Source organism: Taudactylus pleione, unplaced genomic scaffold (assembly GCF_031769625.1).
Source record: "Taudactylus pleione unplaced genomic scaffold, aTauple2 ptg001207l, whole genome shotgun sequence".
Lineage (NCBI taxonomy): Eukaryota > Metazoa > Chordata > Amphibia > Anura > Myobatrachidae > Taudactylus > Taudactylus pleione.
The window spans coordinates 446,586-518,674 of NW_028285608.1; the positions used below are offsets into that span (position 1 = coordinate 446,586).

A 72,089-nucleotide genomic window follows, 5' to 3' on the forward strand; every position below is an offset into this window, starting at 1 on the left:
TTTCTTAAATTGCTGCTAAGCCTTTGGTAAACCCATGGCTGTCATCAGGTTTCCTTATAGTCTGCAGGGCATTCAGCCCATATTGACAGTGGTACAACTCTTTTGATATAGGATGCTCAGATGAGTGTTTGAAACTGATAGTTTATTAAACCAGTGCTGTCAGCTTTGACTTTTATTGACCTTTGTTATTACTTTATTTATTTCATCTTCTAATAATCGCTTTGTCTGCAATAAGTTGAGATGTTTTATTGGGAAACAACTGTAGGACATTGTAAAACTAATGTAATTGATTTTCCCATCTTCTTAAAGTAAAACTAAACTCAGAAACCAAAAGGCACAATATTAAAATACTAATTAAGGGCCTGATTCAGAGGCGCTCGCTATTTGCGGTCGTTCGTTTTAAAAAAAGGGGTGGCTATTCAAATGAACCGTTCGCTCTTTGCGGTCTGTTCACGCCTCTAAGTCAGAACGAGCGAACAAAACTTGCGCTCAAAATTTTGCTAAAAACGCACCCTGGCCATTCGCATCATACGTCATGTCCGCTATTTATTAGATTAATCGAGTACATCGAACAGCGTATGAACTGCTCGCTATTCTTGTGGTTGGTTTTTCCTACCACAGTTTTGCGAGCAGTTCTGACTATAAATCAACCAAGTGACGTGGTCAATGACGCTGCTGTTGTAATTATGCACACCCATAAAACGCCCGCTTTGACCTTTAAGCACGCCTGCGTTCTGATCTCCCCTCCCCGTTTTCAAGCACCTTCCCCTGTTACCACCCACATACGCCTCATTCTGTCACTCAAAATAGCAGGCCTTCGCTATATAGCGAACAAACGATTTTCGGCCGCACTGACTGGTTCGCGCATGCGTACTAAAAACCGTACGCATGCGCAGATGTGCGAACATTGCTCGGAACGAGCGTACTGCCGCTTACGAGCGGCTCTGAATCAGGCCCTAAGTGCGGTCACTTTTTGCCCTGTCCCATTTAAAGAATTCTTTTAGTTCCTAGTTCCCTGCATAGATACTTGTCCTTCAGAGATGGGTTTGTGTACGACACAAACTGGGCCATACCGAATGACGCAGCATGGTGACCCATCATATGGACCTTAGGTTGTTGTCACCAAATCACGAGGCTTGGTGCAATTTTGCTCTGTTCTTTGTCTTTTCTCTTCAGTTTAGATTAACCTTTCCATTGATGTCATATTGTTGTCACCCTTGTATTAATATTGCCATATTTGCCTATGTATTCAGCCTTTTATTTTTTCTTCTACAGGTTGCATATCCTGCCAGATGTAACCTACGCAGTGTGCCCAAGATGGCTGCCTCAGATGGTGCTGCCATGGACAGTATGAGCAACTTGTAGATCTGTTCATGCAGTGCATATCACACCACACGTTTCAGTGACCCATATTTGTTGATTGTATGGTATCTCACACTGTAACTTTTATAGTGCACCTCAGATGACTGCCTCACCTAGTACTCCCATGGGTTGGATGAAAAATACTTGGATCTGCTGGCTCTGTAAGGTCCCTGCTCTTAGATTTAGTACAGTATGCTGTAACTTCCCCGTTTTGTGTAATCTCTCCTAAGTGTTACCTATGGGTAACCTATGTAGCGCTCCCCAAAATGGCTGCCTCGCCTGGTACCTTTCATGAGTGGGATATATAACTTGAGGAAGTTATTACCCAAAATGGCTCCACCAACCCTGCATTAAGTTCATTGTACCCATTATGTTGACTGTTTTCGGTTTGTTTTCTTCTTTCTGGTTTACTAAACCTCTACTTTGTTTCTGATGTTATAAAGCTACTTTGAGTCCTGATGGAACGCTATATAAAAAAAAATTATTAGTATTAGGTCACTCTAGGTCATTATGGGTAGAGATGTGCGGGTTCACTTTTACTCAGTTCTTTTCGCCAAAATTATCGCAAGTTTTGGATTTATTTAATTGGCTATCCAAAACACGTGATAGCCGATAGCCAATACGATGCCGTTTTTGAGATCGGAACATCCGAGTAAAACCGAACCCGCACATCTCTAATTATGGCGTCTATTTACTAAGTCTTGGATGGAGATAAAGGGGTCTGTTTGCTAAGCAGTGTTAGAACACAGAGTGAAAAGTGATAAGGTGCCAGCCAATCAGCTCCCAACTGTCATTTTTCAAACACAGCCTGTGAGATGACAGTTGGGAGCTGATTGGCTGGCACCTTATCACTTTTCACTCTGTGTCCTAAACTGCTTAGTAAATAGACCCCAAAGTGTATGGAGATAAAGTACCAGCCAATCTGCCATGTAGTTAATATACCCCTATATCTGTGTTATTTTGGGTCAGCAGCTGATAGAATAATCAGGCTTAAGGATGGACATCGATGGTCACAGACCATCAATGTATTTTTCCCAGTGGTAGATGAGAGCGTCATCCACTGAGCTGGGAGAGGCTGGGTTCTGCACAGCAGCTCCTGGGGCACTTGGCAAGCCCCCAGCATGACGAGAACAGGGGCCTGACAAGCAGCCATGCCCCCAAAACCTCACACATCAGGGAGCGTGGCCTTGCAGGTAAGAGGCCATGCCCCCTTTCACAAGCACAAAGAGGGGGTCATTCAGACCCGGTCGTTAGCGCCGATGCGCTTGGACCGGGTCGATGGCCCCCCACAGAGCATGCGCACGACGGCGCCGTCGCCGTCGTGCGAATGCGTGAGACCCGCTACGACCGACAGCGCCGGTCGTAGCGGGTCTCGATCCAAAGGGGGCGAGCTCGCCCTGTTTGAAAGGCGGGCCGGGGGGGTGGCAGCCCAAACGGGGGCGTTCCCATGGGGACACCTACCGTTTGGGGGCGGCCCCACTGACATCACTAGTGCTGTCAGTGGAGAGCTTCCGGCTCAGACAGAGCCGAAAGCTCTCCGGGGCTTACGTCAAGGGAGACCCTACCCTAGGGTCTCGTCGTAAGCCACGATGGTCGCGATGGTCTTGACCATCGCGACCATCACCTTAGGCGGTCGTAAGGCTGTGGGTGTTAACCCACAGCCTTACCACCGCAAAGGAGGATGTCTTGAAAATTCAAGACGTCCTCCCCTCATTCAGACCAACCGCTCTGTGCGACCGGCTCTGAATGAGGTCCAGAGTCTCTAGATGCTGCACTAGGCATCACCACCCCTAGAGACGCCACTGCTCAGTTCACATATCCCACAGTACCCCCAGGGGCTGGCTGGCAACTTTTAGCCTGGGGGGCAAATGCATGCAGGCGGCCCTGGCAGAGGAGTAGCGTGTAGCCAGGGTGCCCGAAGAACATGCGTGCTACGGCGCCGCCCCCCCTCAAGTGTTTCAGGGAGGAGGCGGGTCCATATGGGATTAATGTAAGGTAAAAATAAAGATTAGGGGAAGCCCCCTGTCGTAGTGCCCATATGCAGTGCCCCCGTGTGCCACAGGAGATAACACCCTTATGCAGGCCTCCAGTAGTGCCCCCAGTAGTGGTCCCCCCTGTTCAGTGCCCCTTGTGCCCCCAGTAGTAAGCCCCTTATATAGTGCCCCCAATAGTGGTACCCCCTATGCAGTGCCCCCAGTAGCAGTCCACCCCCCCATGCAGTGCCCCCAATAGTGGTAACCCTTATGCAATATCCCTTAAATAGTGGCCCCAGTTGTAGTCTCCCCCCTATGCAGTACCACCAGTATTGCCCTTTATATAGAGCCCCCAGCAGTGGTCCCTCGCAGTGCCCCCAGTGGTAGTCCCCTCCCCCTATGTAGTGCCCCTAGTAGTAGTCCCCTCCCCCCTATGCAGTGCCCCTAGTAGTAGTCCCCTCCCCTTGTAGTGCCCCCAGTAGTAGCCCCCCTTGTAGTGCCCCCAGTAGTAGTAGTCGCCCCCTTGTAGTGCCCCCAGTAGTAGTAGTCCCCCCCTTGTAGTGCCCCCAGTAGTAGTAGTCCCCCCCCTTGTAGTGCCCCCAGTAGTAATCCCCCCCTGGTAGTGCCACCATAGAAATCCCCCCCTCTGGTAGTGCCCCCATAGTAATCCCCCCCCTGGTAGTGCCCCCAGTAGAGAGAGACTTAATAAAAAATAAAAAAAAACCACTTACCTGAAACTCACGCTCCTGGTCCCGACGCTTCCACCGGCTCCTCTGGCCGCTTTACATTATGGGAGAGACGTCGTCATGACGACGGCTCTCCCATTACCCACTGTGGTAGCCGGAAGATGGCTCCCGCAGTGGGAGCAGCGGCAGCCGATGAGAGTCTGACAGACTCTCAGCGGCTGCTGATTACAGCAAACACACAGCTGCCGGCTCCGGCGGCTGTGTGTTTGTGCTGTGTAGCGCTGACCGAACTCCGTCCGGTCAGCGCTACACACCCGGTGCAATCTGTGTCACAGTGACACAGACTGCCCGCGGCCCGCATGATGCTGCGGCCCGGGGGGCACATGGCACCCTGCCCCACGGCCCAGCCCGCCACTGAGTACCCCCCACACTGGTAATGTAACTATATGTTGATAATCCATCTCTGCTTGTAACATTCAGTTATCCAATGCTCAATACCCAGGAGGACTTTGATACAGCAATGGGAAACGTTATGCCAGTTAGTACTAGGAGAGAGCACACACCTGTGACATGTCTCTGACTAATCACACTACATCCTTTCTCTTATTATAGGGCCAAAGTATGTGACAATAAAACTAATCAGTAAGTGAAAACAGGAACATGATTGTACACCAGCAGTATAAGCCCTGCTACATATGGGAATGATAGTGTAAACCGTCTATTTTGTAGCTTGAACCATGTGGTTTTTATTTACTCAGTGACATACCAGTTGAAATGTTCTTTTCATTATTGTAAACAACTGATGTGATGTATTTATGGATCTAATTAATTAACCACTGTCATTAAAATATCTGTGCTAATATCACTCACACCTATATTTCCTTATACGCCCTATATAAAAGCAATAATTTTTGTTTTCATAAATGTGATACCTAGAGCATTGTTTATAGTGCAGTTGGATATGTAACACAGCCTACTGCAAGATGAAGAGGAGAATGGTTACCTACTACTGTGAGAGGGAATACTGCTAACATAGTCAGAGCTAGACATGGCAGCTCCTACATCAGGAGTAAATTTCACTATGGCAAAGGTTCCCAAAGTCCGCCATTACAGTAGAGGTTTTAAGGATATCCATGCTTGAGCACAGGTGACCTAATTAGCACCTAGGTAAATTTAAATAAACCATCGGGCCCAAGCATGCATACCCTTAAAACCTGGACTGTAATGGTGGAGATTGGGATCCTCTGCACTATTTATTATTTTATTTATTACCAGTTATTTATATAGCAGTCACACATATTCCGCAGCACTTTACAGAGAATTTTTGTCCATTCACATCAGTCCCTGCTCCCAGGGGCGGATTTGCCACAACACAATATAAGCGGCCGCCTAGGGCCCGGCAGATCCCAAAGGGCCCAGACAAAACTAGATATCATGTAGTTGGACTCTGAATCACTGTCCCTGTGCCCACTGCCCAGTATAAACTGATCCCAGAGGAGCACAGCGCCTACACTCTGCATTGTAGTCTCTGCAGTGCACGGTTGAATGAAGGGTGTGACTTCCCGACTCCAGCCAGCTCCATGCAGCCCACTGGGGGGCCCTGCGGCCAGAGCTGTAACTAGACTTTTTGGTGCCCTGTGCCAGAGAGAGCATTGCCCCCCCCCCCCCCCATTTTTTAAATAGGAACATAAGATAGTGCACCTGAAAAAGGGCCCTGGCCTCATGGGGAAGGGCCAGGTAAGAGATAGGGAAGGCCAGGAATTGCTGGGGATACAAGAAGAGGAAGCTACAAGAGAGAATGATAATAAACAGGAGCACTTCAGTGTAAAATTGTGTGTGTGGCTAAGGGTGCAGTGTGTGTATGTGGTTATAGGGGCATTGTGTGTGTGAGGCTGTGGGGCATTGTGTGTGTGAGGCTATGGGGGCAGTGTGTGTGTGTGAGGCCATGGGGCAGTGTGTGTGTGTGCGGCTATGGGGGCAGTGTGTATGTGAGGCTATGGGGGCAGTGTGTATGTGTGTGTGAGGCTATGGGGGCAGTGTGTGTGTGTGAGGCTATGGGGGCAGTGTGTGTGAGGCCATGGGGCAGTGTATGTGTGTGCGGCTATGGGGGCAGTGTGTATGTGAGGCTATGGGAGCAGTGTGTATGTGTGTGTGAGGCTATGGGGGCAGTGTGTGTGTGAGGCCATGGGGCAGTGTATGTGTGTGCGGCTATGGGGGCAGTGTATGTGTGTGCGGCTATGGGGGCAGTGTGTATGTGAGGCTATGGGGGCAGTGTGTGTGAGGCTATGGGGGCAGTGTGTGTGTGAGGCTATGGTGGCAGTGTGTGTGTGAGGCTATGGGGGCAGTGGGTGCGCGAGGCTATGGGGGCCTTGTGTGTGTGAGGCTAAGGGGGCAGTGTGTGTGTGAGGCTATGGTGGCAGTGTGTGTGTGATTCTATGGGGACAGTGTGTGTGTGTGAGGCTATGGGGGCAGTGTGTGTGTGAGGCCATGGGGCAGTGTATGTGTGTGCGGCTATGGGGGCAGTGTGTATGTGAGGCTATGGGGGCAGTGTGTGTGTGAGGCTATGGGGGCAGTGTGTGTGTGAGGCTATGGGGGCAGTGTGTGTGTGAGGCTATGGTGGCAGTGTGTGTGAGGCTATGGGGGCAGTGTGTGTGTGATTCTATGGGGGCAGTGTGTGTGTGCGGCTATGGGGGCAGTGTGTGTGTGTCTAAAATGGCATTCAGTTGAGGAAGTGTGGCACCAAACTGATAACTTGCTCAGGGCCCCATGAGGTCTAAATCCGGCTCTGCCTGCCCCAGTGGAGCTTACGATCTATATTCCCTACCACATATACATGCACTATGGGAACAAGGTATGAAATGTTTGTATAATATTCACAGGGCTAAAATGTCATTACACAATGGAGTCCAGTGGCAAACACAGGATTTTGGATTTTGATTTTGGGGGTTTCCAATAAAAAAGAATCTAACCACAATAAATATTCCCTATATATGTATTTAATGGACAGTTTGGCATACACAAACAATGACACAGACATGCACACAGACACAAACTGGCACAGACACGCACACACATACTGACACAGAGACACTGACAAAACTACACATACAGACACACACATTGAAAGAGACCACTTTCACTTAAAAACATGAGTGCAGGCAAAGTGAATGCAGGTAAATAAGTACACCATCATTTATTAAAGATCCTTCACCCCTCCCCCAGCCGGCACCCCCAACATGTGATACACACACATGCGGCTACAGGAGAGAGCGCCGGCAATAAAATCAGTGAGTGGGGGTATGCAATATTGACTTGAATGACCTGGAATCTGGGGAACACTTAGAACCCTAAAAACTATAGGGATTTTGATAATGTGAAATCAATTTTAGATACTTTATAACACTATATGGAAAAAAAGAAACCATATTATATTATAGAAAGTTATCCTACCTGTGTTCATACCATCCACCTGTTCCCCATATCAGTTTTATTTCCCCTTTCTTTAATGTCTCACATGTTACCTCTGCCCCTCTTCCATTCCTTACTTATTTACCCCTTGCACCTCTCATATACTGTCTATCCCTCACTCAGGCGGCAGCAGCCATGTACACACATGGTGCCTGCAGCTCCCTTACCTTCCCCAGGATATTATAGGCAGCTGGGAGCAGCTCCCTACCTCCGCTGGAGTCCTTGGTAAGTGACCCTTGGGGCTGGGGAGAACGAAGGAAGATTCCCCCCAGCACTGAGCACAGTCACGGCGGTCACTGACCTGGAGATGACTGCTCCCGTAAACGCGTCCAGCAGTCACGTCACCTGACAGCCAGCGCTCCGGGAGCGGGTTTCCGCACACAGCACCTGGCTGCCCCTACAGCAGTATTATGGGGGCAGCCCCACCTACGTCACGGCTCCGGGATTCCACAGCGCTGGCCTTGCAGTTGTGGACAGTGTGGCAGGAGCTCTCATCTGATCACGGTGCCCCGGTCTATGGGAACTGACTGGGAGGGGCTTGCACGCTGCAGCTCCCCCTACAGCCAGCCCAGGCAGTGTCTCTTTACCAAAAAAAATATATATTTTGTTCAGCTGCTTGCCGGCAGTGATGGAGCAACGGGCATGGGGGATTTCTAGGTACTCGGAAACCCCCCCTGCGTGCGCAGGTGGAGTCTGTTAATTTCTGTAAGTTAAAATACATAAGCCAACCATTTTTATTTATCTGGATTTCTGTACATAAACAACAGTTATTCCTACTTACAACTGAACACATGTATTAAATACAGATATCTCTGTTGAGGCTGAGTCAGAATTCCAAGAACTTCATGATCACAGAATGGAGCAACACAATAATTATACAGAACGTGATGGAAAATGTCATTAGTGTGTAAAAGAAGGAACAGGTTAATATTTTACTAAATGGTTTGGCAGCAAGATTCACATATGAAACATTTCAATTATGACATTTCACATTGTTTACAGAGGTCACATTCAGTAAGTTTGGCATAGTTATTTTCCTGTTTTATATGAAAGATATTCTTCATTTGGAAGTTAGACAAAGGAAATACTGCATGGAAGTTTGGGCCTGATTCAGAGCCGAACGCTCTGACCAGAGCGCTCACTCTGAATCAGGGCCCTCCTCCATGAAAATGGAGCGTCCTCCTGGATGCTCGCATAGCTGTGGTAGACCACCCACAGCTTATGCGAGCATCCATGATGATGGTCGCGATGGTCAAGACCATCGCGACCATCAGGCTTGCGACGGAGACCCTGCGGTAGGGTCTCACTGCCGCAAGCCCTGGAGTGATTTTGGCTCTATCAGAGCCAAAATCACTCCCACTGACATCACTAGTGATGTCAGTGGGGCCGGCTTCAGACGGTAGGCGTTCCCATGGGAACGCCTCCGTCTGGCAGCCACGCCCCCGGCACGCCCGCCAAAGGGGGCATGCTGTCAATCAACATCGACAGCACGCCCCCTTTGGTGCGAGACCCGGTGCGACGGAGAGCCCGTCGCTATCCGGGTCTCGCGCATGCGTACGACGGAGCTCCCTCCGTCGTGCGCATGCGCAGTGGGGCAACATCGACCCGCTTGCGAGCGTCCTGCGCTCGCGAGCGGGTCTGAATGACCCCCTTTGTTCACCTTCTTCATTCTAGGTAGTCCTGCTAGACAGGAATAGCAATGAATAGTTTCAACCTACCATTTCATCCCAACCATCATATCCCTATGTCACTACGTTTCTAAACCATCCAGGACCTCTACCCCTCTCAGGAATAAATATTATTATTGGATTATGCTAGTGTATAGAACAAATTAAGAAACGTGATTGTACAACAATAGGCTGAGTGAGTTATGTGATAACCTGATCAGTGTAGGAATGTAACTATTCATTTTGGTGGAGAGAGGCACCGATCATGATCTTATAACATAATGAAGGAGTTAATAGAACAAGCGATTGGGTACAGCGAACAGTAAGTACCTAGCGGAAGAGAAAATCCAGGAGTGCTTGGCCATTTTTATGTGCCCTGGTAACTCTCTCTCGCCCATACTAATTTACTGTGATTGGAGTATGTCTGGATGTCTTTTTTTTGTAAATATATCCAATACTGCGACATTATAGAGGAGACAATGTACTCTCAGTCATGCACCATTCCGCCAAGTTCACTCTCCAATTCTCTTTTTCTATTTCATTATTTCCCACTAGTATTCCTAATCAATATTTTTGCCTAATTTTTGTATTTCCCCTGAGGCAGTTTTCTCTCCCCTTTCACCCTCACTGCCACTGTACCTCTCTGCGTACGAGCTGCATTATTACAGCAGCAGTTTGTGTAAAGTGCCTTACAGAGTTTTCCACATTTCATGCTAGCAAAACACAACCAGTAAGGGGGGACCCACAGCAGGATGACAATTATAGGGAAAATTCAATCAGAGAAAAGTGAAAACAAATTCTCTAGACAAATATAGAATGAGGCTAAAGCTGGGTACACACTGACAGATATATTGGTCGATCAATTGATCGCCCAATATATCTGTTGCCCGTCGGCCAGTGTGTACCAGCAATATGTCTCTGAACATATCGCATTGGCTGTGCTGCACAGCCGATGGACAGATATGTCTGCAGACCGCCCGTACACACACAGCTGCAGCCGTGGGGAGGGTAGCGGGACCCGCGGGCAGAAGCAGATGATGGCCGTTCAGTGTGTATGAACGACCATCATCTGCAGATATATCTGCAGATCACTCGTACCCAGCATAATTTTCCATTGCACATCACAATTGAAATATATCACTGATAAAAACATGATACCTGGATCTAGACAAAATAAATATCCTTGTTGACAATAAAAACAAACTGTTCAAATGTGTTAAATCTCTTGCTTAGAAGTGGTGTATGAAATGTTCCAAGGCAGCATCTCGGAACAGATTGAAGGGATTCTGCAGTTTTTGGTACACATTAAGTCAAGCTGTCAATCCTGTGTGACATCAATCTGTTGTTTACAATTCATAGAAACAAACAGTGATTGGGGAGAAACATGTTTTCAATCAATGTCACAAATTATCTGCAGTCTGTTTAAAAAAAAAAAAAAAATCAATTAGCAGGAATGAGACAAATGTTTTACAGATTTACATTTTCAGCTCAATATAGTAAAGAGCTGCTCATTTTCAATGTTGAACCTACTATTGTCACATTTTGGAATATTATAGATTATTTGCACTTTATACAGTATAAAGTACTTTGATGATTGGAGAACCAATTCACCGATTCATACTGGTAAACCAAATTTGACCCTAACGGTAACTTTAGCAAAAAAATAAGTAAAAAGAAACAAACAACAACAAAAAAGTCAAACTTAAGCAGGTGTGTTTCTTTCTCCACTAGCGCTGTTACATCAGTTGTTGATGATTAACTGCAGTTTGACAGGAGAGTTGTGTTTTTAGATAAAGGTTATTTTTGCATTTCTTTAATAAAAAAAAATGGTCTCAATTGATAGAAACATTGTCTTCTGTGAGCCTTTGAGGCTACAGCATGGTATCTTCTCCAACAGCTCTAATGTTATTAGACATGGTTGCACTTGATGGAGATCATCTTTTGTGCATTTGGAGCAACACTAATGTAGCTCTGCTTACCACCCACAAATGGCTCGTCCTGTCACTTATTCAGCTGGGCTGTCTATGCTCGGCGAGTGTACACTTCCCGATCGCTCGGACTAGTTCGCGCACGCGCACTGCATACGCATGCGCAAATTGCGAACCATCGCCAACTACGAGCGAACGCTTCTTAGCGGGTGGGTCTCAGTCAGATCCAGAGTCTTCTCTCTTTACCCCCTCCCCCCATCTTTCCCTTTATTTCTTATTCCTTGCTCCCCCATCTCTTTCCTTGTTTTTAACTTATTGAGCAGACCCGTATATTCCTGGTCATCTAAAAAATTAAAGTGTACTTAAGGTGAAGCACTTGTACTTCATGCTATATGTTATAATTATACTTGATGCTACAATACTACTCAAAATTCTTTTGACAGGTCGATTATCGTTACAGCATTCCCCGATATGCATGGCGAGGACAGGCAGAAAAGAATGCTCAGTAAACATGAGGGAGGCTGTTATACATGCTCTAAGACAGGGGTAGCCAACCTCGGTCCTCAAGAGATACTAACAGTTCATATTTTCCAGACCACCTACCTGGTGCACAGGTGTAGTCATTACTCACTAACACATTTGAAAAGATCCACAGGTGGAGCTAATTATTACACTTGTGATTCTGTGAGGAGACCTGGAAAATATGCTCTGTTGGTAGCTCTCGGGGAACAGGGGACGATTTTTCTGAACGATATCGTTCAACGATAAATCATTCATATCATTCATTTTTATGCAGTGGACGATCGACCAACGACAAATAAAATGCATTCCCGTTTGAACGATAACAATATCTATGGTTGACCGTACATGCAGGCCAACTTGGACGATTTTGTCAAGATTTGCCTGTAAAGACATGACTTCACTGAAATATCTATCATAGATATCTATCAGTGTGTACAACCAATTCATTTGCCCTACACTACAGAATGTTGGAGGATTATCTATCAGCGATATCTTTGGTTGTGCAGCTTGTACCATGTGTATGCAGCATACGACAATAACGTTGTCAAGTAAGCATTGCACAATATTTGGCATCTCACATTAAATAGTGAATGGTTGGAATCATCTCCAGTGGGTTTAGGGCCATGTCAACAGTCTGCAGCAAAACAGCACCAGGGAAACCACAACCAGGGTGGACAGAATTATTAGAATTAATGGGGTCATTCAGACCCACTCGCGAGCGGCAGTACGCTCGCAAGTGGGTTGATGTTCCCCACTGCGCATGCACACGACGGAGGGAGCTCCATCGTGCGCATGCGCGAGACCCGGGGAGCGACGGGCTTTCCATCGCTCCGGGTCTCGCACCAAAGGGGGCGTGCTGTCGATGTTGATTGACAGCACGCCCCCTTTGGTGGGCGTGCCGGGGGCGTGGCGGCCAGACGGAGGCGTTCCCATGGGAACGCCTACCGTCTGAAGCCGACCCCACTGACATCACTAGTGATGTCAGTGGGAGTGATTTTGGCTCTGATAGAGCCAAAATCACTCTAGGGCTTGTGGCAGGGAGACCCTACCGCAGGGTCTCCGTCGTAAGTCCGATGGTCGCGATGGTCAAGACCATCGCGACCATCTTTTTGGCAGCGCGCATATGCTGTGGGTGGTCACCCACAGCTATGCGAGCGGCCAGGAGGCCGCTCCATTTTCAGGGAGGAGGGCCCTGATTCAGAGCGAGCGCTCTGGTCAGAGCGTCCGGCTCTGAATCAGGCCCTAAGTCAGTAGTTGATCCCTTAAAGTCTGCACAGCAAATAGCCCAAGATTTACAGGAAAATTATAAACTAAATGTCCCCATTTCAACTGTAAAGCGCCAACTGAATGATAACTTACTGGTTCACCTTCCAAGCAAGAAGCCCCTCATCAGTGCCAAGAAGAAAAGAGCAAGGGTTGCTTTTACCAATAAGCCCCACAACTGGATGTCCACTGATTTGTCCAATGTGTTACTGAGCGACAAGAGCAAATTTAATTACATGACCTCTGATGGAATAACACACAGGTTCTCAAACTCAGTCCTCAGGACCCCAAACAGTGCATGTTTTCCATGTCTCCTCACAGAATCACAAGGAAATGAATTATAGCCACCTGTGGATCTTTTAAAATGTGTCAATGAGTAATGAATACACCCGTGTACCTGCTTTGTGACCTGGAAAACATGAACGGTGTGGAGTCCTGAGGACAGAGTTTGAGAACCGCTGGAATAACATATGCACAATGCAAGGTGAAACATAGCGGGGGAAACATCATAGTTTTGGGTGTTTCTCTAGCAAGGGCTGCGGCCCTCTATACCCTAGAGGGCATCATGGACAGGTTTGTTACAGAGAAACCTTAGATAAAAAAATGCTACTGTTTGCAAAAAAAGAACATGCACCAAAAATGGGTCTTCCAAAAAAAAACAACTATCCCAAAATGATTGAAGACTTCTTACACAAAAAGAAAAAAAAAGTACTGGAGTGGCCAAGTCAAAGTCCCGACCCAAAACCCATTGAGCATTTGTGGGAAGACACAGACTTGTAAGCACCCAAGAGTACTCACACGAGGATACTTTTTTTTGTGTGCTTTACAAAGAGAATGAATAAACATTGCTGAGGAATATTTGTCCAATCTTGTTGAATCTATGCCCTAACAATACCAGGTCGGAATGTAAGACGGTTTGCAATTATTGTTGCAGACTTTTGTACGGTCAAAACACTTGAGCCTCAAGATAATGAGAGATATGGTAAGAACTTACCCTTGTTATCGCTCTTTCTTCGAAGTCCATAGGGTCGACAGGGTTGACCTTGGGGTATAGGTTGGGAACCAAATCCGGGCACCATGCAGTTAAAGATTTCAGCTCCCAGGATGCACTGGGTCCACTCTCCCTGTAAGTAGCCAAAGGCCAAAGGAGTTAAGAAAGAGAGAGAAGACTGAAACACTCAAGAACCATACTCACAGAGAAGGAGACGGGAAACCAGTCACCAGTAACACAGCCCATATGAAGCCAGGTGCGTCAGGGCGGGTGCCCTGTGGACCCCATGGACTTAGATGAAAGAGAGATAACAAGGGTAAGCTCTTGCCATATCTCTCATTTTCTTCAGGGTCCTTAGGGGGTCCACAGGGTTGACCTTGGGGATGTCCCAAAGCAGTCCTTATAAGGGTGGGGATGCTCCTGAGATGAGAGGAGAATCCGTTGCCCAAAGGAAGCATCCTGAGAGGCAAAGGAATCCAATGCATAGAACCTTAGAAAGGTGTGGACAGAAGACCACGTGGCCACCATGCAAGGTAGAACAGCCGAGGTGCCACAGCAAGCCGCCCATGAGGGGCCCACAGCCTGAGTAGAATAAGCATCAACAGAAAGGGCTTCCTATGTGCAGGCCCCTGAGAGAGACATACAAAGCCATCTAGCCAATGTCTGTTTATAGGCCGGCCAGCCTTTCCTGTGAAATCCATAGACCACACATAAGGAGTCTGTTTTCCTGTAGGAACTTGAACGGACCACACAAATCCGGAGAGGCTGGACCACAGTCAATGAGGACACCCCAGCCGAGAGGACTGGAGTCTGAAACGGCAGTACAATAAGTTCCAGAATAATATGGAACTTAAAAACCACTTTAGGAAGAAACACAGGGCAAGTGCGACTCAGAACCCTGTCTTGGTGAAATATCCAGAAGGGGGAGCCACATGAGAACGCTCCCAATTCCGACACTCTCCTGGCAGATGCAAACGCCATAAGAAAGAGAGTCTAAGCCATAGAGGCTTAAGGGCTATCAAAACTAGTAGTTCAAATGGAGGCCCCAGGAGGGCACGAAGAACCACAGTCAAATCCCAAGGAGCCCGTAGGGGGGATAAATGGAGGTAGAAATTAGAAAACATCCTGAATGAGGGTCAAGAGTGGAGCAATTCCACATCCGAGCCATACCGACAGTGCAGAGACCCGCACTTTCAGGAAGGCCAGGTGGAGGGCTAGACCCAAGCCAGCTGGAAGGAATGCCAGAACTTCTGGAAATCCTAAACACCGGAGGATCATAGCTACAGGTACGACACCATAAGAATTATGCATGCCACATTCTGTGGCAGATCCCAGCAAAAGCTGGCCTACGTGCTCTAAACATCCCGATGATGACAGAGTCAGAGAAGCCTTTCGACCACAGTAGGGATGTAGTCAAAGACAAACGACCCAGGTCCAGGGAAAGCAAGGACCCTGAGACAACAGGTCCGGATATTGAGGCAGCAGGAACGGAGTGTCGATGGACAGACTCCGAAAATCTAAGTACCAGAGACTATTGGGTCAATCTGGAACCACCAGCAGGACAGTATCTCCTTCCCGAATGAACTTCCGAAGACCTTGAGGAAGAATGGAGACCGGAGGAAACAGGTACACAGAGTGGAAGGTCCACTTCACTGACAACGCGTCACCGAAGGTTGCTTCAGTACCTCTAGTTCTGGACTCTAACACCGGCAGTGTGTGATAGAGGCAGAAGGCCATGAGGACCACCTCTGGGGAAGCCCCCTCTGATCACTAGAAGTTGAAACCTCTCATCGAGAAGAGACCAGTCTCCGGGATGCACGTCATGACGGCTGAGAAAGTTTGCTTCCCAATGGAGAAATCCTGGAATGAACACTGCAGAGATGGCCGGGAGGAGACCCTTGGACTATGTCAGAATGTGTGACATTCCTGTCATTGCTGCCCAACTACGAGTGTCTCCTAGATGTAAGCCACAATTGTGACATTGTCAGACTGAACCTTTACATGTTTACCGTGAAGTATGTGTTAGGCCAGATTGAAGGCCCAAGACAGCTTGAAGTTCCAATAGGTTGATTGGCAGGGCAGAATCGACAGACGTCCAACTGCCCCGAAAGAGGTGCGGACCGGTCACTGCGCCCCAGAGACTGGCGTCTGATGTAAGGATTACCCTAGACGAGATGTCCATAGCCACCCAGATAGAGACAGACGCACCTCCAGAGAGAGCATCATCGTCTGAACAGTAATCCAATGGAGAAACCCGTTCCATCTGGAAAGGATCAGTTTTTGCAAAGGCCTGGAACGGAACTGAGCATATTCCACCCTTCCGAAGGTAGAAACCCTGGATTCCAGAACCCGCTTTACAGAGTGTAATGACACCTATCGACTGTGGAGATATCCACGAACTCGTAGTTGAAAAGTGGAGATCTTGTCTGACATCAGAAGGATTCTCCGATTCTGATAATCCAGCAGGGCTCCCAGATGAATCATACCCTGTGAGGTATTCAGGGAGGACTTTTTTCCCAGTTGATTAACCATTTCTGCTTGTGAAGGAAAGCAATGGTTAACTTGAAATGGCTTTAAAAGTACCTTGGCGAACCTGCTAAGAGCAGGAGGCCGTCCAGATACTGGAGCAGACGGATACCCTGAACAGGTGGGCTGTCATAAAAACTGTGGGGCTGTGGATCATCCAAAGGGCAGAGCCCAAAAATTGGAAGTGTTACTGTGGCACAGAAAACCTGAGCTAAAGCTGAGAGGGCTCTATAGGTACCTGTAGGTACGCGTCCTGAATATTCAGTGATACCATAAAGTCCCCAGGTTCAATAGCTTGGATGACGTAGGGGTTACCTCCTGAGCCTAGGCACCTTTAGGAACTGGTTAAGAGATTTGAGATAGAGGATAGGCCAATAAGGACCATTCGGTCTCTGCACCAGAAAGAAAGTAGAACAACCAGTCTACTCGCTGAGATAGTGGGGTTGGCATAATTATACCCCTGCTTACCGCAAGGACTGTATAGCTTTCTGGATATGTAAGGCCTAGTTCGGGTTTGAAATAGGGCCTGTGTAGCAAAACAGGTGGGGAGGCCATCTGAGCAATGAGAGGCGTACCCGTGAGAGACTTCAACTCTTACCCAAGCATTCATGGTGACTTGACACCAGCACTGGACAAACTGAAAAAGTCGGTATCTCACTCTGGGATCCCCCAGATGAAGGCCTGTCCCGTCAGACTGAAGGTTTATCCTCAGGTTTAGAAGCAGGGCGTCTGGAGTTCCAGGTCTGCTTGGTTCCGGGTATTGCGGCCCTCATGGAGGCCGACAGCCTAGGAAAGGACTGGCCTTTAGGCCTACCCCGAGGACAAAAAGACTTAACAGATTTAGTCCGAGGCTTTGTAGTGGAAGTAGCTGATTTACTGTTTGCGATACTGCCCGTGATGCTACAATCTTGTAAAGGTCAGGACCAAACAAGATCTCCCCAATATAGGGTAATCCATTTCAAGGCCTATCTTGGAGTCCACCTCTGCCTTCCATGAGCGCAGCCATAGGGTATGGTGGTGGATACAGTTGCAGCCAAAACTCTGAAGGTTAGGAGACTGGCATTCAATGTTGTTACTCCAACATATGAAACTGCATTTTGAATGTGAGCAGCAAAAGGCATCTGATCCCCAGAAGTTTTTGAAGGAAAAAGGTCTACAAATGCATTAGCCACCCATGCAATAGCCATGGTTGGACAGGCAATAGTCCCTGAAAGCAAGTATATTGATTTCAGGCAAAGTTACCACCTATGTATTCTGTAGAATCCATCAGAGCAGGGATGGGAGGCATAGTAGCGCTCTTAATCAGATGAGTAACATGAGAATCCACCCCAGAAGGTGATTCCTATAATTTGCAATGACCCTTTGGGAATGGGAAACATGAGGCCAAAAACTCTTGTGATACCTATTATCTGACGATTGTCAGACCCCCGCCATGTGATCCCAACGTTGGTCAGAGAGGGGGAAAACAGCCGAAGACACTTTAATGCTTAAACTGAGGGTGATTTGATTTAGGTGCAGGTTCAACATCCTCTATAACTAGGATGGACATGACCGCCAGCACCAAAGCAGGGATAATAATACTTGATTTAGGCTCCCCCTCGTGTGAAAGGGATAGGAGTCCGATACATCATCCAGTGAACCCTTAGCTGGCGATCTGTGTTAGACAGCAGTGCAGACTGGGAAGTAACCACAGGGCCATCTTGTGTGTCTTAGAAATTACATCCACCCAGGGTGGCTGTTGTGGTAATCCCCGCAAGGGAAATGACAGACTGTTGTGATACCTGAGGGAATTTGAAAACCCCCGGTAGAGAGCGATAGACTGTTTCACAGGGGTAAACCGCAAGAACTGCGAGATACCCTGAGAGGGAAGGGTAGCAAGTTGAAGCAACCCCAAGTGGGTTACAACTACGGGGGCCGCCAGGCGATCCGCAATGGAGGCCAGGTCTTGAGAAACAAACCACCCAAGGGGGATCCTGTAAGGGGCCCGGCACTTCATACATAACCCTTTCTGAGTCAAATCCTCCGTACTCACACCTGCAGCACATTGCAGGATAGCAAAAATGGGTGCAGTATCATGCTCTATTTCCTGGTCAGACATATCTGACTAACAACCATCGTGGAAATATCAAGCAGCGCTATACCGGTCCTGACTGACGCTAAGATTAGCTGCAGGGACCCATTATCAGCGTATGCAACACATAGTTCCATCTAAAATATGGCAACATGCAGCACGCAACCGTATGTGACAAACCTCACAAATATTGAGAAGTATATACAGTATATGTGAGGTCTCAGAACGACCCTAGGTACACCTGTATTAGGGCAGATTATAAAGAAAAGGGATAGATTTACACTGACTGGTGAGAGAATAAAGCACTAGCATAAGTCACATACAATGCAGAAATATATATACATAAACATTACATATAATATACTGCAAATGTCACTACATTCAACTGCCCAGATTCAGGACGGTCGTACGACCAACGACCGCAAAATCCGATCGTACGGCAGGGCGCTCGTAAACAAAGTGACGCCCATTCGTTAGCACTGCACCTCCTCTAGCTACCGACGGATCTGAACGAACGATCGAGTCAATCGTAGTCAGGCGCTGTCAGTCGCTGTATGCTAATTATGTTCTGATGTTTGCGGCCGTATGTGCTGTTTTGATTGTCACATGTCATGTTTACATGGACTATCGATCAGCTTGTTATTAGCTTGTTGTCAATTATCTAATTAAGTGTTTAACTCTTGCTGTTCTTTAAAACAAGGTTTTTCTCATGTGTCAATAAACTTTATTGTTCATTTCGTGTTTGTTTTCTCCGTTCTTATTTTTTCACACAATCTTAAAAACAAAGTAAGGTGTATTAACTGTGAATGTCCGTTTGCTAATTGTGTTAACTTTATAAATGTATGTGCATTTTGCGTTAGGATCATTTGCACTCTTATGTTTGCAATTGTACACTGCATGTTGTAGCCAATCAAATGTGACCTTATTTTCCGGCACACATGATTAAAGGATTGGCCAATAGTGTTGTTTTTGATGAAAGTGTAAATATTTTAGCCAATCATATTTTTTCTACCCCATGTATATTTCATGTTTTCTGTAAAAACGCCCATTGCCATCATGAGAGCCGCAGCGTTTACCAGGAGAGAGCTGCTTGTCCTGGTCAACGTAATATATTGTAAGCTTGCGAGCAGGGCCTTCCTACCTATATATCTGTCTGTTATTACCCAGTTTTGTTCTATTAATTTTTACAACTGTAAAGCGCAACGGAATATGCTGCGCTATATAAGAAACTGTTAATAAATAAAATAAATAAATAATGGACAGGCGGATCACCCAGGCTGTACCGCCCATTACAAATAGGGTAAAACGGGCCGCCTATGCGGAGGTGAGGCGTGCCCTCCGATCAGCGGGATTTCGCCGAAATATTGCTCAATTAGAGCGTCGCTGGTCGGACCTGGGCTGCTGGTCGCCAGCGCTCCTCAGGAATTTGCGTTTGCAAATACGCAGACGTAAGTATGCGTTTGTTTAAAAATATTAATTAGTGGACTGTTAAAAATGTATGTTCCTTTGCCAATTATTTTAGTCAATGTTAAAAAACCCTCCTGTATGTTGTCCCTATTGTACAGAATGTGTACTTGTATTGTGTAACCGAAATTCAAAACTTTATGTTTGTGTTTTTATGTTTACATTTTAGAAGCCCAGCGGAGACAGAGAAGGGCACGGCGTCTCCAAAGACAAGCTTCAGACCAGCAGCCCTCACCTGCATCTCCTCAACCCAGCCCTCCCTCCCCACCACCATACTCCCCCAGTAACCCTCCCTCCCTGTTCCAATCCTCCCCAAGTCTGCCTCCCTCCCCTGCCCACTCATCCCAAATGTCCCAAATATTCCCTCCCTGTGATCTTTCCGCCTCCATTTCCCCTTCCACTATTCCACCCACTCCCGAATATTCACCCTCACCCGAAGCTTCGCCGGCACCATCTGTTGCTGTGTCTGATCACTCTCAGGGTATGTTTTTTTGTTTTTAATTTTTTTTGGTGTTGTTGTTAGCCATGTATTTGTTTCATTTTTTTTCTTTTTTTTTTTTAATTTGCTGGATGGGGTTTAACATCATTGCGCAGTAATGCTCTTTTTCAGACTTACAACCTTATGTTTATTGTCTGGCCCTTTTTTTGCTTTGTGGTCCTCAAAATTTTTTTATTTTTTTAATTTAAATATTTTTTGGAGTTTGAGGAACTAATGAATAAATTTGGATTAGTATTTTACAATGTCCAAAAACCTGTCACCAAACTTGCCAAGGTGCTAGGAGCCAGACTACCCTTGTTGATGTTGTGTACACTGTGTTTAAAATGTACTAATGTACTTAGGCAAAGTGATGTGTTTTATAGGCCAAAAAAATTTTTTTGGGGGGGTTTATCAACAACATTCTAGAAGTGAATACGTGCATTGTGTTTTATGGATATGGCCATCATGACTTAAGAATACACCTCCCATTATTTGTAACATCATCATAGTGGATTTTGGATTATGCCACATAGTTAGGGTTTAAAATTTTTTGATCAACAGAAAAGTAGAAACCTATTAATAATGTTGTGTGTCTGATACTTTCAAACACACCGTAACATCAGTGTGTTTAAACACTTTTTGGTACATTGAATAATGTGTAATGTTCAAATGTTTCTAATTGTAATGAAGTATTTATTCCGCATTTTTAACAATTTTTCAACAGATCTAACCCACATCCTGAGGGATATTCGGGAGGAGCTGTGTGAGACATCAGGCTACTTATTGCAGGCCTACTGCTGCCTCCAAAGAATAGTGGGGCGTTTGGAGGATTTGTAGTTTTTTTTTATGTTTTTTTTGTTACATTTTTATGACATTTCTAAAAAAATAAATTTAAGTTGTGTTATTTCCAACATTTGTCCTCTTTTTTGCCACACATTAAAGGGTGTAATTCTGCATGTGAAAAATTTTAGGAACAAAGGTGGGTGTATTTCCATAGTGTAAGAACTTAAAACATGTATTAGTAAACCTTAAGAAAATTTGCAGTAATGTTGTTTATTTTACAATTATGGTTTGGCATACATTATACATCTCAAAATGGCTTACACATTTTTAAAACAAACAAGCAACAACATTTTTGCATCATTTAAAACATTTATTACATAACAAACATGTTGCCAACAGGATTTTAATGGTAAAAAAAAACATAACAGATTCACACATAACAAATGTCCTCATGGTTTGGGCAAATTAAACATCTGGCTTAGTCAAACCTAAACAAGTATAGTAAAAAACAAACAGATTTTGGAATGGAAAACATATCAATAACTAAAACAAAAGGCAAATTAACTAAACATGTTGGGGGATATCCGTGCAAAATGTGTTAGTAGTCCAAAAACATACAGGGTATTGCCAATGGGTTCCATTTTTTATCCATGTTTCGGAAAGTGTTGTGATTTTGTTGGTCGGAAAAGAAAACAAAAGAAAAAGGGCCACATTAAAATACATTTTGCAAAATTGTATTTTCTTTTCCAAAAAATGTAAATATGCATACCTAAAAAAACGTGAAACAACATCATTGCGTCTGGCCCCCCCCGACAGTATCACAACACCTTCCTCCGGGGGGCCATCCTCTGACAAGGCCTCCTCTGGCTGCATGGGTACTCGACTCCTTATTGCAATGTTGTGTAAAATCCCACACAGGACCACAATGCGAGAAACCATATCCGGCGAGTACATGAGTGCACCACCAGAGTGATGAGACACCGGAACCGGCCCTTTAAAAGGCCGATACAGCGCTCCACCACCTGCCTGGTGGCAGTAAACACGGCATTATAGTGAGTTTGGGGCCCTGGTGTGGGAATCAAATAAGGAGTCAGCAGCCAGGGTGTGCAAGGATATCCACTGTCACCTGATGGAAATGGGACACCAAAAGATATACATTTACCATGAGAACCTGTTTACACTATTACTAGAAAGACATACTGGATTTTTACTTACCAAGAATCCACACGTCACCAACCTGCAGTGTGCTTAATTTGGGCCAAATCCCTGAATGCTGGATCACATACGCATCATGGCTGCAGCCTGGGAATTTAGCGTTCAGGGAGAAGATCTGGAGGGAGGCTTCACATAGCACCATTACATTTAGGGAATGGTAATGTTTGCGGTTCCTATATATTTGTTCCTTGCATGCAGGGGGCTGAAGTGCTATGTGAGTGCCATCCACTACCCCTATGACATGTGGAAAGCCTGCAATTTCAAAAAACTTCTGCTTTACCACATCAAGGGCTTCCGCATCCAAAGGCATACTAATAAAATGTGCTAGATGATTGAAAACTGCATCTAGCACCCGCCTCAGGATCCGTGAAAATGAGGGCTGGGAAAGGCCACCCACCAGCCCCACAGTGGTTTGGAAGGAGCCTGAGGTGCAGAAATGTAACACCGCTAACAACTGTGTAAGTGGTGAGATTGCTGTAGGAATGTTAATCTGACTTTCTAGATCATTCTTTATTATTGAAAGAGTGTCTAGGATAATATTAGGAGGCAGGCGATAAGTGGTAACAACCACATCATCAGGCATTCCAAAAAGGGTGACAGGTGTTCTATATATCTTGGCCCTTGCACGCCTCCCATGCCTACGCCCAGGAGGAGGCTGAGGAAGGTTGGTGGGGATCAACATGGCCACTATTAGCTGTCCAACATCACTCTGTAAAGTTAAATTTATATTTTTAATTGGTTCTCCATAGTGTATTGTGAAATTTTGTGCAAAAATACTTAGCTTTATAATAATGGGGCATATTCTTACAGGGTCGGGCAGTGCCATCTTCGGAAATCACTACATGTGTATTTGTTGTTCGTTTTAAAAATGAGAGGGAAAAATAAAAATACATTTTTTAAGGACAAACCAATATTACTTCTTTTAGTGTTAAAACCATGCTTAATTTTTAATCTAGCAAATATGAATTGTTGTTAAATGTACCAAATTACAATTTAAAAATAGAACAATAAACAATATTCCCCAAAAATTTGGTTTTAAAACATAGATTAAATTAAAAAAAAGTGTATGTTTGAAAAAATAGATATTTACCTGATTCCAGACCAAAAAGGAGTGTTAAACACCTTTAAGAAATATTTAAAATAAAAATTAGATTAAAAAACATACAAAAACGAAGATTCTGATTGATGATCCAAAAATAAAAACAAACAAAATGCAGTAGGCTGGCACACTTACTTGATTCGTCAAATAATGTTGGATTTAGGAAGACAAAAGGCCGGCCAACCAAACAAACCAAAAAAAACACCGGAACAAGCCCAAAAACTAACAGTGTTTTTCAAACTCCAAAGCAATCAAATTTTATTAAAAAAAAAACACCAAAAACAAAACACACCAAAAAAAAAAGGAACACAAAAACAAAACAGCACACAAAAACAAACACAAAAACAAAACACCACACAAAAACAAACACAAAAACAAAACACCACACAAAAACAAACACACAAAAAAAACACAACAAAAAAACAAACACACACAAAAAAAACCACAACCAAAATAAATTAATACCAAATAAATATACAACACACAAGCACCTCTCAATCAAATTCAAACAAATACCTCACAAACTACACACACAAGCACCTCTCAATCAACTTCAAACAAACACCTCACAAACTACACACACAAGCACCTCTCAATCAACTTCAAACAAACACCTCACAAACTACACACACAAGCACCTCGCAATCAACTTCAAACAAACACCTCACAAACTACACACACAAGCACCTCGCAATCAACTTCAAACAAACACCTCACAAACTACACACACAAGCACCTCGCAATCAACTTCAAACAAACACCTCACAAACTACACACACAAGCACCTCGCAATCAAATTCAAACTATTTTACTATTATCCAACACCTCCTGCACCACCAAACACTCCAACTACAACCCACAAGTAAGGGAACATTTGGCTTTGCCTTAAATAAAGAAACCAAACACCAATTATTGAAACATGCAGGAAAGGTGTGCATTTGTAATTAGGGAAATAAGGATGCACGGGTAACCAATTCAGGGATGCGCTCACATCTAGCCCAACCCACGCAGTGATTACGGAATGCAGGAAAGGTGTGCATTTGTAGTTAGGGAAATAAGGATGGACGGGTAACCAATCCAGGGACGCGATCACATCTAGCCCAACCCACGCAGTGATTACGGAATGCAGGAAAGGTGTGTATTTGTAGTAGGGAAATAAGGATGCACGGGTAACCAATCCAGGGATGCGATCACATCTAGCCCAACCCATGCAGTGATTACGGAATGCAGGAAAGGTGTGCATTTGTAGTTATGGAAATAAGGATGCACGGGTAACCAATCCAGGGATGCGCTCACATCTAGCCCAACCCATGCAGTGATTACGGAATGCAGGAAAGGAGTGCATTTGTAGTTAGGGAAATAAGGATGCACGAGTAACCAATCCAGGGATGCGATCACATCTATAAAGAAGTCTGCAGAAGCAGTATTCTTCATGCTCTCTCACAGGTTAGCAAAATGGCAAGCAAGGAGCATGGTGATCAGAGGCCAACTGAGCCAGGTAAGTTCCAATCACATTTTTTACACAACACAAGAACTGGTCATATTTCCCATACAATTGTTAAATTTTTTTACTATTCTTAAAATTTTTGAAGGTGCTGGGAATCAAAGTCCAACAGTAGAGGAGGAAGAGGCGGGCCCAAGCAGGCCAAGGCCAAGGCCAAGAAACCCTCCATTTTCACGGATCGAGCTTGAGACATTGGTGATCATGACAATGGAGAACCTAGTCAATGCACCCAGAAATATGGGGGCTGGAGCCAAAGACAGGATTTGGGAGGAGATATCCAGGGCTGTTAATGCTGTGGGTACAACCTACAGAACACAGAAAGTCGTAAAAAAACAGTAAGAAAATTATATTGTGAGTGTACTGAAGGCCAAAGCTTGATCTTATTTCTAAAAAATAACACTTAATTTTTCAAAAATAACATTGACAGCTGGACGGATTTCAAATACCAACTGAAGAGGAAGCTACGGAGTAGGGTGGACCATGCTGCGGGGACAGGTGGTGGTCCCATCCCTGAGGAGCTGGCCTTGACAAGGTTGGAGACGTTGGCTCAGGGATGTGTGACGGAAGAGGAGATAGTCGGCATGTCCACTATGGACACTGACATGGCTGACTTCAATGCTCCACATGTGCAAGAAGGTAATTTAATTTTGTAAGGCAAAAAGTATAAAGCTGAAACGTCTGTTTTTGTTTGTGGGGAAAAACAAATAACATTTTTAATTTTATATTCCAGACTCAGAGGAGGTAGTGCCTGCTCCTGAGGTCAGGTCTGGGTCCAGCACAGATGGGGACTCTGCAGGGGAGGATCCAAGTACTCCATCTGGGGACCCTGTGGAGTCTACTCCAGGGCAAACATCAGACCAAGCAGTGCCTCTCACCAGGTTGGTCTCCCAAACTCAGGATAACACATGTGTTCTTCTGAGGATGGAGACCACTCTGGTGAGGGTGGCGGTGGCCCTGGAGACCATTGCTGGGGCCCTAGATCGTTTAGCCAATACCCAGGAGCAGGCCAACCCACCTGCCATGATGGAGCAAGACTCCCTTCCTCCCAGGACCACCACCTCTGGCAGCCCAACAGCCACCCCCACAAGTATGGAGAGCCCAATGCCTAGGAAATCCCATCTACCTCTGGCCAGGCCAGTCGGCGTGTTACACGCCAGTCGGCTGTCAGCTTACCTCTTACCTCTTCCTCCGAGCCGGCCCAAACGACGCAAGTAGCTCTGGATATCTCCTCCCTCACCTGTTGTCCAGTCCCCATATTTCTGGTCACCAATGTCTCAAGCTAAAATTTATTTTTTTATTTCAATTTCTTTAATTTAATTATATACAAATGTTGCCTAAACAATTATTCTTGACATTGTGATGAAAGGCAAATTTCACAAAAATAAAAAAATTTCAACCCAAAAATGTCTATCTTTAACTATATCAATGTATAGAAGGTTTAAACAGTGTGGTATCTGAAAAGGCTGCTACGCAAAACACAATGCTAGATGTTTTAAAAACTGTTTGAGAAAAAAACTGTTTAAAAGCACAAAGAAACATTTTGGTTACGAATTCACTAATGCACACGCAAGTGAAATGAGTTACAAGGTAATTAGCAATGTTAATAGTTACAATGCAGCAATCTTAGCTGCTTGGTTTGTGTGGTTCAAAATCGAAACATCGCAGGGAACATCAGATTAACGATTGTACTGTTGTGGCTTACGGACACTTCTTGCCTACCATAGCCTGGACGATCAGCCTGTTCGTAGAGTGACGTTTTCATGCATCCGCAATTCTTGGTCGTACGAAGCAGGTAATTTATGCACTCCCCGAAAACGCCTGGAAATGCTGAAGAACGCCTCCGTTTCCAGACCACCACCCCCGTATACTCCCACAAACGGCCTTTCCGGTCAATCAAATTTAGCAACCCACTTCCGTGTCGGAAGCCCTACGACCGACAGTATTTGTGATCGGTAGAGCTCGTACGCACATGCGCACTGCTAGCCGTGCGCAGGCGCAGAAAGAAAAACATTGTATGCATACGACCGTGCAGCCGCAAAGACCAACTCTGAATGAGGTCCTTAGTGTCTGGGAAGGCTATACGGCTGTGTACACTGACCTAAATGGTGAGGTGCGCAGGGGGACTGGACTCACTGTCATCCTAGGAGATCTGCGCTGCACCATAGAGGAAATGGCCGCCTGGAGACCTTAGAGGAAGCGTGGCACCGGGAAAGCAGCTCAGGGACGCCAGACCACACACCTCCAAAGCCCGACTAGTACAGACCCTGGGGTCCCACCGCAATCCCCAGATCTGTACTGGCGTTGCGGCGCCGGTGGTGTGTAGGAGCGGCAGCTTGGACGTCCAATGGACAGTCTGACGCTGCTGCTCTGAAGAGTTAAAAAATAAAATTAAAACTCTTAAACTAAAAAGTAGCTTAGAGGCTGCTAATCAGCCCCCCCCCCCCCCTTCACTGACGGTGACCAACTCCAGACGGGCAACAACTTAAACTGAAGTGCCTCTGGTTTGGGGGCGGGGTTATAGGGAGAGTGGGCCCAGTGCATCCTGGGAGCTGAAAGCTTTAACCGTGTGGTGCCCGGATTTGGTTCCCAACCTATACCCCAAGGTCAACCCTATGGACCCCCTATGGACGCTAAAGAAATTGTATTTTCTTTATGATCATATACACAAAAAGTGTGCAGTTATTTTATAAATCTAGTCCAAAAAATTGGTAAGCGCCATTTGCTAACAATGGGGAACAATAAAGAAATGTATAGAAACTTATTTGCTAAAACACTTAGCAACACTACTGTATGTTTTCTGTATACTCTTATTGTACCTTTACACTGTTGTTGCTTATTTGGTCTCCGCCCTGATATGTATATTAAAAACAAATAAATGACTCCACCCAGGTAAACTACTGTACATTGTTCAGTGCTAATCTTTTATTTGACTTCAGCTGTTACAGCGTTACCTTCTCAATCCACTACGGGCAACTAAAGCTCCTCATACATGTTTAGTGCACTCCTCACAAAAAACAAATATGGGTCAAAGTTGTTTATGTAAGCAATTGCGTTGTTATAACTACTCCATACAATCTGCCTTTGTGCTGTGTTTATTGAAGATGTGGGTAATTTGCAAATAGTTCTGGTAGAGAATGAGTTACTGATGTTAATACAAAAAACATGAAGGCATGCAAGCACTGCAAGAGCAAGTAAAATATTTATATGCTAAGCCTGTCTCTCCATAATTGCAATAACTAGACACTTGAAATTAACTTCATGTGTTTAAAAATCCTGTTGCAGCTTTGTTACTATTACTGTATGTAAAGTCAAAGAGAGGCTGATGTAGAGTTGAATGCAAGTCAGCTTTGGGAACGTACCCAGTGTATTCTCATAACGCGCACGTTCTGGAGAGGAGTGTACACATCCATGAGCGATGCAAAGTTGCATCTCCAGTTGTGGGTGAAGAGGTGTTCCCATGCAAGTTTAGAGAGGATGGTCAAAATTTACTAAGCCACGGGTTCTAAACCCCCGCAGTTTTGCTATCTGCCAATTTACTAAGGCTAAAACCGCCATCAAAACACATTTTAGAATAGAACAGGGCTAGGGCTAAAATTACTAGACAGCGGTTTTGGTGTCCTTTAGAAACCGCCGGAGTTTAGAACCCATTGCTTAGTAAATTTTGCTTGATGAAATTGCAGGCTATGGCCCTGAATCAAGAGTTGTACGCTAATGCTGCCGCGTGTGTACGCAGTTGCTAAGCGAAAATGTATAAATGTCTCAGCTATCAGGAGATGTATTGAGAAGCCCACCTAGAGCTTTGCAAATCCAAGCATGTGAGTAAAATGTTGCAGCATCTGCGTACAAAGACGCAGCATCGGTCACAGATCATTCGATTATCGCAGTCCTGAGTGAGTCTATGGTCTCACAGAATAACCGTGGGAATTAAGGTGCTGGAGCCCATATTCCTTGCCTACAGTATCGCAGATGCAGGGTGTGACACTCCCCCTTTCTTTGCCACTACTTGCTGGTACTTTCCCCTCCCCGCTCCTCTTCAATCACACTGCTAGCAAAATAGTGACTACGAGCAACTGCGGTAATGTACCTTGACACATGCATCGTGCGACTTAAGATATATGCTCAGATTGGCAATTATAGCTCAACTGCAAAAAAAAAAAAAAAATAGGCATAGCGTACAAGTCTGAATCAATCCCAATGTACAGTTGTGCATTGGCCTAAGATAAGAGATATGGTAAGAACTTACTCTCGTTATCTCTTTTTCTACGAGGTCCATAGGGTCCACAGGGTAACCTTGGGGTATAGCTGATGCTGAGTCATTCGGACACCTTTACACAGTAAATTCTTCTCCCAGGATGCCCCGGGTCCTCCCCGTATACCCCGCCCCCAGGCCGGGGGCTCCTCAGTTACGTAACAAACCATAGGCCAGAGGAGGAGAAAAGAGAGAGGGAAGCCTGGAACACTCAAGAATCACATTCTCACACAGGAGGAGACAGAAAACCGATGGCCAGAGCCAAGCCCATGTGAAGCACAGGTGTGTCAGGGCGGGCGCCCTGTGGACCCTATGGACCTCATAGAAAAAGAAATAGATATGGTAAGAACTTACCCTCGTTCTTATTTTCTACTTCGGGATCCATAGGAAGGTCCACAGGGTAACCTTGGGGAGTCCCAAAGCAGTACCCACAGGGGTGGGGGACGCTCCTGTGCAGGAGAATCCGCCTCCCGAAGGAAGCTTCCTGAGTGGCAAAAAAGTATCAAAAGAGTGATACCTCGATAAAGGTCTAAATAACAGACCATGTGGCCGCCCCACCGAGCTGTACAGCTGAGGCACCACGACGAACTGCCCCCAAAGGACCCACGGGCCGAGTAGAATGGCCAGTAACAGATAGCGAAAGCTGAAAGGTCCTCCGGAATGTAAGCTTAACTGGCTATCCTCTGTTGTGGCAACTATAAAGTATAAACAAGGATTCCAGATAGAACTGGTACGATCCCCATAAATTCTGAGGGCACGTCCAAAATAAATAAGGCTTCCCCTACCGAAAGGTCTGGGGAATAAAAGGCTGTCACAATAATTACTTAATTAATGTGAAATTTAAGGACCATCTTAGGAAGGAACCCAGGGCGAGTTCACAACACTGCCCTGTCCTTGTGGAAGTTAGAAATGTGGACAACAAAAAAGAAAGCCCCCAAACTCAAAAATTCTTCTGCCAAATATAATGGTCAGAAGAAAAACAACAGTTCTGGCAGTAAGCCAATTGAGATCCACTAACCCAGTGGTTCAAATGGAAAGTCCTGAAGGGCCCTAGGTATGCGTCATGACGGCTGAGGAAGTCTGTCTCCTAATTCAGCTCACACAGCATGAACACCGCCAATATGGCTTGTGGGTGGTCTTTTGTCAGAATGCGTGACAGCTCTGTCATTGCCGCCTGACTTCGGGTTCCTCCTTGTAGGGTTAAATAAGCCACTGTCGTGGCGTTTGTCTTACTGCAACTGCACAGCCAATCTGTGAAGTAGCAGCCTGTTGTAAGGCTGCTATTCTGAACCTGGGTACCCTGAGAATATTTGATCAGAGACCAGTGATTGAGAATAGGACCGCTTGGTTTCTGGACTAGAGACAAACAGGGCAAACGGGACCAGTAAAATGACCCCTGCTTATAGCATGGATTGTGTCCGGATCTTTGGAAGTTCTATGCAAAAGAGTTGATGGGTTGGCCTTCTGTGGAAGGAGAGGGAATACCCCAGAGCCACCTCCCTCACCCAGGAATGCACGGCAGCCACCATGGGTGAACTGAAGTCGGCCTTCCAACCTGGGGTTCCCCAGGAGGCCCGAACCATCAGGCGGAGGGCTTGTCATTAGGCCTGGGAGCCGGACGTCTGGTAGTCCAAGGCTGCTTACCGGACTCGGCCGCTTTCCTGGTATTAGATGGCCTGGGAAAGGTCTGAGGCCTAGTTTTATCTGGAGTCCGAAAGGTCCTAAAGGATGGAGTCCAAGTCCCTGAAGCGGCTGGAGCCAAAGGCAAACAAGCCGAAACTTGTCTAACTCAGGGCCAAACAAGAGTTTACCATCATAGGGTAAACCTTCCAATCCCTTCTTGGACTCAGCATCAGTTGTACAAGAACGGAGCCACAGAGATCGGTGAGCCGCAATGGCCGCTGCAGAAACTCTGGCTTCTAGTAGACCGATGTCTAATGCTGCCTTATTTATATAGTTAGCGGAATCTGAAAGATTCCCCACTAGATCTAGCTGTTCCCTGGTAGCATTAGAGGCTAAGGATGCTTCAAGACAGTTAGCCCACACCTCCATGGCCCGAGCCACCCAGCAAATAGCCATAGCTGGTCTGCACGAATCCCCTTAAGCAGATTTAAGGCAGATCTCTACCCTCTTATCTGTAGGATCCTTCAGGGATGACATGGAAGGTATCGGTAGTGTAGCACTCTTTACCAAGCACGTGACATGAGAATCCACCACCGGTGGAGTCTCCCATTTGGAGAAATAATTGTCAGCAAATGGATGTCGAGGCCAGATGCCTTTGCGGCTGATAACGCTTCCCCGGCTTCTTTCACATATACTCCAAGTGATTCACTAGTTGATCAGATAACAGGAATAAATGCTCAACCACCTTTTCTTCCATAAAATATGCATGTCTAGATTTAGGCGCAGGAGGCTCATCCTCCTCACTAATCAGGACTGCTTTTACTGCCTGTATTAGCCCAGGAATATACAAACCTGACTTGACCTCCACATCCTGAGGAGGGGGCTTAACGTCAGACTCATCAGGGAGCAGACCATCATCAGATGATACATCATCATATACATTGGCCAGCGAGGACCACATGACCCTTTTTCTTAGGTCTAGTGACAGATGTGTCATCATGTCGTACCCTGTAATGCAGTAGGGACTGTATTAATCCATTGCAGGTGTAGTACCTGAGTGGGTACATATACTGCGGCAAGACCTGAGCTGGCAAAAGACGCTCTGCCATGTTTGTCAGTAGCCCTGTAATATAGTTCCCTGGCTGCGGCTGCTGTACGTCAGGAATCTCAGCAGAAGTTGGAGGGGTATAACACCACAGACATAACTCCTCAGAGACTGTGTCTCCTAAACTTAAAACCACTGTACATTTTTTGCAAAGCAGTTTAGTAAGAGGTGGAATAGGTATATCACTCTCACTGCTAGACATAGTGAAGAGGATACCACTCAATAGCTGTGACTGTAAAAAGTCGCAATCTTGCAACTGTAACCACACCCGCACACCACCAGTGCTTATGGCTCAGAATAGCAGGAAAGGTACAGGGATAGCGGTAAAATAAACTCAGACAGCACTAGCATACAGTCACCGACAAATGCAGAATAAATAACAATACTTGCATTTAAATGGCACTTACTGGTCAACTATAAAGACCTCAGCGTCTAGTAGGACAAAAGTGCTACATACGCTAACAACCCGCAGGAGGAGAGGGGGACCCGTGCTTCACGCCGACTGCCGAGATCTGCAACACAAGCAGCACTCATGGAGGGTGGAGCCGGAAGGAGGAAGCTGTCACAGTTTTAGGCAGACCGCAATGGAAAGACTTGCTGTACAGCGGGGAGGAGCCGCCTGTTAGACAGGGAAAGCTGCCTCCCCTGGCCAGCATTTAACCCCCAGGACGCTGGAGTATAGCCGCAAACTCCAGCCCGCTGTCCCAGGCGGCTTGGTGTGGACACAGGACTCGGTGCCTGGCCACACTTGCTGTCAACCCCAGGGAGTCCCCAGCCCTGGAGGAAAAGACTGTGAATCGACACGCACCACTGCGGCACGTGTCGCTTACCTGCATCCCCGTATCATCCAGCCGCAGTCTAGGGAACCTCCCAGGTATCTGCTAACTAAAACCTCAGAGGCCCGCTGCGAAGCGTGGATCAAAAGCGGTGACCCAGCACCAGCGGGGTGAAGATGCAGTAGTGCGAACTTCCACTGGACTGTCCAAACTACTGCATTTAAAAAAGAACTTCAGGGCTGTTTTCTCCAAACAGCCCCACTGCATGTTAAGTGACCGACTCCGGCCGGGCACTTAACGAAACGGAGGAGCCCCCAGCCTGGGGGCAGGGTATAGGAAGGCCCTGGTGCATCCTGGGAGAATTTACTGCGTAAGGTGCCCGGATGACTTAGCATCCCCTATACCCCAAGGTTACCCTGTAGACCTTCCTATGGATCCCGAAGTAGAATTAGGCCTTTTTGCCTACAGATCCTCTGCACCAACAAGAGGACTGCAGCCAAGTGGACACTAATGATGAGGAGGACCGCTATGAAGCCAGTTGTATGGATGGTACAGTCCAACCACAAAGATGTGTACAACTCTGCATACGGGCAGCCTGCGCAGGATCTGTACTGAGCATATGCAGATCAGTGTCTTCGATGATGGTTGTAGTGTCCCCTAAACCACAGCATGATCGACATGTTGCTGATATTTGGGGGCAAGTAAGGGTCAGCGACAGCCAACGTCCCATTTAACGACATGTCAGCCCTCTTTTCTGAGCGTTCTACGACAAGTGGCTGCGTTCTTGGAAGCAGCTTCACTTGTCCAGGAAGCGTGAAAGACGCCCATCCTGAGTGTTACTCAGATGTTTGATGCTCATGCAGCTGATCAGATGTCTGCATCTCTGAACAACGCATCGGCTTAGAGAAGCTGGCAGTGGGTGACTTATTACTCAAGGTGCTTCCTGTGGCTTTTGCATATTGTAACATAACCACTGCATATAAAAGCGTAGCCGCCGTGCTATAAGGCCCTTAGTTCCATGCATGTAAAGTGGGAGAAATTTCTAGTGGCATATGTTGAACTATAGACGACAAGACTCAGCAGACCAGTGATACACAGAAAACATTTAAAAAGGGACCCATTTAACTTTAAATTGGCAATCCTAAACCTTTGATTCGGTTATAAGGAAAGGTGTATCCCAATACAACACTATGGCCAAGCTATATAAATGCAATTATTGAAAGATCTGCTTACGCCAGTGTGACACGCTACCAGAAGAGTATGGTATGCAGAGTGTTCATAAAGTAACATTATTTTATATATTTTTAAACATTTATGTAATTTGCTCTCCCTGTCACTATTAGATTGAGTATAACTAAACATGACAATTTCATGTCAGCAAGCATGGCTCTTTCATTTATGGGAGAGGGGAGAATTGTCAGTGTTTGTCAACCACTTTAAAAACTAACATTCACATATCATGCCTCCGTTTAATTTCCACTCTAAAAGAGAGGGTCAAGAACTTAACATGGGAATTCCAAAAAGAAGACAAGGCATAGTGCCTTGCAAAAGTATTCATCCCCCCCCCCCCCTTTGCATTTTTCATGTTTTGTTGCCTCACAACCTGGTATTTGAAGGTGTGCATCATTTCATTCACAGAACATGCCTACAACTGTGAAGTTGTGTTTTTTTATATTGTGAATCAAACAACATTTAGGACAACATAACAGAAAACTTCAGCGTGCATAACTATTTACCCCCCTAAAGTCAGTACTTTGTCGAGCCACCTTTTGCGGCAATTACAGCTGCAAGTCGCTTTGGATAAGTCTCTATGAGCTTGCCACATCTTGCCCCTGGGATTTTTGGCCATTGCTCAAGGCAAAACTGCTCCAGCTCTTTCATGTTGGATGGTTTCCGCTTGTGAACAGCAATCTTCAAGTCTGACCACAGATTCTCAATTGGATTGAGATCTGGGCTTTGATTAGGCCATTCCAACACATTTAAATGTTTCCCCTTAAACCACTCAAGTGTTGCTTTAGCAGTATGCTTCGGGTCATTGTCCTGCTGGAAAGTGAACCTCCGTCCCAAACTCAAATCACAGGCAGACTGAAACAGGTTTTGCTCAAGAATATCCCATCCATCCATCCATCTTTCCCTCGACTCAAATCAGTTTCCCAGTCCCTGCTGCTGAAAAACATCCCCACAGCATGATGCTGCCACCAACATGTTTCACTGCGGAGATGGTGTTCTTGGAGTGATGGGATGTGTTGGGTTTGCGCCGGATATAGCATTTTCTTTGGTAGCCAAAAAGTTCATCTGACCAGAGCACCTTCCTTCATTCACTTGGGGAGTCGCCCACATGCCTTTTGGCAAACTCAAATCGTGTCTTATCTCTATCACTAATGGCTTTTTTCTGGCCACTCTTCCATAAAGCCCAGCTCTATGGAGTGTACGTCTTATTGTGGTCATATGCAGAGATACACCAGTCTCTGCTGTGGAATTCTGCAGCTCCTTCAGGGTTACCTTTGGTCTCTGTGCTGCATCTCTGATTAATGCCCTGTGACTTTTGGTGTGCGGCCCTCTCTTGGCAGGTTTGTTGTGATACCATGTTCTTTCCATTTGATGATGATGGATTTGATGGTGCTCCGGGGGACCAAAGATTTAGATATTTTTTTTTTTTTTTTATAACCCATCCCAGAATTGTACTTCTCAACAACTTTGTCTCCGACTTGTTTGGAGAGCTCTTTGGTCTTCATGGTGTGATGCCTCTTGCTTAGTGGTGTTGCAGCCTCTGAGGCCTTTCAGAAAAGGTGTGTTTATACTGACAGATCATGTGACACTTAGATTTCACACAGGTGGACTTCATTTCACTAATTATGTGACTTCTGAAGGTAATTGGTTGCACCAGAACTTTTGAGGGGCTCCATAGCAAAAGGGGTGATTACATATGCACATGCCAATTTTCAGAATTTTATTTATAAAGAAAATATATATATATATATATGTTTTCATTTCACTTCACCAAATTAGACTAGTTTGTGCAGATCCATCACATAAAAAACAGATAAAAAAAATAAATTACAGGTTGTAATGTAACAAAATAGGTAAAAAGCCAAGAGGGGTGAATACTTTTGCAAGGTACTGTATATACACTGCAGTCTCACAGGACAGCTGAAGTGTGATTAGAATACACTAACCTTGCAATTTGTCTACTGTAACTCCAGTTGTATGCTTGCTGCACAGATATGATCAACAAACTTTATTTTTTGGTCAAATAGTACAACTTCCACAAATGTACGCATCATGATTCTACAATATCAATCTCCAAGTGATTTAACACCCATGTGAGTTATGGTGGATGGAGATCATTAGTGGATCCAGAAGTGATAGGTAAGCTTGGTTTGTATTGAGAAATGCTGTGGACCAACTTATGACAAGCAGAATTGCAATTTGAATCTCCTCAAGTCTGACCAACTTGCCAAGAGTCAAAAGTCCACGATTACTACATGTCAGGACTACAACATTTGCTGATGCAAACAAAAGTGTTATGAGCAAATGAAATCCAAACTTCAAATACATGTAATCACTTGTGAACTGCCTTTTTGTAAAATAATCCTATTTTAATTAAATAAAAATCCTTTTGCTTCCACTGCCAGCAGTGTGGATTACCCAGAGGTAAAGTCTCATTTGCTGTAAAATATTTCTAATGCTGGGCACATACTTGAGCGACCGAGTGGCCGATTTGGTACGCTATACACACTTACTAATCAGCCGCTCATTGTCTGGCCAGACATCACAACGGGAAGGGCATTTAAACTTGCTTGCCCAGTCGTGATGTCAGTGTTGTCGGTCCCTGCAGTCAACGTACGGGCAGGCCACCCGTACAAACAACCAGATGTACTAATATATGTGCTGAAGGGCTGACCTGGTACGTTTGTGAACGTCATTCACATACATATCGGGTGTACACACTCACCGATGAACGATATATTGTTAGTTCGGATGACGAACGATATATCGACAAGTGTGTACACAGCTTTACTTTGCTATACCTTAATAAACTAAAAACTACTTTTAGGAACACCCAGCCCTGCTATAGGGCATTGCAGGAAGACACAGACAAAATAAATGCTTACCTTTAGGGCCCGAAAAGTTTTAAAAAATGTTCCAAACGATTTACCTTGTTCTGAATTTGGCCACAAAACAGGAAATGTTGCCGTGGCAGAATTTAGCTCCAAGGGGCAGATTTTATTAGCTGCGGGTTGTGTTGCGCGGTCTCTTCATCTGAGGAAAATGCCCAGAGCTACTCAAGTAGAGAACTTCAATCTATAAGCATTAACAGCTGCCACAGGGCTGTTTACGGGTCTTTAACTAAAAAGCTCTGTGCAGTGTGCACTTTACCTAGGAGAAGATACAGTCCGACACAACCCATGGATAACTGTATACCAATCTTCTGGTGCATACGCACGGTGAGATTTTCTGTCAGATCTGAACAATAACGATTTTAAAAGTTATTCAATCGTTTATATCTGAAAGAAAATCTGACATGCGAGCCTGCAATAATGAACAATGCGCGTTCCCGCTTGTCAGATAACGATATCTGCCATCTGATGTGTTTGCAGTCAGATTTGGACATTTCCATTCATTTTAATACTGTCTAAAATCGTGCAAATCGTTGGTAAAATCGTTCATCTGACAATGTGTATGCACCATTACCTCAACCATTTCCCACAGCATAGCCCATATATTAAACTTGTTTTTGGCGTTTCCAGTGTTTACATATCCAAGCCCTTTATCTTCAGTAATATAGAGTTAATCATAGCTATCATTGTGAAGTTGTTGCGCTAGTAAAACTACAAAAAGTTTACTTATGACTTTATACATCTCCTCTTTAGTATTTGTTTAGTTGTTTTTTTATAACCGGATGTGTCAGTGATGCTACGGTAATTTTTTTTTATGTGGTTTAACATGTAATATATTAAAGCTGGAGATTAGCAAAACTGTACAATAAAATAAAGAATTGCAAATGTAAACTAGATTCAATATTAAACAGCTCAAAGTTATTTACATTAATGTTTTGAATTAAATACAGAGTAATTTTAATGAGAAATAATAAGATACAATTTCTTGCTGGCCATGTTTTATTTTTCTTAAATAGGGGATCCAATAGTACATAAATAGTATACAGAATTCAGAGGCAAAACAAGTTTCCAGAGAATTGAGATACTACATGCTATTCTTCTCATGCAGGTTTGAAACAAAAATAAATAAAAAGACGTTTCAGTAAAAACATACAGTAAAAACCAAGAGAAAAAAAAAAAAATCTTACAGAGACAAATCTTAACTTACAGTAATGTTGTACCATAAATCCATGCATGCCGTTCTTAGCATTGCAATAAAAAATAAAACCGTTTCTAGAAGTATTTAATATTTAAGCAGTTCCTATGGTTTTTTAGAGCTCCGTCAAGCACTTTAAAATGACAAATTCCTATACACAGTGAGCACTGTCCTTGAAATGAAGAAATTTTGGGGAAAAACAAAAGTGAAGACACAACCTGTTAATAGGCAGGTTAAATATATAGAAATGTAAACCAGAAATCAAAGTTCTATACCATACTAGCTCTTTCCTGAGGCTTTCTAGCGGTTGAAGTGAAATCCCAAGCATGCCTTGTCAGATAGTAAGGCATCCTGGGTAGTTCAACAGCTAGAAACAAGTTGTACACCACTGTTTTAAACCGTTCAAGATGTTGTTGTTTTTTTTAAACACATTAACATCTTCATGATATAATAAATAAAATACTGCATATTAAACACTTCACTACATAGGATGCAATTCAGAACATTTATAAATATCTCTGCAATTTTCTAAATTTAACGATAGCTACTACAATAATGCTGGCTTACAGAGGTGCATGATGGATAGCACTACTGGTGGCTACCAAATGGCCACAAACTGTTATTACCTTGAGGTAGATAACACATGCATACCGAAATCTGCATTCTTCAGTTGCTGCTGGTATCATGTGTTTTAAGAAATGGATATGAATAAAGCTACACAATATGAACTACCTTAGAAAATAAAAATACTTAACCAACGTTCAATAAAAAAAAATGATGTAATGTCTCACTGTGTCAACATCATAGGCAAGATCAGTTAATATTGAGAAATATAGCAATTAATTTGATTAATTCTTCGTTTAGTGCATTCTTTTTTCTGTCTCCACCTATGTTGCATTATTTAGTTTTTTTTTTCCTTGTGTGCAAATGCCATGCCAGTTTAAAAATATGTAGAAAGTAATTTCAGATTGTAAAAACAATGGTAAACAAAACTAAAGTTAAATACATACTAAAATACAAGTTGGGTAAAAAAAACAAAAAAACAAAAACAAAAAACAAAACTCACACAAGACAATTGATGAAGTATATGAAAAAAAAATTAAATGAGTGTTTTAGTTTAAATGTTTCAGAATGCTGCCATAGGTTTTGCGGGGAATTTGAGGGGAGGATTTCATGGCAGAAGGTGCCAATGTTGCTTGTATCGATTTAAGGGGTGAGCCGACTGGATTTTGAAACTGGGGAATACCAATAGAATCCAGCTGCTTATTAAGGAAGATATCACCACTAAAACTCAATAAGCCCTCGTCGTGGTCTTTACTCCCACACTTTCCATCTTCTGTTGGCTCAGGATCCAATACTTCGGTCTCATCTTTCTTACTAAATAAATTATCTAGGTAACCTGTATACGTATTTTCTTTTTCAGCGTGATCATCTTTCCTTACTTCGCAACAAAACTGGTCTATCAGGAAGCAGTCTTCACCGCTACTGATTGGGCTGTCCCAAGGATTTTGGTTTTTGGCACCCAACTGTGCTAAGTTGGCCATTCCTTTCTCCTGCTTTTCTAGGCTTACAGACTTTGATATTATGGATTTCAATTCAAGTTGTGTTACAGAACTATTCAAGTCATTGAGTTTGTCAACACTGGAAGGCTCATGTTGCAAACTAAGCTGAATAGTACCTGCTATAAATGAATCAAAGTCAAATTCTCTGTGCTTCTCCCTCTCTTTCTCAACTAGCTGCTGCGACGCTTCTTTGAGAGCTATCTGAGCTTTCACCAGACCATTTCTTTCACATTTTGATTTGCCTCTCTTATCTGATTTCTCCTTACTTTGCTCCTTCCAGTTAGAGAGATCTATAATAAGTTTTGGCTCATAATAATGATTAACTTCACTTTCTCTCCAAACTAAATTATCTAAGTAAGATGAGGACCTCATTTTGTAGTTACAAGTATGGCTACACTCCAGATCACAATATTTGTTTTCATGGTGACTTGGATATTGCCAGGAAGGCTCAACAGAAAAGTAGGGATCAAATGCTGGATCTTCCATATATTTTTCTCGATCTCCATCCATATATTTGCGAGGGTCTACCTGAACCTCCTCCTCATCACTTCCATCAGACACAAGAGCCCTTGGATCACGCTGAACCTCATCAGCTTCAAAATCATTATGTATTGGCCAATCGTGGTCGGAATACTGACTGTCATGATATCTAAGAAACACAAAAAAGAAAGCAATTTGTTCTTTTGTTCCCTTTGACACAAGATAGTATAACAAACGGACTGATATCTACTTATGTAATCATTTCATACAAGAGCACCTTTCCAAACAGCTGTGGGACCTATACGTCACATACCGCTGGTAGATTGCTTTTAGGACGGAGAATTTTGGACATAACATTAAGACATTTTACCAGTTGCAAAAACTAGTAAAATATTGCTGACCATATTCTACTTAAAATTGATCGCAACTAATGTTTGGTTTTGGGAGCGGAATACTTGTAATATGCTAAAGCTCTTCAAGTGCTGCTCAAAGTGTGTGTGGTGTGTACATGGAATAGGTTTTTTTTTTCCTTCCCCATTTAGAGGCTACTACTAGGTTCTTTGGCACATTTAACAGAGGATAGGGGCATGCTCAGCACCAAGATCTTACCCGAGATGCCCCTTCATCTTCTGGCACCCTTGCAGACTCTACCTAAAGGGTATCAGCACTCCTCATAACTTGATCATTTTTTGTCTCCTACCCGGTTCACCCCTTCCCCAAGTATGTGAGCTCTTACAGACAGGGCTCTCCTGTCCTTCCCCAACACACTAGTGCCACCCACGTCTCCTTCTCCACTTCAGCTACTCTGACTATTCGCTCTCCCATATTTTGGGTACAAGATCACTGAGTACTGAATAGATTCCTACTCGCAACTTCTGCTAGCCTCATTAAAATTACCCTCCTAAGCCCCATTTATCAGTCTTCAGTGTTGTTTTAATGTTTAGTACATATACTATGGTCTACTGCTGTGCACTGTATTCAAATGGTGCCCATCCACTAGCAGACATGAAAACGACTGCACGATTATGACTTTGTAATCATGCAGTTGTCTGTCAGTCTGTGACGAGCCTACACTGAACGAGCAGTCGTTCAGTGCAGGCTCATCAATCATCTGCAAACATGCTCAACTTGACGTTATCGTCTGGTTGACCAGCATGTTTGCACGATGATAGATGTCTAAAAGCAGGCATGCGCATCACTGGTCGTTTTAGACATTTTTGCAAATGATTTATGAACGATTATCTAGTGGATGGGCACCTTTTCTCTTAAGAGTCTGATAATATGAAATGTTTCTAGGTTTACCTGTATGGCACTATGGACACTTTGCAGTGCCTCATTAGCAAATGTTAATAAAACTTTTGTGCACAATAAGCTTCACCATGAGCTTAGCAGTGTCCAGAAGTGAGTGGTGTTAAAAAAAAAAAAAAACCCTCTAAGAAGCACTCCTCAAACTTCAAGGGTCTTAAGCTGGGTACAGTTTCCGGCCGAATCGGAACACATCGGCCGCATCGCTCAGTGCGTATGGACAATATGCGCGCTCACGCATGTGACATCGTTCGGTCATACAGCATGTCCAACTGGACAATATTGCATGCAGCCCCGCTGCAGGTAATGAAGGACGGAACAAGGTATTGTTCAGTCATTCATTACCTTGTTCTGATGTGTACCCAGGATCCAATATGTCGGCCCATTGGGCGGACATATGGGCTGAGTACACATCGCTCATTGTGTAGCCAGCTTAGCTCCCACTTCAACTCATGTGGCTGCTTCTCAGGTTGGAAGCCACAATTGGTGAACTGTCTAGCTTTCTAGAATGGGAACTCTGCAATCAGAATTCCACACAAGTTAAAATTATGGACTTGTCTAAATACAGGGAAAATTACTTGATAGCGAGCTGAATGCAGTTCCAAAGTTCACTGAAGTCGGGGAGAGTGAGCAGAGAAAAGTGTACCATTGGGGATAGCTGCAAGAGGGAAGGGATGGTTCTCTTTTTGAGAGACATCCACAGTAATGTTCATAGGGAGTGCAAATCCATTAATGCTGATTCGATGTCCACTCAAAGACTGGATTGTGCACCTTCATGGTTTAGAACCAACTGGGTGAGAAGACCTGCTAAGTAATATTTACACATTTGGCAAACCCAGACCACCTGTGCAGAATGCTTCTGGAGTGTGCACAAATTTTGGGGAATCTTAAGGGGCCGATAAATAAGCAACATTGATTTTTGAATATATTTCAGAAATATGTAAAAGAGACCCTGACTAGAAGTGTCTGGAACAGATAAAATTCTCTGAAGAACATCCATTTTTATCACGGTAATGTTGCAGACTCATGACATGTGGAACTTGTTCCAATCCAACAGCTCCTTATGACTTCTGCTAGAATCGGGAAGTTTGCTGTAAAAAGCTGGTCATAAAAAAGCCCAGTATTGTTAATTCTGTGGGATTGCTAACAAAGTATAAAAAGCTTTTTTTTTTTAAATTAAATAAAGCTAGAGTAAACCATTTCAAATACTTAAATACTTTACATTGCGTGCAAGATATCAAAATATTGGTGTTTTTTTTGCCATGCTTACAAAATAATAAAAGGATAAAAAAAAAAACACATAAAAAGCCATTACCTTTCCCAATTATAGGCATGGCTGTAGTGGTCATCCATCAGTAATATATCATCTACCTCATCTTCAATGTGAAAGGGATGGCTGGAAATTGGCTCATCCAATGGAAAGGAATAGATGCTCATGTATGGGTGAGACAAAGCTTCTTCTGCCGTTAGTCTATCCATAGGACTAAATGTCAGGATTTGTTCCAGAAAATCTAGTGCTGAAAAACAAAGGAAAAAAGAAATAAAAATTATGGGTTGACGTTATTTGGGGAAAAAAATAAAAAAATAGGCAAGTTAGGAAATAAATGAAAGAATGAAGCATCTGTACATTGGAGGAGCTCACCTTCAGGGCTGATGCCTGGAAGTAGCTGTGTTAAAGGAGTATGTGGCTCAGTCATATCATTTTTAATGTAAACTGGGATTACAGTGAGGAGTTCTTGTCTGTCTTCTTCATGTACAACAGGTATTGATTCTAGAATCAGCTGCATCTGTTCAAGTTCATGTGCACCTTAAAAAGCAAAACAAAAAGTATGTCAAACGCTACAATGAAAATAGAGGTTCAAACAAAGATAAGCCAGGAGAGGAGAAAACTTAAGCAGTTTTTAACTGGTGTAAAAACTGCTAAACCAATAAAACAATATTAAAGAAAACATGGTCTTCCTTAAATCGCTGATGCTAAAAGGTCACATTTAATATATAAAATCTGCATTTATTCAGATAATTGCCTAACCAAGAATAAAGACCATGGACTTCCAGGCAATTATATTTTCTCACACAAGAACTTTCCTTACAAAATGTCACTTGTCTTTTCTGTCCCTGTGTTTCTTGCGTAATGGACAAGATATGTGAGAAAGAAAGAACTGCACCAATGTCATAGCACTACACAGATTTGATTTATTAAAAAAAAAAAAATGTAAATTTGCCTCATGTTCTACAAAGATAGGTTGCCCTACTCTAATACATGCGGTACTGCTTAGGCAAAGAATAAATGTTTTAAGTCAGTTAGAAACTACAAATGCAACTTTGCCAACCTTATCCATCTCTCACTTCTTTCACACTCTTTGGAGTGCTAGATGCATCTACAAATAAACTGGCCGAAATACAGTCATCATTGCCAACACAACATTCTCGCTCCATGACACCAAATAGTTTGCAATCTCTCATGAGCGAGGCACTCTCCCTCCTACCTTACCCATGACATCACTATGCATATATATGGCTTGATTGCGCTGTACTTTGCCAGTTGGTCCCCTATTTTGCCACTGTACGTCAAAGCAGTAAACCACTTATGTCAACTTACCTGCAAAAAGGGTCTTTCCAGTCAGCATTTCAGCAAAGATGCACCCAGCTGCCCACATATCAATAGCTTTAGTGTAGTTGTTGGGTGAAAGTAAAAGGCGTGGAGATCTGTACCATTTTGTGACAAGGCCTTCAGAAAGATGTCCCTGGAGGGAAGTAAAAATAAATAGTAACTCAATACCCACATTTCAAAAAACAATATTAGAATAATGTACATTTACTGTAAGCTATTGCATGTATATGACCATAACAAAATTGCAGATAAAAACTGTTGAAACTAAAACACGTCTTCTATCAACAGCCTAGCTCCCTTTGCCACAGTCTCACAGTAACTACGGCCAATTTAGAAATCCTGGCTGGACAGCTTTTGGATGTCTGGTTGCTTCACTATATAGAATTTACGCCATGAAAGACAAAGCTAGTAATTTGATGGGCAGAAATAAACATATTGGACAGAATTGGAGACAGTTAGAAAAGCAGCAACGTGTATTTCAGCACAAATCCCTGTGGAGGTTATACAATAATTATGATGCATAACAGGATGTGCACACTGCTCATAATAAATCCCAGAAGTCCCATTTGTTTGAAACTTATTCATGCATTACTTTTCTTTTCTTTAATCAGTGGAAACTGCTTGCTTACAGATGGCCATTTGTTTTAGTATGGCACTTGATATTGGGGAACCGTGGAAGGTAAAGCAAAAAACCCCATTTAAACGTATGCTAGTTTGAGACCTGTTTAATAAAATAACTTAAAAACAACCAATACCAATAAATTAACAACGCAAAATTAATCAACAGTCAGAGAAATTAAATGTGATTTGTTAATAAGCACCACTATATAGGTTATTAAATATTTAAGCATGTGAAATATGCACATTGACACAGTGGTGAGCATTGCTGCCTCACAGCACTAGCTCCACTGGGGAATGGCCTAATGTGAACAACCAATGACTAAGGGCCATTTTCAATTAGACGCAAAAAGCAGTTTTCCGCGAAAAAGTATCGCGGATGAAGTCATTTCCCCAGGCGGAAACTTTACGTATTCAATTCCAAATGGTTTTTGCTTATGTGAAAACGTAATGCAATGTAAGAGACGAAAAAGATTGACCTATGAATAGGTGGTGAAAAAATGTGCAGAATTGCGTGTTTTGGGGTGCAAAGGTGGGGAAATCACTCAGCACCCTTTAGACAGCCCCAAAAGCATAACTGCGTCCAACAAAATCCCTAAAAAAAATTAAAAATAGAGGAACACCCCCAAAAATTACTTTGAAAGAGGGGCAAAAAAGTGCAAAGTGGGTGTGAATACTTTTAAACTAGCATAATAGACTTTTTGGGGGTCTGCAAGTATGGGGGAGGTGTATTTTTTTAAAGCAGATGCGTTTTTTAAAACTTCATTTTTGTGGTTTTAAACCATGCTAAACACCCATTTTCAAGTACCCCAAATTTGACAGGACTACTTATTTTCTCCAAAAAAACCTGCTAAATGCTATTCTTCACCACTTGTGCAAAGACGCTAATTAGAGGCAATTGACAGTACATTAGTACCCCAAATAGCTTCAGTACGGCTATTCGGGAACATCTATATTGATCCCCAATGTTAGTGCATCTTTTCGGGGGTGCCAGGCTGATTTCCCCATTTTTTACAGCACTTTTCGCCCGTTTGAGTTTCGCCGGGATGCGTTTGAGTCTTTTAGAAATGAATACGGCGAATAGCGGGGGCGCGCCCGATAAGTTTCCGTGGTCAAAACACGCGATGTAGGCGAAAGGTGCGGAAGGCGAATCCTTTCCCGACTAACTGAATACCGCCCTAAATATTCTTGTGTGGGAATTTAGCTCCTGGGCTAGTTGCCCGGGAGCTATACAATTAGTATCCAAGATTTTCCACGTTAAGCTGCAGCTCCCAGGTTAAGTGATGTGCACGATACAGCTGTCAGGACACAAGTAACCCCAAAGCCCTACTCAACGCAGATTTGTGCTCAAACCTTATTAGGCAGCTAAATACCCGCAAAATAATTGAATCGCAGGTGGGGAGTTTGATTGGGGCGGTACACCTGTCAAACCGTAACGCAGGTGTCCTAAGGCGAGCTTAGGGAGGACAGAAACCTCCCGTGGAGCAGAATAAATTGCCATGCGCAATATAAATAACTAATAAAATATTTATTACATAAAATAGCAGCTTAGCTTATTGGCTGCTTAACGCCTGCTATACCCTTTATCAATGTAAAACAAGCAAATTCAGCAGACACCAACTTAATGTACCCTAAGTACACTGCAATTTTTCTCGGCAATTAGGTGGTTAGATCTAAAAAGACAAATTGCAGCATGTTTACATACTAAAGGACTGTAAATCTTCATTAATGTCCGATTGGGAATGTTCAGATGTATGTGCAAACCTATTGTGCCACTGTACAAAGAGAAACGGCCTTGCAGCGTGATCATTGTCCAACCATACACTATCTGTCATAGGTTTAGGACAAGTGGGCTGTTTAGCTGGATTGGTATTACATGATGGTCAAATGTCATAGATAATCCATAAACTCATCACTATGGACAAATGATCGGAGCATCTTAAAGGCTTGTTCCTCTCATTACCAAAATGTTCATAAGTGTTCTGTCCATGTGTGGAGTATGGTAAAGGCCAATACATCTCTAACCTGCCTTTGTCACCAGCCATTTCTGGCCCATGCATTCCATTCACAGCTTGCTTGGACAAGCCATTAGAGGCTGTAAATGAAATTACCATTACTAACCAAACTAATGTTAACTATGAAACAAGACCAGTGTATGCTCCATAGATCATGGTTAAGTTATAAAAAATAATGATTTCACTGATAAAATGTTCTTGAAAAGAACACCCAATGACAATCTAAATGGTACACTGCAAAGGAAAGGAACAAAATATTAAAAACGATTAGTATTTGATATTTGCAAGTCACATCACACAAGCATTGTATTCACCTTATGAGAATAATGGGGATCCATAATACGTGCAAGACCAAAATCGCCAATCCGTACTACCAAATCTTCAGTATTTATGAACAGGTTTGCTGGCTTGAGATCTCTGTGCAGCACATTGGCCGAGTGGATATATTTAAGCCCACGTAGCAGCTGGTACATGAAAAGCCTGGCATGCTCTTCACGAAGTGGGCCCTGCTCTAGAAGCTTGGCTAGATCGGTCTCCATATAATCCTGAACAATGTAAACAGAGTTCAGCTCAGTTAGGGAGCCCACGTCATCTGTTAAGCACTGTCCATTAGGGCTGAGAATTTCAAAAACTTTCACAATGTTTTCATGATCAAGTCTCCGGATAATTTTGATCTCCCGCAAAGCATGTTTGATGCTCTGAGGATCTGTCAGGACAATTTTCTTCACAGCCACTCGCTTATCACAGTCATTATCAACAGCAGAAAAAACTAAGCCATTGCCACCATAGCCCAGGGGTTTTAAGTCCATATATCGAGAGCCCAAATCAAATCCATGAATGTTCATGAGACTTTCAAACTTCTCTGCCATATTGGCTACTTTACTTCCTTCCTGCAGAAATTCAATTTCCCTAAGTATTTGACAAACCACTGCTGGTATCTAAAGAAAAGGTTTAATATACCTTACAGAAAAAAAAAAATTAAAAATTAAAATAGGAAAAAAAAAAAAAAAAACAAGCAAAAACAAAAATCAAAAGAAAACCTCTTCTTTAGAATGGTTTGCTCCAATTTTCATTGCATGCCAGCCTGCCAGGCCTGGTGTATCCCACAAGCAACAATGCTAAAGCTCAGTTTTGGCTGTATAAAAATGACAGAATTCATAGTTCACAAGAGATGCAGCATTCCAACAAACATCGACAAAAACACTCAATGGAAGTGAAACGGAATGAAATGACATACTATGCACGCACCACTAGTGTGAAAAAACAAGTTAACATTAAACAAAAACGTGAATAAATATGAAAGAAAAAGGCTTCTATTATCATCCTCCTCCTCACAGTGCAGATACATTCAGTGTTGAACTGGTCCTGAGCAGCGGCATTCTATGGTGCTGGTAAGCACTAAAAAAATGTTATTCCGATGGTTTTTTTGTTGCATACAGTGCATCCGAAGAGGGACTCGTGGCAGATCTTAAATTACAGAACAGTTCTTCTGTTAATGATCAGGTGGCTCCAGCTCACCACAATCACAATCAAAGCTGCTATCCATCTTATTCTCAGAAAACCTGGAAAAAACAAATATAAGTTGGTGTAAGATAGGATTTGGGACACAAAGATTCTCACTAATTAAATCACATAGTAAAAATGACGACGACAAATAGTAAAAAAAAAAAAAAAAAAAAAAAAAAGGCTTATAGCGATTCCATTGACAAAAAGCTTAAAAAAGGGCAAAAGCTGTTACGGAATACAGACAGGAAAAATATTTGCTTTATTCTACATGTTGCCTCAAAATTATATGTTTGACCAACAGGATAAGGCTTAAAAACTGATCCTGGTGCCACTCCTGCTGCAACCACATGACATGGAGGGTGATAGAATTGGTCTCCAATGTCCCGAATCCAATTATACAGATGAATTGCACAGAATGCAAAAAACACAGGGCCTTTATTCAGACCCGCTCGCGAGCGCTCACACGCGGGTCGATGTTGGCCTAGCGCGCATGCGCACGACGGACCCGGCTCCGTCGTGCGCATGCGCGAGACCCAGATAGCAACAGGCAAGCCGTCGCTATGGGTCTCGCTACAAAGGGGGCGTGCTGTCGATGGTGAGTGACAGCAAGCCCCCTTTGGTGGGCGTGCCGGGGGCGTGGCTGGCCAGACGGAGGCGTTCCCATGGGAACGCCTACCGTCTGGGGCCGGCCCCACTGACATCACAAGTGATGTCAGTGGGAGTGCTTTCGGCTCTGATAGAGCCAAAAGCACTCCAGGGCTTGCGGCAACGAGACCCTACCACAAAGGTCTCATCGCAAGCCCGATGGTCGCTATGGTCTTGACCATCGCGACCATCTTCCTGGCCGCTCGCTATAGCTGTGGGTGGTCAACCACAGCTATACGAGCGGCCAGGAGGCCGCTCTAAAAAAATCAGAAGGACGGCCCTGATTCAGAGCTCTGTCAGAGCGTCCGACTCTGAATCAGGGCCACAGTGAGGAATGGCGCAAGAGCAGCACAACAAATCAGACATCTGCTAAAAGACCTGTTCTACCGCAGCCTTAATGTGAATTAAATTTTGCTAATCTATCTACTAAACTATTAGAATGTTTTGTTTGTTTGTTTCTTATTAATATGATTTTAAAGAGGGGAGGTCCAATCAATTTCTATATTCTATTAGTATACCCAACTAGTACCTTTTGCTGCAGATTCTGGTTTTATAAGAGGTTATGTGATAGGTTCAGAGTTTAAGGAACCGGCATGTGTTTGTCAAGTTCACTGCTAAAGTTATATAAGTTAGAGGGCAAAAGCAGAATATAAGTAATTGCTGCTTTAAGTGTAAACTCGACGAAAAAATTATAGTTCCTTCAGCTCGGAACCTATCACCTATACGATATGTCAATCAGCCGACGAATATATCGCATAGTGCATCAGCGGGTGGGTACAGACGATATGTATGAATGTCGTTCACAGACCTATTGCATCTATCCTGCGGCACGGCCGATGTCGATATATCTGCACGTCTGGCAGTGTGTATGGGTGACCCCCACTGACCGCCCAATAGACTTACTGCAGGCATCCGCCAGTGACCGACATATCAAGTGGACAGGTAAGTCTTAACGCCCGCCCAGGTGTGATGCATGCGCAGACGCATTGGCTGAACGATTGGCAATGCTGGCCATACACGCTACAATCGGTATCCGCGGATCGCCCCGATAATTGTAGCGCGTGTGCGGGTGACCGAGGGTTAAATATCGCTTGGTCGGTCATGCGGATTGTCCACCATGCCCGTCCCATGCAAAATTTATGCGTTAAAATGTCGGCCGCATCGGGCAGTGTATGCCCAGCCACAGCTGACAGAGACATTTCCCGTGTTCCTTCCCATGGAAGGAACAGGGAAATGTCTCCTCCCCCGGGGTGGAGCGCAGATGTCGGGGCTAATACACTGCGCTCACAGTGTATGCCGCGGACATATGTGGGCTGGCAGGCTGCCAGATAAAATGTCTGTAGGTCTGACAGGCATTTTATCTGGACGTGTATACCCAGCTTAAGTGTGTATGTACTTATTAATCGTTAGAGAGGTTGGTCGACCAGTTGGACAGGTGTGTAACCACCTTTACACAAAATATATTGTTAGCTACACCATTTTCAATATTTTACAAGCATCCCAAAAACAACAAAAAGAAAAAAGGACTAATATGTAGAAAAATATAACACTTGCCAATTGGAGAAGAAAATAGGCAATGAAAGTGATCTTACCAACAGTACTAGAACTTCTATAGAGAAAGTTCACTAGGAGCCTGGATTATCAAAGTCACAGAAAAATATTAAAGGGGGTCAAAAGAGGTGTAGGCACATGTCCAATAAAGTGCCATCTTCACTTACAGTCCTTGTACGCCTCTACTACTACTATTTACCAAACAATAAAGAGCCTTGTGATGAGCAGAATTCCTAGTGGAGCTTACAATCTACTATATATTCCCTTCCACACAAACACAAGGATGAGATCCTGAAAACATGCATTGCTGGTCAGAAGCCCATAATCATTACATAAAATGTAGACAAACAGTAGAGACATGCGTTTACATGGGACCAGCGTGACATTAAGGTGGGTTAAATTCTCAGCCAGGTGCCTCTATGGGGTGTGAGAAACAAATTGGCGATGTTACTGGGGAGGAAGGCACTTTGCGGTCACTGAAGTTCCAGCAGAAAAAAAACAAGGATAAAAAGGTTGTTAAATATATGTAAAGCATAGAGATGAATGATGCTTATGCAAATACATACAAGTTGGGTGGATGGACTTTGTTTCCCATACAGGTGTATTTCACACAATTTGCTGCTGCTTCCATCATTGGCGTATGTTAATTTGTGTAGTGAATACTGTAAAGCTTGGAAGCACTTTTAAATGCATAAATTAAATATGATTACCGATCCTCTGAACACACACACACACACACACACACACACACATATTAGTCTGGACTTTGAGAACTCTCAGACTGACTAAATATAGTCAGTCTGAGACTATAAGGTTGACAAAATATAGAATTCAGGCACATCTACAGTAGCAACCAGCTGACTATATTTAAGTTCATCCATTAAGAGAAAATATGACTCCCAATCATTACAAAGTAGTAATTAGGACCACTTTTTACTAATATTTGAAAGACAAGAATAAAAGACATGGTTCCCATGCATTGTTTACACTCCTTAAAACACACACACACTATATTTTTAGCATCAAGATACAAGTCCATAACCAAGCCATTATTACTATAACTTTTACTTAGACAGAAACAGTATGCACTTAATGCCATACGAACTTTAAAGATTTTTAACATTAATTACAAAATACAATAATATAAAAGTAACAAAGCCTATTCTGACATCACGTTCATGCTAGCCGGTCATCATTTTATATATCAGTAAGTTAATTTCACATCTTTAATAATTAACACAAATGTAATTTGTGAGAAAAATGTCACTGATGAGTAATTTCACTACCAATAACTAAAAGGAGATAAAATACAGATTGAAATCAGTAAACAAACTGGAAACAATGACTTCACTAAACCGATGCAGCTCAGATATAAAAAAAAAAAAAAAAGGAAAAGTTGAGTAATGACCTCATGTAGATGACAGCACACTCACATCACACCTGATTCACCACACAGAGGAGGAGATGCACTGAGTCACCTTTCCCAGCACACAGAGCCCTGATAGTGACGCACTAGTTCCGGGCACCCTACAGGGTAGTCCCTGGAACACCCTCCGGCCACACAACAGCCCGTCCATTGTCCCACAGCTAGCTATATACACACGGCTACAGCACCGTCCGGGGAACTACACATACCAGCATACATGATGGGCCTTGTAGTTCCCCAGAAGCAGCAATAGGTGGAGGCCACAGAGCGCATTAGTGACCAGACAGGAAGAACACTGTACTCAGCCCCAAGATGGGGCCACGTTCTGACTCATTTTAGGAGACAGCTTTTTTGTTCCACTGTAAAAGTCATTACCCCATTCACCTCCCCTACTGCCGCCAGCCACCTACCCCTCATTGCCCCACCCACTCCACGACTGCCCCCAGCCACCTACCCCTCATTGCCCCAGACACCCTCCCGCTTCTGGGTGTAGCGCTCATTGTGCAGCCCCACATGCCGCATATACAGCAGAGCAGCAGCCGCCATGCCGCTGCCGTGTGCCCCATAGAGACCCGACGGAGGCGGGTGGGCGATACAATAGTAACTATCACTGAGGCCCCATTGGTGTCAGCGCCGTATAGGTGACGGGTCACTAATAGAGCTGGGGAGAGGGGTCCTCCTGGGCCGCTATTGGGTGAGCAGCGCGCCGGGGGACAGCCCCCTCCCCGGCTCCATTCCCAGAACAGCCAGCTGGGCCGGCAGCAGCACATCAGCCGCACTACTATACGGGGCTCTCTATTCACCATTCCCACTACGTCGGGTCCGTAACCCTTGACAGGGCCGGTAAGCAGCCAGCGCCGCCGTCCCGTGTAACACCGGTGTCTCACGTACAGCACCAAGTACAGTACTGCTGCGGGGTACATGGCGGCGTACAGCTAGGGCAGTGGGGTGACAGGGCGCCACATACCCCCGGCGTTGACGGCTGCAGCACCAGCACGGGCGGATCACACGGGGTACAGGCTCCGGCCCCTCACGGTTCCCCGGTGTACACGTAGCCAGGACGGCTGGGGAGCTCCCATTGTTGGGTTGCCGGAGACATTGTTCCTAACACAATGGAGACACCGGCACAGGGAACCGGTCTCCGGGGGAGTCGAGCGCCGGCTACTTACAGCTCTCGTCTGGTTCATATGGAGATGTGTTCGGCGGCCCCGGTGACTATGCCCGTGCTCCCCGCTCAGCCGTGCCTCTAGCCCTGCTGCCGCGTCTACTCGCTCGTTGTTTGCCGCAGTCGCCATGTACTCGGACTGACTGCGGGAGGAGGAGACCTGCAGACACCCGATCTACTGCCGCCCACTGCGTCACCCGGGACGCCCCTGCAGCCGGCACGTCACCCGGGCGGGAGAATTCAAACTGGGTAACACACACCGCAGCTCACGCCGCCTATCAGTGCCTCTCACCCGCTAACCGAGAGACAGCGGGGCTATAGCCAGTGTATTATTATACGGTGTAAGAATGCAGACAGGGCCAGGGTTCGTGTCTCTGTAACGGGGTGACAGGCTGCTAGCAGTGTTGCCAACTCTGATATGAGAAAGTTGAAACAAGCAACCAATAAGTAAAATAAAAGCCCAAACCAATCCTAAAATGCCCAGTTTATGGGGGTGTCTTTGTTCTCACTCTCTACCTGTCTAACTTCCTTTACTCTCCCCTTTTCATTAACCTAAATATTTTATTGTGCACAGCCTTATTATCTGCCTATATTGCTTTTCTTTCTCTACGCCAGCCTCCATATTTTTACCTCCTCCCTCTTTTCATACCTCATTGTCTTGCCAGTCTTCAGCTGGGTACTCGCTGATGTGTGAACCCAGCGATGTGATGCCCAAGTACGCGATTTATCTCGGGCGGTCGGGATGCGGACGCTTGCATTACCGGCGCCAATCAGAATCCCGGCACCAGCATCCCGACCACCGGGATGCCGAAGGTAAGTTGGGGGGAGGGTTAGGTACTAGGGGCAGGGTTAGAGCTAGGCACTAAGGGGGGAGGGTGCAGGGAGGAGGAGGTTAGGGATCCTGGCATCGGGATTCTGACCGCCAGGATCCCGACTGTCGGTATTTCATACCGATCCCCTGAAAATATCTATGCAGGAACTGTGTGATAATATGCAAATGTTGCAGCTGCTGGGATTTGTATTGAGAAACCCACCAGCCGCTTCGCAAATCCAATCAACTAATTACAAAGATGCATCGTACGCAGATCAGCTAATAATCGGCCTTCTGAGTAACCTCATGGTTGCGCAGAATGGCTGCAGGAACAGATACGTCTGAGCCATATTTACTGTATATGAGATCACAGGCAGAGGTGCACCCTGAAAACAGTCAAAACACGCCTGCGTTTGAGTCGCCATGCACACACCCCAAACAGTCCCTGCCTGTCAATCACTTTGTGAATAAATCCTCACTGCGAGCGTCATCGATTATGAAACTTGATGCATGCACAGACCAACGATAATCGGTCAACTGCGTAAACATCTGCATTGTGTCCATCTCTGTATCTGGTCCTCTTGTTGCAAAGGCTACAGCAGATACCAGCACTGACTACTGCAGTGTAAATATCAGTTTACTTCATACAATATGCACAGATTGTTGTACACGATGAGTATTTTTCAGAGAGATTTCTTAACATGTCCAGTACATATAGAAAAGTGATCCAAAGGATACATTTCATACAATAAAAATGTACAGATCCTTCGATTTACAGCTCCTTACACCTGGAGATTCACTATGGGGGAGGCAAGTGTAGACTGGAGATATTTAAATTTGTCCACCATTCCATAACAACTTCTTTTTGTTCTCTTTTGTCTGTAATTATTCCTATTGGTTGTCATAGACAGCACCCCCAATTCTATATAGAGAAATAATAAAATGGGGTCCTTCTATAAAATAAAAGCAAAAATATTACTTGTGCATATGTTTATCTTTCTGTTATCTAGAAATAGGGTAATGCCACTTCTGCATTTGGTATTAACACAGATGTCTTTTTATCCCAGCTCCATGTTTTTTTCTCAAATTGATGCAAATGTAACTTTATTGATAACCTTTTTATTAAAACTGACCCTGGGGTAAATTTACTAAAATGAGAGTTTTTAGAAGTGGAGATGTTGCCCATAGCAACCAATCAGATTCTACTTAACATACCCCTCTGTATTAAACAGATGCTGTAACTAATTTAATATCAACTCAGTATAGTATATTTATGCAGGGATGTGTGTTATAAGTTTGAGTGGTCATTTATTTTTATTATTATTTTATATACACCATTATAAATTGTATATATTTAAATAAAACACAAAGTATTGAGCTAGATTTCTAATGTTAAATGACCACACAAACTTTAAAAAAAAAATTGAGCTGGGATAAAAGGACTGTCCCTGTTACAATGTGTCATCCATTAAAAAGTACTGACATATGAAACGCGTTGGAGGACACCGCTACAGCTGCAGACTTCACTCCTGGACCAGATGCCGATCGCTCCCGGCCCACAGTGGGGGACACAGTAACCGATAAAGGAATAGGAGAACAAAGTGCTCGCTGCTATAGAGCACAGCCACCAGCACAGCCATCAGCAGCAGGACACCGGAGGAAGAATCAGGGTAAGATAGGGATAGTTTACCGATTGTATTCCCACAATCACCCTGGTCCTGCTTCACACAACCAATCCCACTAAAAAGGGCATAAACATTCCTACTTTGTGGAGGTGGAGTGTTTTAAAAAAAAAAAAAAATTCTTATTTATTTACTTTTTGTTTAAGATTAAAAGTATAGATGTTTATGCAGATGCACCACTTACACTGTATAGCGCTCATCTTTACCTATCGATCATATGCACCACATCCTGATTGAGCAGCTTCATTTATACTCAGCGCAGGACTGTCATTTTATTTCCCAATGTTTACGCTGTTGCATGTCATCAGACAGATATGAGAGGGCAGCAGTGGGCGTCACTATGCTCGGGTAAGATTTGGAAGGCATTAGCATATTTTAGCAATTGCGATTCATGAGAGATCGCAATTGTGATTGCATTAGCGTAAATCTCAGAAGAGTGATACAAAAGGTCGACAATGAAAAGGTCAACACTATTTTGGTCGACATGGGATAAGGTCGACAGGTTCAAATGGTCGACACTTTTTTTTTTTTCCTAACACTACTCTTCGTCCTAACCCTAACCGTCGGGGTAAGTGCCTAACAATCCCTCCTAATGCCTAACCCTCCGGTAAGTGCCTGAACCAAACCCTAAAAAAAACATATATCGACCATTTCTATGTTGACAATTTACATGGTGACCCTTTGAACCTATCGACTTTTTATATCTGATGATTTTGTGTACTGTCGACCTTTTGTCATGTCGATCAAATAATTGTTGACCTTTTCATTATCGACCTTTGTATGGAACCCATCTCGGAATCAAGCCCTATGTGTGTGGGCTTATTGAATAATTATAATTTATCTCTTATCTGCACATGATCACTAAATAAAGCTTATCAGGTTTACATACAGTAGTTGTGTGTAGATATTGCTCAATGAAAAGATTATTTTTGAAAAGATCTTTTGGATGTAAATTCATTAAATCAATATGTGTGTACTCCTAGCAATTGATGAACATCTGAGTACAAGTAGTTTAAAGCAGGATTGCTGGATTTGTACTGTATGCATAGATGCTGCTTAATAAATTGGTACTTCATCCTACTGGGTGATGGCAAAAGTAAAATCCTGCTTTACTACTACTTGCGTCCAGCAAGCAAGCTAGTCACTTGGTAAGAATTCCAAACTGCTGCCAAAATGCAATTTTATGAAAAGCTGTGCAGTGCTGACCTGGACCTGATTCAGTTGCAGCTTATTTGCTAGTTTCAGCCATCCTCTTGTGTAAAGTAGTAGCGTGCACCTGAATGTGCAAACACTGAAACGTCCACTTTCAGCGTCTATGGACTCTAACACTGCTGGTGATTCTTGACACCCCTCCATCAGCTCATCATCATGTGCACCACTGACACTTGCTCTAGCTCTACAGCAGGTGCAAGGTCTCTGTCTCAATGGGACGAAGTTAATAGACCGGCGGATGCCATACCGCCGGTCTAAGGGCCTGATTCAGACCCGCTCGCGAGCGCTCAGTCGATGTTGCCCAAGTGCGCATGCGCACGACGGAGGCGACTCAGTCGTGCGCATGCGCGAGACCCGAATAACGACGGGCAAGCCGTCGTTATGGGTCTTGCACCAAAGGGGGCGTGCTGTCGATGGTTCCCATGGGAACGCCTACCATCTGGGGCTGGCCCCACTGACATGACATGACTAGTGATGTCAGTGGGAGTGCTTTTGGCTCTGATAGGGCCAAAAGCACTCCAGGGCGACGTGACCCTACCTTAGGGTCTCGTTGCAAGCCCGATGGTCGCGATGGTCTTGACCATCGCGACCATCATTTTGGCCGCTCGCTATAGCTGTGGGTGGTCACCCACAGCTATGCGAGCGGCCAGGAGGCCGCTCCAAAAAGTAAAAGGGACGGCCCTGATTCAGAGCGAGCACTACGTCAGAGCGTCCGGCTCTGAATCAAGGCCTATATCCCCACTCCTCCTGCCCAACAACAAGGGACTTAAGATAGGCATCAAAATGCCAACGCCTATCTTAATCCTGACACCGGAACCATGACCCCCGCCATCCAGATTGTCTTCAGATGGGGAAGTATAAGACTTAGCCTGGGGATAGGGGGGTTAGAGTTAGACACCCCCCGGGGAAGGTCAGGGGGGTGCCTAGGGGATGGGGGGGTTATGGTTAGGCACCCCCCGAGGGATTAGGTTCAGGGTGTGTGTTAGGTTTCGGCACTTCTGGGGGGAGGTTAGGGTTAGGCACCCCTAAAGGAGGGTTAGGTTACTTAGCTTTAGTTGTTGGGATTTCGACACGCCGGCCTGCCGCTGTCGGTATTGCCGAAGGCATTACATACCGATTCCATCTCAACATGGCCTCTGTGGCTCTGCATCTGAGAACGCAGCTGCTTTCACTGATGCACCCATGATACTCCCATAACGCCCACGGGACAGTCTTTTTATATGTTCACTTCAGGCTACCTCTCAGTAACCACCCAGGAATGCCCACGGTTTTGGCTCGCTATTTCTGTTACCATCAGTCTGGTATACAACAATGCATTTGTGCGTAGGCTCCAGGTAACGCATGCATGGTAGGGGTTTTCAGAATATTTTGCACATGCGTAGTAGCAAATAATCGCTCCACTACATGAACATCTGAATAAGGCCCATAGTATTAACCGGCAGCGGGACCTGGACCTGATTCAGAGATGTACTCCGATTTTAGATGGCTCCAGCGTCTCAGTCCAGGTGCACATGCTGCGTGACCTTAGGGTTACTCACATGGGTTATTATCAGAGAACCTGCGTATGGGCTGTTTGCAATGGCTCAGTTGTGCATCACAGTACTATTAAGGGAGGGTGCTGTTTTACAAACAATCGCTCCTCTGCTTCGTACAAAATCACAGCAGTGATTGCAATACCGTACATCTCTGAATCTGTTTCATGTGAAAACACCTTATAGTTTCAGGTGGGATTGGGGAAAAAATACATATTTAACTATATTTAAAATTAGTATTACTATTTTTTATTTTAAATAGTGCAATGATTTTCCTAAAATGACCGGCCACTTGGTTTAGCAGGGACACTAGGGAGCATACAACATCAAAGGACGAAATCTGAAACCAAGGGCATTGGGCTTCACAGCAGACTCCTGAGTAACCTCAGTTCACTTATTGGCTTCTAGAAAGAAAACTAGACTTTCAACATGAGAGTCCCATGATGGTGGTCTGGGAAATATCAAATACCATTTCTATGCTCTGAATATTATTGTTTCCCTGATGGGTCAATCATTTTAGACTTCAATGCAGGAATGTAAGCTTGGATATGTACTGTATATAGAGGATTGTCAAAAACAAATACAGCAACAAATTGCAAAGAGCTCTTTTAATAATAGTCTGCATTAGGTAATATGCAAGGTAGTGATGATATTGTACAAGATTTCTTGCTGTGTAGCTAAACCATATTTATTGGCCACAAATTAGAAGGTTATACAGGTGGAGTCTATGATAGATATTGTTACCTTAGTTAAGATAATCAGATATTTGTAGAATTTTTTATTATAATTTTTTTTTATTGAAATATGATGTGAAAAAGAGGAAATGCTGACAGTATTTCTAATAGATGATTTTATAGTATGTGGCAGAGTATGAATGTAAGACAACCAAACAGAGAAGAACTTTTTGGTCCTTCCTTCAACACTTTAAGAGAAGTCTGCCCAGTCATTTGATAAAGATAAGCTGACCTAGTTAGCATTATTACAGATATAGAAAATGAACCTCAGATTCCACTCATTGGGACAATATTTTTTTAGCTGTTGCAACATCATTTGGCAGTAAAATAGCACCACAGGGGTGTCTGAATGAGGGGGTGGGGGTTGAAGATTCCAAAGAGCCTACTTAGTACTAATATAAATACTATATGCGAGGGTCAAAGACTACACAATATTGGATGGCCAACCAGAATTCATTTACTTTATTGCAGGACCACATGCAATGCATGTGGTCGGCATTGTGTAGCTTACATTTAAATCAATTAGGAGTCGATAGATGTACCTGTAAGATGTTGTAGCCTAGTGGTATAATAGAAACGGTGACGTAGTTTGTAATTCATTTCAGCATAAGAAGTTGACACTAATAGTTTTTTCAATCTCACACAGGCCTCTATAATGTCATAGAAATCCACCTCTGGGAAGGTAGAGCGCCATCTTTCCAATCCACCAGATAAGGAGGTCAGGTTCAGGCAGCGTCCGGAATGTGTGTAAATAAAATAGGTAGAATATGGGAATTTGGCCCGACTGGTCAGCATCGCAAAGTACATCTACTGTCATTCTATCAGTGTGAGATGTGAGCAAGCACCATCATCACATACTGTAACTCCGAACATGAAGATAAGAAAATAAAGAAATCAATAACTGTAGGTATTTTTTATGTAATTGTGTCAGTGAGAGGGGGATAGATTAGTAATATCAAGAAGTGTGTGTATGTGTATTATAAGGGCGCTTATATTACGGATTAATAGAATAAACAGTTTTCTCATAGAGAATTCCGGAGGGGGGGGGGGCATGGTGTTTAAGGGTCTACACCTCAAAAGCTATTGAATGTACTGAGCTGAAATTTGGCATGGATGGGTATAATTGTTGCTCGGTGCTGCATGCCAAATTTCAGGGCAAGAAAATTAAAAATGAGGATTTGGGAACAATCTAAAATTTAAACTCAGTTTTTTCAGCCACTTTCAGTTAGGACCACTTTTCTGCACTAGTCTATGGGACTAGTCTATGGGGAATGTTTGGGAAAGCATAACTCAGGGCAGAGGACAAATTTAGACTTGGGAATCGTTTTGTTAGGTAGCTCTTGTTCCAGTGTAGGTGCTTTTGGGGTTCAGGTAATTGAAAAAGTTACAGTTTTTAAACTATTAGCCCACAAGTGGCCCATTATATTGATAGGGAGCTTCAACTTGTTGCGCAGCCTCAGTAGGTGGTCTCCAGCAGGGGGTGTACTGTGGCTTCACTTGGGTGCACAAAGATAGCTGTCCTTTGCGGGCGTTAGCGGAGGTGGGACCCGGCAGAGGTAGCGGGCGGCGGCGGGGACCCTGCAGTGGTACTGGTGTTAGCAGCGGCGGGGACCCAGCTCTGGGCTTTAGCGGCAGCGGTGGGACTTGGCAGCAGGCCCGAATCTTGGAGACTCCAGTCCCTGCCAACCATTCTGCAGAGTTCAGCAGCGGTGCCCATTTAAAAATCATGGCGCCTCAGCGCCATTTTTCAAAGTAAAATATGGCCAACGCGAGCCAATCATGACTTGCAACGTCATCGCCTTGCCCCCTCGGCTGACATATAAGCCAGCGTGGGGCATAGCAGTGTGACAGTGGGGAGGGAGCATGAAGAGCTCCTGAAGTAAGAAGAAGGGCACAGTCCTAGTGGGAGGCAGCATGTAAAAGGCTGCTCCCACTAGGTGAAGAGGACACCAGAAGCCATGAGGAGGTGGCAGCCGTGCAAAATAGCTAAATGGCTGCCACTACCCAGGCGAAGACACCAGAAGCCCTGGCGGGGTGGCGCCCACCAGGTGAAGACGACAGAAGCCCTGGTGGGGTGAAGTCCACCATGTGAAGATGATGGAAGCCCTGGTTGTTCGGCACCAGCCAGGCAATGATGACTGAAGCCCTGGCAGGTTGACGCCCGCCAGGTGAAGTCGAAGGAATCCCTGGCGGGTTGGCGGCCACCAGGCGATGACAGCGGAAGCCCTGGTGGGTTGGCGGCCACGCAAAAGAGCTAACTGGCTGCCGCCCAACAGGTTAAGACTGCGGAAGCCCTGGTGGGTTGGTGCCCACCAGGTGAAGATGCCGGAAGTCCAGGGGCAGCGGAAGCAGCCCCATAAAGGAGCTTAAAGGACCAGGACCAGCTGTGAAAAGCCTTTTATACACATTCAATATTTAACACAGATGCATGGATGTATCTCACTGATATGTCCATGCATCTGTGTCTTATTGATTTTGCTTTCTCAGATGCATGCCCAGCGCCAGTGAGCCCCTCTGTCATCCGCTGATGCTCCTGTGCACTGCCCCACTGCTGCCACTGCTCCTCACCCCTGCTGCTGCCACTACCCCACACACCTGCAGCCTGCCCCTGCAGCCGTCTCTCCCTCTGCACCTCCAAAACACCTCTTGTGTGCTGTCCCCTTGACCAACGCAAGTGTACCATTTTGTTTCCCTTTTGCCATTGCAGGTGGCCCAGTTTGCTCCCCCAAAGTCTGATGGTTAATATATGTAGAAATAAATTAAATTCCATAGAAAAAAACAGAACATTTACTGAATAGTAAAGGTGAAGGGTGAGATGGAAAATGTAGGCCTAAATAACTAAAAAGTGAGAGTCCCTGCGTTTCCTAGCCTCCCTATGAAATGCTAGAGCCACAATTTAAGTAGTGTTAATAGCAAAACCAGATATAGAATGAAAATGGTTTAAGGTAAACGTAAGTAAGGGGTTAGCATCCTGAGGATTAGGAAAATATAACAATTAAGTGCCTGCAAAGCCGATACTTTTATCTAATGATTACCAAGAGTAATACCCTTCCATCCTTTATTGTGAACACTTTGAACAAGATGTCTAATAAAAGGGTTCAAAGCAAGGTACATACCAGTGGGGAAAGAGACTGGACAGGGATTCCTGTCTGGTAACTCTTTGAAATGAGAATAATTCAGTATTTCTACTAGGGATGAGCGGGTTCGGTTCCCTGAGAACCGAACCCACCCGAACTTCGGGGATCCGGGGCGATCCGAGCCCAAGCTCGGATCTCCCTGTCTGCCCCGGATCCCTCTCCCGAGGCAAAACCTCGAGATCTGCTGTCGGATCTCGAGGTTTTGCCTCGAGCGGCCATTTAAAAAAAAATGCCTTTGCCTTTAATGGGCAAAGTGCTGATTGGCTGACAGAGCCGTCTGTCACGGCTCTCAGCCAATCAGCATTATGGTGCTCATTTGCATGTAGCACGGACTCGTGAGATCCGTGCTACATGCATCTGTGTGATTGACAGTGACACAGAGCACAGATGGGTCAGTGAGACCCGTCTGTGCTGCTGTGTATTTCAATGACACAGATGCACGCACGGACCAGGAGATCCGTGCTACTTGCATCTGTGTCATTGACACAGAGCACTAACGGGTCCGTGAGACCCGTCTGTGCTGCTGTGGTAAATAAAAAAAAAAAAACCTGTGTAAAAAGAGAAAAAAATGGCGTGCCCCCCCCCCAAAAAAAGAGCAACCAGCCCCGGGCATTAGTGACCCAGTGCTGGGTGTGCTTAAATACAGGGGACAAACGACATAGGGGTCCCCTGTACTTAAACACAACCAGCACCGGGCTAGTCAGAACCAGAGCTGGTTGCCAAAATACGGGGGACAAACGACGTAGGGGTCCCCCGTATTCTGCGCAACCAGCTCTGGGCTCTGATCCGGTCCTGGTTCTGGAAATACAGGGGAAAAAAATGAGTAGGGTTCCCCTGTATGTTCCAGAACCAGCACTGGACTTTTTCTAGCGGGGGGCTGATGCCACAGCCAGGGGAGCCCTTTCACCGGGCCCCCCAGCCGCAGCATCAGCCCTGACCGCTAGTCAGCCCAGGCCGGGGATCCCTGGAGAGCTGGGGACCCCCCCAATAAAGGGGTCACCCTCTCCAGGGCACCCCAGGCCCAGGCTGATAGCCCGGGGCTATCCCCGCCACCCCTGGTGGCGGTGGGTGGCGGGTTGATTGTGTGGTGTGGTGTAAATAAAGAATATCAAACATTGTCTTTACAAGTAGAACTGCAAGTCCCAGCAAGCCTGCCCCGCATGCTGGTACTTGGAGAACCACAAGTACCAGCATGCAGGGCATTAAGGGCCCACTAGTACCTGTAGTTCACCTGTAAAAAAATGTTTAAAAAAAACACAGGACACACACACCGTGACAGTATAAGTTTATTAAACATACATACACACACACACACACACATGTACACATACTCACCTATGTAACCCTGTAGCATCGGTCCACTTGTCCGGTAAAGTATCCATAGGGGACCTGTGAAAAAAAACATACTCACCATCTCCTATGCGAGGTTCTGTCCTCTTCGTTCCAAAGTAGGCATCCCCGGACTTGGCAAAAAAAAAAAAACGAAAACGCGATCCACGAACTTAGTACCGTTCTATAGAACGGTACTTCCCGAATGAGAGCTTAGCGGCGGGGTATCACCATGGAAACCCCGCTGCTAAGCGTTCATTGGCTGAGAGAGGTCATCTCCCGTCTCTCAGCCAATGAACGGCTCCCTCCATTGTAGTCAATGGTGGGAACCGCAGGGTAAACTTTAATAACCTTGCGGCTCCCAGCATTGACTACAATGGAGGGAGCCGTTCATTGGCTGAGAGAGACGGGAGATGGCCTCTCTCAGCCAATGAACGCTTAGCAGCGGGGTTTCCATGGTGATACCCCGCCGCTAAGCTCTCATTCGGGAAGTACAGTTGTATAGAACGGTACTAAGTTCGTGGATCGCGTTTTCGTTTTTTTTTTTTGCCAAGTCCGGGGATGCCTACTTTGGAACGAAGAGGACAGAACCTCGCATAGGAGATGGTGAGTATGTTTTTTTTCACAGGTCCCCTATGGATACTTTACCGGACAAGTGGACCGATGCTACAGGGTTACATAGGTGAGTATGTGTACATGTGTGTGTGTGTGTGTGTGTGTGTATGTATGTTTAATAAACTTATACTGTCACGGTGTGTGTGTCCTGTGTTTTTTTAAACATTTTTTTTACAGGTGAACTACAGGTACTAGTGGGCCCTTAATGCCCTGCATGCTGGTACTTGTGGTTCTCCAAGTACCAGCATGCGGGGCAGGCTAGCTGGGACTTGCAGTTCTACTTGTAAAGACAATGTTTGATATTCTTTATTTACACCACACCACACAATCAACCCGCCACCCACCGCCACCAGGGGTGGCGGGGATAGCCCCGGGCTATCAGCCTGGGCCTGGGGTGCCCTGGAGAGGGTGACCCCTTTATTGGGGGGGTCCCCAGCTCTCCAGGGATCCCCGGCCTGGGCTGACTAGCGGTCAGGGTTGATGCTGCGGCTGGGGGGCCCGGTGAAAGGGCTCCCCTGGCTGTGGCATCAGCCCCCCGCTAGAAAAAGTCCAGTGCTGGTTCTGGAACATACAGGGGAACCCTACTCATTTTTTGTCCCCTATATTTCCAGAACCAGGACCGGATCAGAGCCCAGAGCTGGTTGCGCAGAATACAGGGGACCCCTACGTCGTTTGTCCCCCGTATTTTGGCAACCAGCGCTGGTTCTGACTAGCCCGGTGCTGGTTGTGCTTAAGTACAGGGGACCCCTACGTCATTTGTCCCCTGTATTTAAGCACACCCAGCACTGGGTTACTAATGCCCGGGGCTGGTTGCTCTTTTTTGGGGGGGTGCACGCCATTTTTTTCTTTTTTTACACAGGTTTTTTTTTTTTTTTTTTACCACAGCAGCACAGACGGGTCTCACGGACCTGTCATTGCTCTGTGCCAATCACACAGATGCATGTAGCACGGATCTCCCGGGTTCGTGCTACATGCAAATGGGCACCATAACGCTGATTGGCTTCCTGTCTGCCACTGCAGTGCCACTCCTAGATGGGCCACGTGTTTGTGCCGCCCCCTTGTGTCGCTTAGCATAGTCTTCCAGCTTCCTCGGTACAACCTTTTGGCCTAAAAACAATATTGTGAGGTGTGAGGTGTTCAGAATAGAGTGGAAATGAGTGGAAATTAATGTTATTGGGGTTATTAATAGCGTAGGAACAAAAAAAGGCCCATTTATGTGATTTTAGCGTTTTTTTTTTATTTTTTAAGAAAAAATCCAGATCCAAAACACAAAACCCAGAACCCAAAACACGGAAGGGTGGTTTTGGCAAAACCAATCCAGATCCAAAACACGAAGAAAGATCCAGATCCAAAACCAAAACACAAAACACGAAAAGTGTCCGGTGCACACCCCTAATTTCTACCATTGATAGTTAAACATGCCATCGGCTTACGAGAGAGCATCTGGAAAAACACAAAATCAGGGCCGAAGTATTGCATGTGTAATAGTAGAATAATGAGACCAAGAGACACAATCGAATGCCTTATCTGCATTACAACTGACCACTATGTCATCTCCACTAACTCACAAATATGACTTTGGCGCATATCCACTACGCGATTTGCTCCATGAGCGATATCGTGTAGTGTGTCCCTGGAAGTGGTGTGCTCAATGTCATTAACGACATTGAGCACCCACACTGAACGATATCAATCACGATATCGTTCACTGACGTCACTCTCCTTCATCCCCGTACTTGCAGAACCTGACAATATCGTCAGGTTGCCCTGCAAGTACGGGCGATGATAGATGTCAACTACCAGCGGGAACGCGCATCGCTGGCTGTTGACGACATATCCACTGTCCAATATAATGAATGATTGAATTATATCGTTATCGTTCAGTCGTTAATATTATCGGCTAGTGGATACGTGGCATTAGCTACTGTTAACATTGTTCGAAGAGGTCCGTCTTTGAACTAATCCTGTTTGGGAAGTGTGAAGTATGGCCGGCAGAGTCATTTGTAAGCATTGACCTATCAACTTGGTGTGTAACTTTAAATCCTTGTTTAATAATGTGAAGAGATGCGAGAGGAGTAGATAACACTATAGTAAACCAGACATGGGCGTGATCAGAAATTACAATTGATTCAATACTAGAGATAGAGGACCTCATTCAGACCCGCTCGCAAGCGGGTCGATGTTTAGGCCCTGTGCACGTGCAGCGGCCGCACTACGCGTGCGCAAGCCCCGGATCGAGAGAGAAATTCTCTCACTCCGGATTTCACTACAAAAGGGGCAACAGCTTGCCCTGTTTTGTAGGCGTGGCGGGGGGGGGGGGTTCACAAACGGAGGCGTTCCTTAAGGAACGCCTGCCGTTTTGTGGGCGGCCGCACTGACATCAGCAGTGATGTTAGTGGGGAGCTTCCTGCTCGATCAGAGCAGGAAGCTCCCTGGGGCTTGCGGTTGCCGAGACCCAACCTTAGGGTCTCGTCGCAAGCCCCGATGGCCGCGATGGTCTTGACCGTCGCGACCATCAACCTGGTCAGTCGCTAAAGCTGTGGCTTAGCTAGCCACCAGGAGGCCGCACTTCAAAACCCAAGTGGCCGCCCACATTCAGAGCGACCACTCGCATTTTGCAAGTGCCTCTGAATGAGGGCCAGAGACCCTTTGGAGCAAAGAGGAGGAGATTAACTAAAAATCTATTCTTGAAGAGGTGTGGTGGGGGTGGCTCTCTTGTAGCATAGCGATATCAGGCTTTAAATGCTTAAGCCCTTTTTTGTGCTTAAGCAGACTGCTAAGGCATTCAACATTCCACTGAACAAACTTAAGAGTATGTTTAGCTATATGATGTATAACTCATTATTTAACCTCTCTCCTCCCTAGGCAAAAACATAGCCAGCCACATCAAAAAAACACACCCCACATGTCCCAGCGAGCAGGTAAAGGTAACGTCTCAGGCAAGGAGCGCACAATATAGATAACAATAAAATAAACAATGTGTGAGCATGTAAACATAAACAAATCAACCTTTCTGATTTTCAGTAATTTTAGAACCAAGTCAGACAACCAACAGGGCCAACAAAATAAGGTAAATAATGTAACCCAATGTGAGATAGGGAAGAAACAGGGAAATGAGCAGAGGGGGATGGGAAGTGGTGACAGGAGCTATGGAAATCGATGACAGGAGAAACGAGTTTGAAGGCAGCAAACCCAGCCAGAGTCAGAGACCAGAGCGACAGATGACATAGGGCCTGTTTCAGTAAGGATCGCTATTGCGTACGCAGCTGCAAATTCATGCAAAATGCAGCTGCGAATATATTCTGATGCCCGCCATAGCTCATCCAACATAGAGACGCCCACTGCTGATGCCCGCCATAGCTCATCCAACATAGAGATGCCCACTGTTGCTTTCTCACATCCGTACTACCTCGCACTCCTGCGTATACATCGGTACAATCGATGGACATCGGCCCGTTACGCACAATTACAGCAGATCTGACCAGCTGCAGAAACGGCAAGTCTCATCGCTTGCAGTGAGTACTCAAACTGCGAGTGCCACTCCCCCGTCACCACCCCCCAAACGCTCACAGCCTGTCACTCACTCTACGATGGATTCCACAGTGCATCCGTAATTGCAGTGCAATCACAGCGCACACGCAGTGCGGTGCATGCGTAGTGTTTAACAATTGATCTCTCTGCGTACGTAATTGCAATTGCATACACTGCTGAATCAGGCACATAGTCCAGATCACAAAGGCCAAATGCTTAAATCCAAGCAATGGGGAGAAATGTCCTGATTAGCCATGTAACAAAGTCTCTCAATCAGCATCAGTCAAAGTAGGCGAAGTAGCAGATGGTAGAGAGTCTAAGAAGGCTAGCCTGTCGAATGGAGAATCAAAGAAGTAGGGTTTTCCTGCGTGTGAAATACGTAACTTGTCTGGATACAGGAGGGCAAAACGGACACTTCTGTTTAAAAGACTTTTGCAGATAGGTGAAAACTAGTGTTGTTTCATCGAAACCAAGTAAGAAAAGTTCTGGAACAGGAGAAGCCTCGCCCTTCATAATAAAGTCCACAATGTTTTCTGTAAGCCTCCAGGAGATGAGCCACAGCATGCATGACAAGGTCATCCAGTTGCATCATGGCGTTCAGGGCCTGTCGTATGAACCCTTTCTACCATCAAGGTACCAGCAAGAAAGGTACAGCCAAGTGCACAGGGAAGCCAGCCAAAAATCTTGACTGAGTCAGGAGTGCCAATAAGACGACACTGCACCTCGGATAATTCATTTTCCAAAGTAGATACTTGCTGTTCCACCTCATCCAGGCACTGCAAATGCTGATGGAGCTGTGCCAATACAGAGTCTATGGAGGCTTTGAGGAGTGCGAGTTTTTCATCAAGGAGATAAGAAAGGATGACCAAAAGCTCCTAAGCTTTATAAGTAGATAACTCATACAGCACCAAATCAGGAGTAGCACCCAGTGGGCTGCCGGGGTGGGTGGAAGACTAGGTGCGTCTAGAACAATGGATTGTTTAATCTTTCCCTTTAGCAGCCTGACTACCTCTGCATCCATGCGGTTGCTTGGCAAACATACTTCTCCATGGAGATATTATGTGACGGAGTGGCAATGTACACAGAAGAGGAAGTACAGTAAGGGCCCAGCGGCACAGAGAACTAGCCTTGAGGAGAAGCGGGAGCCAGGGCAGAGGGTTCACTCCTTATCAAGTGTGGTAAGTATCACCAAAAGGGCAGAGTACCTGGGCAGGAGGTAGCTTATCTTGCAGTACAAATAAGCTGCACAGGGAAACCAAGCCGTTTCCAAAATGGTGGCCGCGGCAGCACCCTGGTTATGAGGAGCTAAGATCCGTCAGTTTCACACTGGCAGGGAGCTGGGGCCACATGCCCCTCATCACATGCCGCTATCTCTCAGGTGCCTAAATTACCTTGGCCACCTGAAACCTCAAAGACAGCAGATTATAGGAGCAGGGAGATATTTGCATATCTTTCCAACATTGGGACTAAGGGTCTGATTCAGAGCCGCTCGCTCTGAATCAAGGGGTGTTGTTTTTTTTTTCTTTTTCCTCCAGCCCGCATGCAAAGCTGTGGGTGACCATCCACAGCTTGTGCGAGCGGCCTGGAGTCCGTCGCGATTATCGCGACCATCGGGCTTGTGACGAGACCATGTGGTAGGGTCTCGGCTCGCGCAAGCCCGAGTGGACTTCCTGCTCTAATAGAGCAGGAAGTCCACTACTGACATCACTAATGATGTCAGTAGGGCCGCCCACAAACGCCAGGTGTTCCTAAGGGAATGCCTGTGTATGTGCAGCCACCCCCCCACCTACAAAACGAGACGAGCTGTCACCATCGACAGCCGCCCCCGTCTTGTAGCGAGACCCGTTGGGACATAGCTGCCGTCGGTGGATGGGTCTCACGCCTGCGCACGCCGGAGGCGGCATATGCGCAGTGGGGGACCATCGACCCGCTTGCGAGCAGGTCTGAATCAGGCCCTAAGCGTGCAGCGGTCACGATGGACTGGGCTTCTATACATGGATACAATCTACTCACAGTGAGAAGCTGCATCAAGGAACTGTTGTGATATCAGAGACCAGAGGTTACCCACAGTCTTAGTCGCAGCTGTCCTAAGGTATCCTGTTGCAATTACTTTGTTATATCCAATTGATATCCTGCTTCAGCCAGCCATGGCTATTATATTGCATTTAACGCAGCCTTTGTACTGTACTTAGTCGCAACTGCTCTGTTAATATTTAATTATGGCAACTGGGGTGTAATCAGCTGCAGCATTTGGAATCGGAGTCTTTTTTGGCATTCAACAGCGTCTTAGCCGCAATCATCTTGATATACACGATTACAGCATCTCAGCCGCAATTGTCTTGAAATATACACTCACAGGGACTCAGTCATAACTAATGTACTGCCACCGTTACCTCTGATGCTTTATTCACATTTTGTTCATCAGCCTCCCAGGAGCAAAGATCAGAGGCCCTGATTCAGAGCTGGACGCTCTGACAGAGCGCTCGCTCTGAATCAGGGCTGGTCTTTTTTTTTTTTTAGAACGGCCTCCTGGCCGCTCGCATAGCTGTGGGTGACCACCCACAGCTATAGCGAGCGGCCAGGAAAATGGTTGCGATGGTCAAGACTATCGCGACCATCGGGCTTGCGATGAGACCCTTGTGGTAGGGTTTCGTTGCCGCAAGCCCCAGAGAGATTTCGACTCTAACAGCCGAAATCTCTCCCACTGACATCACTCGTGATGTCAGTGGGGCCGGCCCCAAACGGAGGCGTTCACATGGGAACGCCTCCGTTTGGGCGCCACTCCCCCGGCCCGCCCACCAAAGGGGTCGTGCTGTCACTCAACATCGACAGCACGCCCCCTTTGGTACGAGACCCGGAGTGACGGATTGCCCGTCGCTATCCGGGTCTCGCGCATGCGCTCAACAGAGCCGGCTCATTCGTGCGCATGCGCTCTGGGCCACCATCGACCCGGTTGCGAGCGCTCAGTGCTTGTGACCGGGTCTGAATTAGGCCCAGAGAACACAATTACTAGTACCACTCGAAGTTAAGAAAGCAGCACTCTACATACTTATTATCATAAGTATTTTAATTAGACTCATATATGATGAATAAATGTGAGGTTTTTTTTGCTAAGGTTCAGGAGATTATATCATTGCTGGATTCAAAATAACTCATTGGAGATTTTATGTCTACTGCTGGATACTGACAATAATATGTTGGACATTTGCATACTTATTTTATTTTGTAAGTATAGGGTTCATTATTTATAATAGGTGCATACTAATCCAGTGATTCATTGTATTTGGATATTTTATTTTTATATATTAACAATTGTTTTTTTATATTTATGTATCTATTTAGAATATATTAAAATTGAAAACAATTTCTACTGCAAGTAAATAGCACTCTCTTGTTTTTCTTCTTTGGTTAATAAACATAACATACTGTATAAATTACATTCTGTGTTCAAACCTGGCATTTGAAGTGACCATAATGATGACATTGAAGTTTCAGTACTGTCTTTAGCTTTTTGCCAGACAGGAACTATGCAGTTGTACAGTAGTACAGAATAACACTTATGGCCAATTGCTATTTACATTAACAATGAGGCGTTGCAATGTGATACTGTTACATGATGCGTTCTGCCTTTCAATGTGATTGTTTGGACAAGTGTTTCACTCTATCTTAGTGCAGTGCTGCACTAATACACAAACAGCTATTAAATACTGGACGTTTGTCAGCTCCAGAGTATTTATTTCTGATTACAGCCCCCAGCAACTCTGTGTTTGTGTTTGCTCAGGTGTTTATTGCAATATTTATTAAAACATTATAATATAACATTTCAATAATATTTGAACATATTCTTTGATTGTCATTAAAAACATTACTGGCAATACCAACATATATATATTTTAATTATAGACCGTTATCCACCTGAGGGCAATAACAGACAGAACTCTGCTGCATTTGTGTCAGATATTTGGGGCATGTGAGTGGGCAAAGCTGCAGACACCTGAGAGGTGACACATCCCTTTTATATCACCGAAGCACACTCTACACAGTTGTAGCTGTTAATACACATAGATTTCCACCAAGGCTAAATATTGAACTTGGATAAACTTCCTTGATACAAAAGCCTTTTCATGTTGTGCACAACACAAGCATTCCATTTATTTAAATAGCGGTTTACTAAAAGTCAATACATTTTTTTCGTTATGATGAACAGGCAGTATGAGTCATGGTCAAGATAAACATTCCTGCATAAGTAACATTTATGAGCTTTGTATGAAAAATGTATGAATATAAAATTTTCATGTTTTAAGGTATTTCTGCATTCTTTGGCATCAGAGAAAAGATGTCAAATTTGTATTAACAAATATTTTTAGAGCTGTTCAGCTTCAAACCAAAACAAAATCAAGAGGAAGACACTTAGTAAAATGGGTTAAATCATTGTGAATTTACTTATATGATATAAAGGGTGATTTTACTGTGCTGAATTGTAATTCTACTTGTGCAACTAAATACACTGCATTTATCTTTCTGTGCTTTGTAGACATGTATTTATATTATTA

General features: G+C 44.7%; 1 protein-coding gene across 1 annotated transcript; it reads right to left on the reverse strand.

Moving 5' to 3' along the window:
- Positions 1-37,855: 37,855 nt before the first annotated feature.
- Positions 37,856-53,149, reverse strand: MAPK6 (mitogen-activated protein kinase 6). The gene is made up of 6 exons (XM_088462360.1): positions 52,958-53,149; positions 46,975-48,222; positions 44,016-44,160; positions 43,059-43,223; positions 42,732-42,933; positions 37,856-40,280 (listed from the first exon to the last, which is right to left on the reverse strand). The coding sequence occupies exons 2-6, from the start codon at positions 47,527-47,529 to the stop codon at positions 39,182-39,184; spliced, it is 2,166 nt and encodes a 721-aa protein (XP_088318486.1). The 5' UTR covers positions 47,530-48,222; positions 52,958-53,149; the 3' UTR covers positions 37,856-39,181.
- Between the last annotated feature and the right edge of the window lie 18,940 nt (positions 53,150-72,089).

Excerpts from the sequence above, each read along its gene's own strand:
- MAPK6 (XM_088462360.1), bottom strand. The coding sequence starts at position 47,529 with ATGGCAGAGAAGTTTGAAAGTCTCATGAACATTCATGGATTTGATTTG. Across the intron at positions 44,161-46,974 it reads ATCCCCATTATTCTCATAAG|GGACATCTTTCTGAAGGCCT; the intron begins GTGAATACAATG and ends ACTTCCCTCCAG. Across the intron at positions 43,224-44,015 it reads TGGAAAGACCCTTTTTGCAG|GTGCACATGAACTTGAACAG; the intron begins GTAAGTTGACAT and ends TTGCTTTTTAAG.